This window comes from Musca autumnalis, unplaced genomic scaffold, assembly GCF_047663935.1.
Source record: "Musca autumnalis isolate F117 unplaced genomic scaffold, ASM4766393v1 scaffold_3, whole genome shotgun sequence".
NCBI classification, from domain to species: domain Eukaryota; kingdom Metazoa; phylum Arthropoda; class Insecta; order Diptera; family Muscidae; genus Musca; species Musca autumnalis.
This window is the reverse complement of record NW_027411866.1, coordinates 254952169-255024257: the sequence shown is the minus strand read 5'-3', so window position 1 is coordinate 255024257 and position 72089 is coordinate 254952169. Positions and strand designations below refer to the sequence as shown.

Here is a 72089-nt window from a genome sequence, read left to right as displayed (position 1 = left end):
TTTCGACCAGCTGAACATTAAGACTTAAGCCATCACTTATGCTAATCATCAGGGCTCAACGCTTTAGATGGCTTGGGTTAATGATGACATTCGCAACATCAGCCATTGTGACTTGTGGTGGTTCATCTTCGGCAATGCGACGTAGTACTCTTCGCCCTTTCTCTCCTGGTGTGCTCGACAAACTGCCGACTGAAATAACTTGTGCACCTCTTTGGATCAGTCAGCGTAACGTCGCCAAACGTGGCTGAGGTGCTGTCTTCCTTCTTTCTAGGGTTCGAGGGTGACTTAACCAGGTGACACGATGGTTATGTCTGGTGAATTGTGACTCTCCGCTAATTCTGGTAGGGAGCCATAATCGACCGTGCGAAACGTAGAGCTATCAATCTACTTAGCCAGCACTATACCCCTCTCGTCGTTTCGGAGTACCGGAGGACCACAAACCATGATTAGCATTAAATTCCGCCAAGACCAAACGGCTATGACCTTCCAAAATCAGGCTAATGTTGCGCCTATAACCTGCAGTACAGCTATTTATCGACTTGATGTACACTTTAAGCGACACTAGGGATACAATTGACTCAGTCCCACACCTGACTGCTACCCCCATACATTACATTCCATTCATTAGAGTCAGGATCAACCGAGATAGGTACGTATTGAAGACGCTGGTGCAATAGGAAAGCCAATCTCCTACTTCCACTTCTGTTGCGATACTTCCTCAATATGTTGTAGGCAGCACAATGTTGTAAGCAGCAGCGACCATGATCTTCTTCCGACTCATGAAATCCTCTTAAATCCTTAAAGTCCATTGCAATTAAATTGCAAAAAGGATGCATTTTCAAGGATTGGAACAGCAACGGCTGGTGTTAAGTGCTGCGTGTGCGGATGCTGCTGACGACGACTCACTTTGGTTTGTGTTAAGGCAGCATGCGGCAACATAGTCCCTGTCGTGGTCCCCCACATGGACGAGTCTAGAACAACCCCTAAGATGAAACCACTACCGGCATCTATTGTATCTCACCGAAGTTTGTGTGTGGTGGATGCGGTTGTGACAAACTAAGCACATCCACATTGGTCCTAAATTTTCCTCCGTCCCGTCACAGACCAAAAAAATCAGGAGCAGACATTCCGGGATATGCAGCTTCAACACAAAAAAACGATACAAATAGAGAAGGCGCAACGCAGAGAGAAGACGCATCGAAAAAAAAAAATTTACAAAAAACCAGTAGCCACTCTTATGAATTTTAACAGGACTGGGCTTCTATTCGTTTTCTCATAGCTTTCCAGATGATCGTTAAGAGGTCGAAAAGCTTTACGGGATTCGGAGTCAAGTTTCTTCAATAATTAGACTTCGACTCAACAATTTTGATGTATGCACAAGGATTCCCTCACTAAGGATTCCTATTCCAATTATTAAGGGTCACTTATAGAATGATTACACTGCTCAACAAAATTGAAAAAGTTGAATGTTTCAACCGAAGTTGTTGTTGTTTCTAAATGAAATCGGCGAGCTATTTTCAAATCTGCTCACGGTTTTTCTCCATCAGCCCTTGTTCTTGAGATATAGCTCAAAATCGGTTTTTACGAGTTTTACCCAGAATTTGGTTATTTTCGGATACAAACAAATATTTTTTTGCGGGTTTTTCGACACAAATATATTAAGAAGATGTTGTACGCTCGATACAAAACGTTTTTTGAAATAACTATGGCGAATTTTTATCAAAAAATATAGAAAACATACGATAATTCTTGTAAAAATTTCATATTTTGAGTACTTTAAGCTGTAATTACGTCATCGGGGGAAGTCATAGAAGCTTCATATGGCATTCCGGATATGCTCAGGGTGTCTGCTATATAGTCCTGTATTCAAATATTTAATACAAAGTTCATAGCGCCCACGATTCGCCCATAACCTAAAAATCATCATGAAGACTGCTAAAGGGAAATCATTTACCTGTGATATCATTACCAAATATGCAATTTACTTTTCAATGGCAGTCTTCATGACGATTTTTAGGTTATGGGCGAATCGTGGGCGCTATGAACTTTGTATTAAATATTTGAATACAGGACTATATAGCAGACACCCTGAGCATATCCGGAATGCCATATGAAGCTTCTATGACTTCCCCCGATGACGTAATTACAGCTTAAAGTACTCAAAATATGCAATTTTTACAAGATTCATCGTATGTTTTCTATATTTTTTGATAAATATACGCCATAATTATTTCAAAAAACGTTTTGTATCGAGCGTACAACATCTTCTTAATATATTAGTGTCGAAAAACCCGCAAAAAATATTTGTTTGTATCCGAAAATAACGAAATTCTGGGTAAAACTCGTGAAAACCGATTTTGAGCTATATCTCAAGAACAAGAGCTGATGGAGAAAAACCGTGACCAGATTTGAAAATAGCTCGCCGATTTCATTTAGAAACAACAACAACTTCGGTTGAAACAAAAGTCGTGTTGACCAGTGTTATTCTTATTAAACAAATGATCAAATGTTCATTTCAATGTCATAGTAAAATCGTTTTAAATTTAAGAAAATAAATCGCAACCTCTTCAACACTTACACACGCACAAAATATAATTGAAAGGGGGAATTTATTTGTTTAACGCATTACTTGATGTTTTATGAGCGTCACTTATAATTTGTGCTCTCGCCTTTTTTCTGTTTCTGGCAAATTATTCACATTTCAATCTGTACATAAATCCCTTTTGTGGATTTTTGTTCAGTTTTAATATGCATTTACAGCTATTGGTCAGCAACAATAACTCGAAAATATGTACATACATATATTGATATACATATGTATGAAAGTATTTACATAAATATGCATATAATGTGAACAGTGTAACAATAGCCACGCTTATAGTGATGTTACATCCACAAAGTATTAAAAATTAATATTCTTACATCGACCTCCCCCATGAGAGTACCATCCATCTACCACAAGGGGGCCCAGGGGCCCCGAAATGATGTCTACAAGTATTTCCGGTTTCGTTGGCGTAAGATGACGTTAACAAGTTTTTATTCCTTTTTCTAATTCTTATTTTATTACTAATTTACCTGTCTTCTAAAAAGTCGGTCAAACAATATTCAATTTATACTTAAGCTAATTCTTAACATCCTTTGTCCCACTGTATATCTCGCCTCAACAATGGCATGCATCAGAAAATGCATTCCCCCCAAACAAACAAACGAACAAAAATAAAATCACGCAGTTGGTGAATTGCAGTCCATTCATTACTCGAATTCAATTAAAACGTAAGTTTTTTTCATTTTTAATCAATGCCAAAGAACAAAGCTTAAAAATTAACTTTATTTACTGTTTAAAAACAATAACAGCAACAACAACAACAAGGAAAACAAATAAAAATTAACGCCAGTAACATGGTGGGGGGGAGACATCAGATCAGTGGCCAGAAATAATTGGTCGATAGATGGGCAAAAGGAAATCCAAGGACATATTAAGGTGTTAACACTGCAGGACATAATCGGGAACAATCGTTTCTCTTTTTTAATGAGGAAATGTGAAAACTGTGAAACGGCAAACAGATGGGTATTGTCTACGATCGTAACCTAAGGCGGGTCAACACGTTTATCTATGGTGCTATTTTTGGCGTACACGTAAAGCAAGAGCAAAGTTTAGTTGGGTCGAACTTTTTATTTTGTTGTCATTTTTAATATTTATTCCGTAGATTTCACAAGTTTCCTTTCTGTTACGACCTCTGGGATCATCAAGTACCTAATTTTAGCTAATTCGGGCGGTAACGTTTTATAGAGGCTAAGCACACCGTCGGTCTATGTACACAATTTTTAATGGAAAAGTTTTTTTTACCATATTCCACTAAACTGCCCCAATTGCTTAATCAAAACACTCCTCGTTCAAAGTATTGATCACAGCCGCAAAATCCACACTTGTATACCAGAGGTTTGCACCAAGGAACCCATGGTACGATGGCTGCACGAAAACATCTCGTGTTGCCAGGCGCAATTTGAATTTTTTTGGAAAGTTTGACAGTTTTTAGCCTTGACGTAATCAAGACACTGTTGGAAAACTTTAAAACTTGGTAGAGAGAGAGTAGGCACGCAACTTCCAGGGATAGGACAATCACTACAAAAGCCATCGGAGTGTGGCCAATGATTACCTTAGCGGAGATAAACAAAAGAAATACCAAGTAAGTTTTAAATAGAGTTTTATTACTTTCCTTAGAGCTGAGATGTGGTTCCTTCTGTCGCCGTGAATAAAAAAGGCCGAATTTATTTTGTGAATATTTGACGTTTACATATAAGTGACAGATAGATCAAAGAATAGAGAAATAAGTGTACAATGATGCCAAATTTAAAATAAATTTATAAGGTTGGAAATTCTTATACATGTAATCAATCATATTATAAGTTTTAACGTAGTTTAAACACAGTGACTTGAAAAAATCACTTTGCAAAAAAATGGAATTTACTTGTGACAACTTTAGACGTGGATAATCAAGTCAAGAGTTCATCGATCAAATTAAATCTTTGTATGTCGATAAAGGGCCATCCTATAGCATTATGAAAAACTGGTTTAGTAAATACAATTGTGACCGAAACTCCCAAAAAACGAAGGTCGTGAAGGACGCAAAAAATCGACCGTTGTGCCAGAAAAAAATTTGTGCGTGAACAGATAATCCAAGATCGCCATATTATGTACCGTGAGATAGAGGCATTTTTGGTCATATCTTCCACCAACTAAAATTAATTAAAATAACATTATATGCAGCAAAATAGGACAATCACTCAAACAAATGACGCACAGAGGGGTGGAATCTTAAAAACAGAGATTAATTCAAACAATGAAATTGGGATTTCGGTATAAATGATGCTGCAGGGTTATAGGTTACAAAATTCTACGTCTCTAACCAGAATGTCAAGATCGTATATTGTTAACTTTTACAGTTACACGGTTTTAAAGTTGAAGTTTTTTTTAGAATTTTAAAAGTACCATAAAAAATTAAATTATCTTAAGTTTAAAGTGTAATATCTTTTTTACGCATCAAAAATGTGCATTATAGAATGGAATCGTCAACTTCAAGTAGTTGTCAGAATTTTAGACAAATATAATTAAAGCAAAAAAGTTTAGAAACGTATTTAAAATCAATTGTATTTTAGTCCTGAGTATTGTCTTTCGAAATCAACTCAAAACTCTGAGTGCTACACTACAATTTGTTGACCTGAAATCTCCTGAGAAATTCGAAAAACGGGCATTCTGCATCATGACAACGCAAGCTCTCACACATCGTTTCAACCCAGCAATTGGGTCATCCGCCGTACAGCCTTGACTGGGAATCAAATGATTCCAGCATAGAAAAAAGGGCGGTCAACGATTTTCGTCGCCAGAAGATGCTGTAAAAGCGTTCAAAAACCATGTTTTGGAATTGTCTAAATCGAAGTGATTTAACAATTAGTTTGAGCACATGAAAAAGTGTATAAATCATCCTGGAGAACTATTTTTGATGGTAAATATTCGCGTTTTTATTGTTACGCCAGATAGTTATAGTGCAGTCCTCGTATAAACAATTTTTATTGAGAAGTTTTTACCTACTGGGAACATTAAATATTATACGAAATCAAATGTAGATAAAAAATTAAATCTTTATTATCTTTATATGGGACCATACGAAAGCATTAACCTATATCCACTATTTGTGTTAGTAGAAGTTTTTAAACCACATTGAACCCTAAATACCAACTGGCATCCAGAACTATGCCCAGAACTTTTGACGGAGAAGTTTTTTATCACTAAAAAATAAAGATACCAAGCAATGACCATGACCGGCTTTAACACGGCAACGCCAAGGACTTATCATATCAAGTGTACACTGACCTCCCCGTGGTGTTACTTGAGGGACTGCCTTTAACACCCGTTAAAAGTAGTACGCTAGCATGTGCCGTGCGTTCAGCCATTATAACGATACAAATTTTGGTTGGACGTTGGGCTAGTAAACCACCCCTACAAGCACATCGCACTGTGAAAAACCAAACAAATACAAAGGCCTCTAAAGTTGATGACACCCGCAAACATTTTTAGGACCATTATCTGTGAATCTGCACCTGGAATGTTCGAAAGAAGGTGCAGTTTACGTTGCCGAAATAACTCCCATACAGGAAATACGATGGAATGGGAAAGGTGTCACAACAACACCTAAAGATGACGCACTGTATTAAAGCTATCATGACATAAAGCTTGTGTTTGGTTGCGGATTTGTAGTTGGTCGGAGGTTAAAACATCTGTCTCCACCTTCACAACATTGAATGGAAGACTACAATTCGGATAAAATCTAAAATTGTCAACATCAGATTTATGTATTTGCGCTCATGCTCCCACAGAAGACAAAGACGAACAGACCAAAGATATATTTTACAATCGTATAGAAGAAACATATGACCGCTGTCTTGCCCATGACATTAACATTATTCTAGGCGATTTTAATGTCAAAATTGGAAAGGAGAACATCTTTGACCCAACAGTCGGAATATCTGACAATGGAATGAGAGCGACATATTTCGCAGCGGCGAAAAAAACATGTTAGGGCACCTAGTTGTTTTCAGACCAAAAAACAAGATATCAAATTGATCACGTTGTGTTAGGTGGAAGACATTCCATCGTGTTAGACGTATGATCGTTGCGAGGAGCAAACATAGACTCGGATCACCAGCTTGTTGCAGCAAAGGTACACACCCGATTAAATGTAGCATACACAAAACGGAAATTTAATATGGGTAAGCTGCAATCACAACAAATAGCCACAGCATATTCCAATTAACTGGCCCAATTGCAAATCAAAGTAAACCACGTCACAATAACGTGTCAGTACAGTGGCAAAGTATTGTCCAAACCATGTAAGCAATCGCAAAACCCATGCTTGGATACTAGAGGCCTCCACCAAGGACCCTATTGTATAACCAAGAGCGTCGTGCTGCAACCGTAGAGAAAAATGCGGCGTAAAGGGCTACTCTCCAATCACTAGCAACGCGTAGCTCACGAGATAGGTATTAGGATCAAAGGAGAGGGGAGAAACGTATTTTCCGCAAAAACAAAAAATTGAGATGCACGGAAGGCAGAATGAAGACCGAAAATTCCACCAAAGGGTGAAACATCAAACTGATGGTTTTGAAACAGGCACATCCTCTTGTCGAACCGAGCAAGGTAATTTAGTGCGCTCACGATGTGGAAAGACCATTTCTTCAAACTGTTGTTAATCATTACTAACGAAGACGACGAAGATACCACAGATCCAATCTCAGAAGATGGTATTGAATATATAACGCCCGGCCAAGACGAGGTGAAGATAGCAATAAGCCGGCTGAATATCATTCTTTATCAGTCATTAGAAGCCATGGCTTACAACCCGAGGCGACACTCTGATAAGGTGTATGAATAAGCTAGTTAGCACCATCTGGCTGGAAGGAGCAAAAACGGTGATTGGAACCTGAGCATTCTGTATGCCGTCCACAATAATGGAGATAAGGCTGTGTGTCAGGGATATTGTGTGAACGTCTACAGCCAACGAAAAAATTGAGCCATACCAATGCGGTTTTAGACCTGACAAATCGACAATTGTAGAGTAGACCCTGCGGCAATCTTCAAAGAGACCCAAGAGATGTACATCAACCCTACAAAGCTCATTTGGCTTTGTAAGACGACAATAACTGATACCCGACCCTCAGTTAAAATCGGAAAGAACCTATCCGAACAGTTTAGTACCAATAGAGGTTTCAGACAAGGAGACAAATTTTTCCTTCTGAAAAGGTTATACGAGTTGTAGATGTTAAATATCGCATGATACGCATGGCCATATGTTATAATATAATAATAATAATTGTTCCACAAACATCCCAGGCGAGTCAAGGGAGATTTCTCTCATACCAATGAGTGCACCCCGATTCACATTAGCTCAATGATATGGGACCTACAGTTTATCGCCGAGTCCGAAGGACGTCTCCTAAGACAACACTTGTAGAGAAGTTTTAGATGGCTGGAATACTCAGGAAATGTCGCTAAACGTACTGACCGTCTACTCCCTCCTGGCTGTCTACTGCGGTGACTTCAACGGCCACCACAGCCTATGGAGATATGCCAACGAAGATGAGAACGGCAAGCGGATCTATCAATGGTTAGAAAATCATGGTTTCCACCTACTGTTTGATGCCAAGGACCCCGGCAGCTTTCCCTCTGCCAAATGGTACGGTGACTACAATCCCGACCTCTATTTTGTTTCTGGTTCCAACGATAACCCCCTTCCAGCCTCAAGGCGCGTACAGCCTCACTTTCCTCAAAGCCAACACCATCCGGCAATTGTAAACATTGGCATAACTGTTCCGATTATAAGATGTACGCCTAAGCCAAGGTGGAACTTTCGCAAAGATGACTGGCCCAAGTTCACCGCTAAACTCGACGGGGACGTAAGAGGTATGTCCCCTAAGTCCAGCAACTTCAAACGGTTCTCTGGACTTGTTATTGCCACAGCCAAAAAGCGCACCCCAAAAGGGTTCCGCAAAGACTATATCACATGCTGGAATGAGGACTGTGAAAGACTTTTCGAAGAATTCTGCATAAACCAAAGCCCAGCGGTAGCAAGTGAACTCTTAAAAAGTCTAGACGCTGCGAGAAAATCTGAGTGGTAAAAATCCATGACCAACATGAGTTGAGCTGCAAAGTACTCCTGCTGAAATTAAATAAGATCATTCCGTGCAGTATAATTTGAAATATTATATCAGGTTTTCTCAGTGACCGCCTCTTCACTGTTCATCTAAAAAACAACCATATCAATAGTATCATCCTATTGCCGAAGATGGAGACTAAAGCCCAGTCTATCAAAAACCGAAGTGTGTTGCTTCACCTTTACGCATATGGACGCAGGCAAAAAAACTAACAGTTTGCCTCAATGGGTCTGTTCTCTCCCATAACTTCAATCCAAAATACCTGGGCATAACCCTTGACAGAAACATTTCGTTTAAACAAAACCTAGGTAAAACAGCCCAAAAATCAAATCTAGCAACAATATCATCCAGAAACTCACAGGAATGAATTGGGTTGTCTCGGCCAATTGCCTTTGGAACATCTGCCTTGTCTCTGGTATACTCAACAGCCGAATACGGAGAACCTGTTGGGCTCAACAGTCAGGGATACTAAAATCAACGACGACAATACTTAAGAATAAAACATGCTCTTTTTCAGGAGTGTAACAAAATCGCCGAAAATATCAGTATCCCCTTAATCTAGATTTATCAATTGTATATGAATCCAAGCTGAAATCCAGAAAACCGCCTTTATTACTAGCTAAACAACTACACAGCGAAAGTGTCAATACACAGACTACTTGGCTATCGCAGTGGAACTCCTCGGGTAGTAGCAGTCCTCTTTTCAACCCACAAAACAGAATAACTGAATTCGATCTACCACACAAACCTTTCTGTAATTTAAATCTAATTCCGTCATCTCCATTAATAGGTCCGCCAAGGTTAATATTTGAATTTGGTATTCTGCCACCAGCCGATGAAGAGGGTCTATTATTTTGAGGTACATATCCACCAGGTCTACCACCACCACCCGGGGAAGAGCTGCTTACAATAATACCACCATCACCATTAATGGGTCTTTAGGATTTACTTGTATATTTGGTAACCTACCACCATTCGAGAAAATGAGGTCTGCTATTATTGGGTACATAACCGCCTGTGCTGCCACCTATCCCTGAAGATGTGCTTACAACAATTCCACCAGCGCCATTAATTGATCCTTCTGGGTTGATATTATTATTTGGAATATTGCCTCCGTTTGAACCGTGAGGTCTATTGCTGTTGGATACAAACCATCTAGGTCTTCCGCCGCCATTACGAGTAATTGGTCTTCCAGGATTTAAATGAAAAACCTACATAGATGGGGTCTCGCCGACGACTCCACCTTGTAAAAAATCGAGAGATTGGGATTTAGGTCCGCTTAGGTGGTCGGATATAGCTCCCAAAAAATTTAGGAGTTATGTCCGTAAACTAAGGTGGGAGTTTTGGGAGTTATGTCACGGCACCGCAACTGTGTTACAGCCAAATTGGTGAAATAATGTGGCTGAAAATATAAACACTGACTCAGGACTATGATTTTTGTATCAATATTTTCTGTATATAATTTTTCATGCATTAAGTATTGCGACGACGTCTTTTCCATTCCAATTCAATTCCAGGTTATATCGGTCATATTCTTTTCAAGAATGTCAGCCAGTTTGCCATTAAAACGAATCAAAGCAAATGAAGCTAAAAAATCTAGGCATTAAAGGCACATTCGAATTGCTTGCACAAATACACAAACGTTAAATTAACGGGTTTTTATTAATTATTTGCAATGGAGACCGCATATCACATTTGTAATCCTTTGTTTATTTTTCTACTTAACAGCTTAAAAGGATTGCGTTTGCAGATTTCTGTTTTTTAATCATTAAAATAAATAATTCAAGAAAATAGCTTGACATTGTCAGGAACAACAAAGTATCTCCTTTCACATTACAGCATGTAATGGATTTTATTCCCCCAAGATGGAGGACGAGCAATACAAACACACACATTTCAAATACATACACACGTACATACATCATTGACACTATTTGTTGATGACCATTGCAAAGTGGCAACAATTTAAAAACAACCAAATGTTAATTTGGCCAATCTCTAGCCAATCCAATAACGCGCGTAACAACAATACGCACAATTTTGAAAATGTGTTAACATTCGTATGCATAATCATGCATGCGAATTGACAATAAAACATAATGGAAAATGGCATCATTAATAAATTATAGCATTAATGGATATTTCTCTTTTTTGTATTGAAAAAAAATGAAAAACATAAAAATTTTTCAATATTAATTTAACCAATATGTACAACAGCAACAAACGATAATGACAAACACACACACACTTACACACGTTATTCTGTCCACACATAGAAACGTAATGTAACCGCACACAATCGCAGTAGGTGGTAAATTGCAAAATTGAAACATAAGCCGCAATGGAGAAAATCGGGCATTCGTGCAAAACAGCAACGTCAAACGACAACGTGTCAATAAAAACAATTACGACGAAGTGGAATCAATAAAAACCTGACCACATGTAAATTGTCCATGACGTCATTTGACGTTCATAGACGGTTTGTAGTGGGGGTGTATGCCGACAGCGAGAATGTCAGAGGTAACATTACATCCAAGAATGGTTGCTAAAGAAGTTCAATTAAAAAACCGACCCAATCTGACACTTGTGAAGAGGACATAAGTTCTTTGGTAAGATCAGGTGGAGGAAGATCTCTTGAAAACGTGTATTTCGGGTACATGAAAACAACATGTTCTGACCCAGGCTTACGCGCCTGTCTTTTCTATCGAATATAGACTTCAAAAATAAATGAGAGAAAATTTGTGGTACATCAAAAAAAAGTCTGTATAGGCAAAGAGTGAAGAAGTTTAGTTTGTTATTACGATAGTATATACATTAGGGTTATGACCTTTTGACCTTTTTTTCAAAATCGATTTCCTGTAGCAAAAATATATGACTAAACTAACGTTTATTCTATCTAAAAATTAAACAAGTAAGAACGGCTTTAAGTTCGGTCGGGCCAAACTTGTTATACCCTCCACCACAAGTGATATTTAAGTAAAATGGAACAATTAGTTTCTGGTGTAAAGTTTTTAGACTCAAAGAAGACTAAATACCGAAATTTCCGATATTTTAGTAAGATAATGTGGTTAAAACCTAAAAAAATACCGTAAATCAAGAAGACGTGGACCTTTACTGACAATTCTTTTCTGGAACTAAAGAAAGAAAATTTCAGGCATTTCGGTGGGATATTGACGTCACATCATTCACAATTACGATACCTCGACCTATACCGACGAAATTCAGTCGGAAAGTGTTTTATTTCCAAAAATCGGAATGTAGCGTTCTATAGGGGGCTATGAGAAGGCGTGGACCACAACCTTTAAAATACCGGAAATCGGGAGGTACCGTTCATTGGGGGCTATATGAAGGTGTGGATCCATACCAACAAAATTCTGGGAGCCAATTTTATACCCCCAACGAAGGCTAAGTACCAAATTTCAGCAATTTCGGTGTGATAATGAAGCTAAAACCTTCAAAATACCGAAAAATCGGGTGGTACCGTTCTATGGGGGCTGTATTAAGGCGTCGACCTGTAGCAACAAATTTCTGGGAGAAAGTTTTATACCCCCAATGAAGATTTTATACCAAATTTAAGCCACTTCGGCTGAATATTGAGGCCACAACCTTCAAAATACCGGAAATCGGGAGGTACCGTTCATTGGGGGCTATATGAAGTTGTGGACCCATACCAACAAAATTTTGGGGGCAATTTTATACCGCCAACGAAGGCTAAGTACCAAATTTCAGCGATTTCGGTGTGATAATGAAGCTAAAACCTTCAAAATACCGAAAATCGGGTGGTACCGTTCTATGGTGGCTGTATTAATGCGTGGACCAGTAGCAACAAATTTCTGGGAGAAAGTTGTATACCCCCCACGAAGACTTTATACCAAATTTAAGCCACTTCGGCTGGTTATTGAGGCCACAACCTTCGAAATACCGAAAATCGGGAGGTACCGTTCTATAGGTATTATATGAAGGCGTGGACCTATACCGACAAATTTAAATGGGAAAGTTGAATACGAATACTAAATACCAAGTTTCAGTCATTTCAATGGATTATTGTGGAAATAACCTTCAAAATACCGAAAATCGGAGGTACCGTTCTATGGGGGTTATATGAAGGCGTGAACCTGTAACGACAAATTTCTGAGGGAATGTTTCGTACCCCCATCGAAGACTAAATACCAAATTTCAGCCATTTCGAAGGAATATTGAATATCGGGTGGCACCGTTCTTTAGGGGCTATATGGAGGTGTGGACCCATACCAACAAAATTCTGGGAGAAAGTTTTATACCCCCAAATTTCAACCATTTCGGTGTGATAATGAAGCTAAAACCTTCAAAATACCGAAAATCGGGTGGTACCGTTCTATGAGGGCTATATCAAAACGGGGACCGATACCAAACATCCTAGGAGTAATAGATACTTCTATAACAAATTACAAAGTTCTATCTTAAAAATTGCGAGCTGTATCTTGATTTCAACAGACGGACGGACATGGTTATATCGATTTAAAATTTTACCCTGATCAAGAATATATATACTTTATAGGGTCTCCGATGAATATTTCGATGTGTTACAAACGGAATGACAAATTTAATTATACCCTCCATATTATGGTGGAGAGTATAAAAATGTCACGCACAAACCACTTTGAGATTTATTTTATTTTTATTTTTTGAAAAAAAAGATGCTCAAAAAATTATTTCCTGTTGAACGAATGAATGACCTTTTGCTAAAATAACTAAAATAACTTTTATTCCATTTAAATATTGAAAAAGATCACGCACAAACCACTTTTAATTTTTATGATATATGAAATAATGTTATATATATTTTAAAACGAAATATATGTAATAATGCGATGATAAAATTAGTGAGAAACAAAAGGTTATGCCTTTTTGGTTATGTCGTGTGGCTCTTTTTCTTTTCTGCTTATACTGACTTCAAAAGTTGTCAAAAAATTATAATTAGGATTTTAGTTAATCTAAGGTAAAAATTCATTAAAAGATGAGGTTGTAAAATGTCATAACCCTAATATACATGTGTGAGATGACACCTACGCTATCGACACAATTTTCCCTTCCTCTTTCCAACTCATTCCCTTTTGAAAGCGATATTCAAATGCGATGATTCTATGGCTAACGTGTAACAGATATACTATTTCCTTTCCAAATTTCTTTCCTATATGTTTAAATATACATACATATGTAAATAATACATATGTATTTATAAAACGTTTCTCGCTTACATAGTAAATAACGAAAAAAAAGAGAAATAAATGTAACAGAATTGAGTGAGAGAAGTGTTAAAACAATAATAAAATAAAAAGATTTTAACAAAAGTTATCAAAATGCAAATATTCCGACTGGCAAGTACAAGTCCACTGAGATAGGCTTCGTAGCTACCTGCTTATCATTTGTGGACGGTTGTGATATGGAATGGTTTTCATTTTTGGATACACTGATAAAAAATCATCTAAAGTAAAAAATATTTCTCATGGACCAAATCAAATGGCCCGATTATATAGAGATGCTAGTGTTCATCTTCACCCTGCAAATAATCTAATGTTCACAACAAATTGTAAAGCATTGACTTTAATGGGAACATCGCCTCCGGCATGAGCAACATGCGTAGAGTTTTTCGTAACCGAATTTGTTTTTAATTTTCAGAAACCATTTTTGTTACGAAGGTATATGGTAATATTCAAAAAAGTTTTACAATCGTTGAAGTTGAGGTTCACCATTTAATAAGTCGCGAAGTGTTAATATATTTTATAAAATATTAATATATTTATATTAATTGAAGTGTTTTAGCCACGATCTCATAATATGGACCATAACAAATAATTTTCGTGGAAGCTGCGTTGGTGGTAATATAAAAAAATGGGAAAAATGTGTTGAAGTAAACAAGTTTGAAGAACTAAAGAATACCAGTTGGACAACATGGTTCTAGTGTATGACTTTTCGATATATACACTGCATCCCCCTAAAATCGATGCTGACATTTTGAAGTTTTGATTTCAGTGTTTTTCGAATTTTTCTTGTAATTAGAGAGTGCAACTAGATAATAATCGAAACTAGTTTATAGGATTGTAGAACTCGCGATTCCGGCGTGCAGAAATAAGGCCCCAGGAAATAACACCCCAAATTGAAAATGAAAATAGGCCCCAAACAGGTATATGAAAAACAACAACAAAACTTTTGGGGTCTAATTTCGTCTTCTTGGGACCTTTTTTCATTTAACTGTTGGGGCCAAATTGTCCTCACAACAAGTAAATCGAAAATTTGAAAATCAAATTGGGGTCTAAATAATATTGGGGCCTAATTGAATTTTTCATTAGGGCCTTTTTGCACATGTTTGGGGCCTAAATATATTTTAGTGTTTAACAAAAACAAGAAATTGGGGTGCATTTTCTAAAGTTTTTATTAAGATGTGATAAAAAAATGGGGTGCAATTTCGAAAACTTTATTAAGAAAAAAGCGAAAAAAATAAAGGACTCAAAATAACAATAATTTTTAGTAATAATAAGCAAAAGTAAACACTTATTTCATAGAATTCAAAAAATTATATGATAAGTAATAATAATTGGTAATAATTATTACTAATGTTGCAGATTTTGACAGTTGTGTAAAGGAAAAGCTGCTGAAAAAATGTTTCAGCAACATTAAGAAAGTAAAAAAAAACCTCATCTTCCATTGGGAGCATATTTGTGCATATAGCGTTTTCTTCAAACACCATCCTATTTAAAAATGCTAAGGCATTTATTTTTCCTTTTTTACAGAGGAAGGAAGGAAAATATGTTTAAAAAAATCGCGCGATTTTTTAAATATATTTTTCTCTCCAAATCAATTCAAACAGAATTAAAAAAAAATGGAGAGTACCTGAAGAAAAATATATTTAAAAAATCGCGCGATTTTTTAAAAATATATTTTTCTTCAGCTACTCTCCATTTTTTTTTTTTTAATTCTGTTTGATTTTTTAAATTATTTTTTTAAAATATTTTTCTTCAGCTACTTTCCATTTCTTTCTAATTCTGTTTGACTTGATTTGGAGATATGGAGTAGTTAAAGTCTGTCTCGGGTTTGTTTGGTTTTTGGTCAGACCGAAATTTGTCCACACCTTTTCGAGCATGAATGCTTCAACTATTTGATGGGGAGTTTTTGAAGCCGGCACAAATTTTTTGCTAACGATGTGATGCAAACTTCTTTGTATTTAGTTAAAATATATACTTTGTGATTCTTGCTAAAAACTATAAAAATATATACATACATATATGTATATAGAATTTGGTACAGAAATACTCACTTATCACAATGTGTTAGAAAAACATTACGAACGGTACTTGATACCGACGATCCACTTCCCAAAGATTTTGCGATTCCTACGCAATCGTCTTTAATTTTATTTAAAATTTTAATTTTTATCACATTCATAGACGCCTGCTAGTACACTCTTTAATAAAGAGCTTGTTTCTAGGTGGCTTTAACATGCTACTATCGTAAAAAAGTACAGTCATAATTAGTTACATATTACAAACTATTGAATCAATATCTTTAAAAATATTTTTTGAAATTACACCCCAAATTTAGGGCTTCATTTACACCCCAAATTTAAGTGAATAAATATTTTGGGGCGTGAATGCATACTTTGGGGCCTAATTGCCTTTTCGTTGTTTGGGGTGATAATGCATTTTGCAAATGCACCCCAATTTCAAAAATGCATTTTGGCCCCAATGAAATTTTGGGGCATAATTGCAATATTTTTTGGGGCCAAATTTCCTAGTTTGGGGCCTTTTTGTATTGGGGCAATTTTTCAAATTGTAAAAACACCCCAAAAATTGGGGTTCATTTTCATTCCCGTTTGGGGCGTTATTTCTTGGGGCTTTATTTCTGTACGCCGCGATTCCACGTCTTTCGATGTATATCTCATGAGTGTGCTCCGTACAGCTTCCTAGTAATAGGAGTCCAAAGGGGAAAATTTGGTGCGTAAATTTTCTGAAAAAAACCTATTTTTTGGCTTTAAAATTAACAACTGTCGTACAGGTACCCCTGATTTTAGTTTTTTTACGTGCCGGATCTAATAAGCCCTTCCGCGTTCGAATCCATCCACTAAAACGCCGGATATAGATACCTTGAAAGTAGGAAAATCTGCAAAAATATATTTTGACAATTCCGCGAATTGAACCGCGATTTTTCTTTGATTATTTTTACATAAATGTTATCCTTTATACGCGATTATAATATTTGCCAAAAATGTGTGTCACAAATTACAAAGATTCGGGAGTAATATCCCTATTTATCCCAAAATAGAATGTGGTGGCACATCCGCAGTTCTTGACGAATCTTTCTAAAATAATTTATATTGACGTATTTTTAATATGCGGCCATTGAAATCGGATGCACCTTATAATCATATGCACATCGCGTAATTTTTGCCCACTTGAAGGTTTTTTGAACAGTAAGATGCAACTGATGGCACACTTTGGCCGCTGAATGAAACATGGGAAAATCCACGCATATTGATAGACATGGACTCCTTGTATCCGAAAAGCACATGCACCTCAACTGATTTAAACGGATTCGCGAATTACACGCTTTTTAACTTTTGTGTTTTTTCTTTGATTGTGATTTCAATATTACTCTGTACTTCTTAACTCCATTGCTTATCATTCTAAGCAAATATACTTTCACGATGACAAACTATTTTCCTCGAAGGAGTTTTAGCAAAATACTTCAGGTTTTGTATGGAAATTTAGCGAAATAGTAGAATAACTCCTAAAAATATTTCTCCAATTTTTCGTATCAAACCAACAAATATATTTTTGAAATAATATTCCCACAATAAGTTTTTGTCTTTTGTTGTTGCTGTAATATGCATGTTATGAACCCAATCTTTATAATTTTGGTCTCACATATTTCACTGCGTTGTCTAGATGCTGTAGAAATTTTAATTTATTTTTTTTTTTTGAGATTTATATGGACTCTGAGTTAGAATAAATTAAATTTACTCTAAGATTTTTTCATTATTTGTTGATTTTCCGCGAAAATAAAAACAAATTTAGAAATATTTTAACATCAGCGGATAGATATAACATTCTGTTAACGATTTATATATATTTTTTCTTATTAAAACCCAAAGGGAATTTTTTAATATTTTTTCTTTTTAAGGGAACAAAACCCCCTATAACTTTTGGTTGCAGCATCCAATTTTGTGAACGCGAACATATTTAAAACCACAATTTTTTTCTTAATTTAAGTACCAAAAATAGCGGATGTGATCGCAAAAAGAAAATTTAATTAATAAATTTTTTCAATGGTATTGAAAAGGAAATTTGAAATTTACCATATACACGTTCATACGGACAAAATGTGTTTCATCAAAATAATGGTTTAAGACGAAATCCGTTTCAGACAATTTGGAGTCGATTTAACAATGTCCGTCCGTCAGTCTAGCTGGCTGGTGCGCACGATAACGCTCGAACGGATGAACCAATTTGGTTCAAAATGTTTTTTTTTTTGTCCAAACTTAGTTTATGTTCGAAGATGGGCCACATAAGTCCACTCCTTCAGGTACCTCCCCTCAAATGTTCTAAAATGTTCGGAAAAATTGTGCGAACGATAACCTTTAAAGGTAGTAACCGATCTGGTCCCTACTTTACACATCGTGAAATTTCTACCAGACATAAATGACGTTCCAATATGGACTTTATCGGAAAAGTTCAGTTTAGGACCTGTTCTCGTATCGCTTGGATTTTTGTTTGTAATAACTTGTATTTGTTGCCCCCACCACGACGGTACATGTGTTTTCAGGGGCAAGTCCATACTTTCTGAAAAAATGGCCGAAAGCTGTAAAAACCCGCTAAGGCACAATGTGTAGTGGATGCAGCTCACGATAATTCTCCAACGAATAAACCAATTCGATCCAAAATTTGGCAGTCGTAATATTTTGTGTAGACTTAAATCATGTTCCATAATGGGCAATATCGGTCGGTTCCTTTCTTTGGGTACCTACCTCCCCCACAACAGTTCATGATTTTCGCTAAAGTGGTATGCACGATAACTCTAGAAGGCAATAACCGATTTGGTCCATTCTTTGCACAACGTGATATTTCTACGAGACATTGATCACGGTGTAATATGGACTATATATGTCAACTCGTTCGGGTACCTTCTTAAATATATCACTTACTTCTTTTACTGATCGATCCATGATGTCAATACCGTCAGCATAAGTAAGTAACATGTCAATATTGATGTATGTGTCATTTTTTTGACGTTAGCATCTGGTTATACCAGCAGAATGTTGAAGATATCACACGAGAGATCTTTTGGTTCTGAACTGTTAAGAGAAGTTTTTCCTTTTTGAACTCAGTTCTTGATATCAGTAGAAATCATCACAAAACCACCATAGGTTAAGACAGACAGAACCGCGAATAAATATAACCAATGTATGATTTGTGTTCTGAGTCCCAGACTTTAACCAATAGGGCGGAGTTTTTCTTAGTTTTCCTTACGGAACTCTCTACTGCGACTAAATGATCCTACTTTTGAACATCCCATCAATCCATTTCACTAGTATTGAGGAAATTCGAGTTTTAAATTATTGAAACCCGCATCTTTCTTTGTCAAATGTAATTGTACCCAACAACCTTTCACGCCAGATAATGCCGGTTCTTAAACATCAATCTCATCAGCGCCAATGCCCCAACCGAAGAGAATGCTAAACATGCCAATGATATATTCTATGAGCTGCTAGAGAGAGCATATGAGCGCTGCCCCGATAAATATTTTTCTAGGAGATTTTATTGCTAAAATTTGGAAGGAAAAATATCTATCGGATATCACTGTTCCAGTTTGTTAGATTTCCGATTTAGTTGTAGCGGCAAAATTGTGATCGAACACAGGATGGAAGCTGGATGTCGAGAAGCTACAAACACAACAGCTAACTCAGCCCAACTGACTCATATGCTGGAAGACGGCGCTCCTTGTACCTATAATGTGGAGAGCAGTAGAAAAGTATGTTTTTGATCACCCAAGTATAAATTTTGCGGCAGTTTGATGAAATTGGACATCAAACTGACGCAAAATTTATACTTGGGTGATCAAAAACAATCACCTAAAAATTCATGGTTCAATCAGGAGTGTCGCCAGGCTACTGAAGAAAAGAACGCGTCATACAGAGCTACCCTATAGTCAGTAGGAACACGAATTGCCATGACGGACCCACTGAAAATGGCATTCGAAAGGAGGTCATAAACTGCACTTTCGGGAGGTACCCGAAGGAGTGGACCTATATAGTCCACCTGTTGTATACCTCGTACATATAGAGAGTTATAGTGCGCCCCATTTTAGCGAATAGTTTTGAACTTTTGTGGGGGAGGTACCTGAAGAAGTGAACTGATGTGGATCATCTTCGAACTTAAACTAAATGTGGACGAAAGTGAATTTTTGGACCGAATCGGTCACTACAATGGTTTGATAGGGATTTTTTACAGCTTTAGGTTCATTTTCTTAGGAAGTATAGACGTGCCCCCAAAATAGTTTGTATCGTCGGAATGTGGGCAGCGAATACAAGTTGTTATAAGAAAAATCAATGGGTTTCAAGAGGAGGTATTAAACTGCACTTTTCCGAAATTTTGTATTGGAGGTACCCGAAGGAGTGGACCGATGAGCAAAGTTTGAACCAAATCGATTGCTGCCTTCTAGAGTTGTCGTTCACACCATTTTACAGACAAATTTTGAACTTTTGTGGAGGAGTGTAACGTGGTTTTCTCGTCGGCTTGAGTTAATCTCCGTCGCGTTCAAGGTCTCCATAAGGACCCACTAAACCTTACGAAATGAAAGACTAGAATTCTCACTTTCCTGGGGGCTAAATCGGGGATTTATTGATTAAACTCTAGTTTACAATCTACTTGTGCTTAAATGCGATAAGAATGAATTCAATGGGTATATGTTTGGATTAATAATATTATTCGGACTCACTGGGGTTTGGCAGCAGAGGAGCTCGTGTTGAATTAGCGGTTCTTCTTCGGGGAAAACGGTGTTGTTTGTGTTCGGGTGTGAATGATGTATTCGGTGTTCGGCTGTAGATGATCGGGAAAACGATGGATTAAGTATTCGGCTGCAGATGGTTGGAAGACGATAAATTCAGTGTTCGGCTGCGGATGATCAGGAATACGATGTACTTGGAGTTCGGCTGCAGATGATCGGGAACGCAGTGGGTTCGGCTGTTGATGTTCGGGTACACGATCGGTTCGGCGTTCGGCTGTTGATGTTCGGGAACACGATGGGCTCGGTGTTCGGCTGTTAATGTTCGGGAATACGATGGGTGTCGGCTTCGGAGCTCGGCTGATGATGTCCGTGAATACGATGGATGTCGGCTTCGGAGCTCGGCTGCTGATACTCGGGAATACGATGGATGTCGGCTTCGGAGCTCGGCTGTTGATGTTAGGGAATACGATGAATGTCGGCTTCGGAGCTCGGCTGATGATGTTCGTGAATACGATGGATGTCGGCTTCGGAGCTCGGCTGATGATGTTCGAGAATACGATGAATGTCGGCTTCGGCGCTCGGCTATTGATGTTCGGGAATACGATGGGTGTCAGCTTCGGCGTTCGGGAATACGATTCGAAGTTCGGGTGTTAGGCTAAGACTACGGTCTGGTTCTACCACGTGCTACTTCTACTCAACTAGTGGAGCAACTGACCCGAAGGCCCTATAGAACTGTAAACCCGAAGGTCCAGTGCACAGTCGAACTGTAAACCCGAAGGTTCAGTGTCCAATAGAACTGTAAACCCGAAGGTCCAGTGCACAGTCGAACTGTAAACCCGAAGATTCAGTGCCCAAATGTATCAGCCACCACAACATAATGGGCGGCTCTCAAAAAGTTCTTCCCAACTCTGTAGCACCAAAGTGTACTTTGGCGGATTTAGAACTGCTTTTAGTCCCAACCCGTGTAGCTAACTCCATGCAGTAGCCAGCTCCCATTTGCCTCCAAAACTGAAATACTTTAATAACTATGAGTATGAAGCGAATGAGAATTATTCGCCCTAAGCTTAAATTACGATGGTTGCAAAAAGTGACCTAGCAGTGTGTGACCTGTGATGCCACTAGTGCCAGGTAGACAAGTCTTGTCGAAGCGATGTATGTAGGGGCGTTTTTTGGGAATAGTTGTTGTATTATGTACGTTAACATATTGTCACGTTACAGGAGGTAACCGAAGTATTGAACCCATATCACCATCTTCGAACTAAAACTAAGTTTGGGCAAACGATTACTAAGTACAATGTTTGGTTCGAATCGGTTGATTCGAGAATTATGGCTAAATCGACTCCAAATTGTCTGAAACTAATTTCGTCCAAACATACTTGGGGTCTAAATCCGTTATTTGGATAAGGCACATTTTTGGTCGTACCAAAGTGTATATATCCTCTGTAGCCTAAAGGCTGAGGGTATAACAACACGATATTCCAAATTTTGGATAGAAAAGAAAGTATTCTGCACAAAATCGCCTAAGTACCCAGCAAAAAGTTTGCCTCCAAAGAGGCAGTTAAATGATATGTACAAATGATCTGGAAGTGCATCAAATTATGCATTTTCACTCATGATTTTACAAGAGCGTGACTACGGAAAGAGGCACTCCATTGCACTGCATTTTAACTGACCCTTTGGCACTGCATTTTAACTGACCCTCTGGCACTGCATTTTAACTGACCCTTTGGCATTGCATTTTAACTAGCCCTTTGGGGTAGAATAGGAGGCAGTCCAAAGCACGTGTTTTGATACAGGCATTCTGTGGAAATTGTGCAAGCCATTACAAAATATGCCAGAACAATTAAAATACATTATTTGTGCAAAACAAAAATATTAATAACTTTATTAAATTAACACAAATTATGAAAATTCTCCATTGAATTCAATCGCAAACATGCGTGTTACCTCCGCTCTCCATTTGTTCCAAGCTGAACTGTTTTTGCTTCATTTGCTAAATGGGTTGTCTTCCCATCACCAGTTAAGATTTCGACATGTACTCCAACAGCACTCCATTCGGAAATTTTCTTCTCTTGAGTTACCGGAAAAATTTTTGAAAATGTTAACACGCTTATCTCTTATTGGAAAATAATGCCGCTGCCTGTAGAGATGTACAAACTGATTTATGTACATGTAGGGATCTCTAACAACTGCTAATAATATGTAGCGAACGGAGTGCCTTTTTCACGACTCCGTTTGGACTGCATCCGAATGCTATTAAATTGTGAGGAATTGGAGTGCCTTTTTCACGACTCCGCTGAACTGCGGTTAAAATGTGAGGACTGGAATGCTTTTTTCACGACTCCGGTTGAACTGCATCAAAACATGCCGTGACTGAACTAGTCCACATTGCACTACTTCCAATTTATTTTGCTGGGTACCCAAGTTCCTTTTAGGGATACACATAGAATCACTTTCTGTGTCGATTAATGCTTCGCCGTCCGTTCGCAACATTTATTGTCTGATTCAGCTGAAAATTGGAAAAGATAATTTTTACTATTGCTTTTGGTGAGAATCGGTTCAGATATGGATATATGTAGCTCCTAATATATTTTCAATCGATTTCATGTGTTTGATTCCACAAACACGATATGTATGTATATCGAATTGCAATGAAATTTGGAATATGTGACGGAAAAAAGAAATAAGGAATCAGTTCTGATTTGGATTAACTCCCATATACAAATATTTTCGCCATGTAATAGGTACTTTGTGCACCAAACACGAAATTGCAAAATATGACAGTATTTGGTATAGAAAAAATTTCGCCAAAATCGAGGCGGTGAATTTGATCCTTTCTTTATTGCTTTTGCTTATCTATGATTATCAGTTTCATATGTGTTTATAAAACCAAATAATTTCTTTTGGTGCATTTGATGGTAATCATATACATACATATTTATCTGACATTCCCCCGGGCCCAAAACAACTTGTTCCTTTGCTTTGCTCCGCAATGCTAATACATAAAACGCGACATCTAATCTCATAGCATTCATTCTACAATCTCATCTACATATCTAATACAATTGTCTCCATTGTTTGTACTTCTTCTCTGTTGCATCGTTCGGCGATCTGGCCCCCGTCCTTCCCCAACGTAACAAACATTTGCTCCAGATGACTGACAACAAATCTTACTGTCTATTTTTACAACACACATGTATGCCGTTGTGCAGCCATAAAAGTTCTACTCTATGCTGACTGAGTGACTGACTGCTAGCTTGCTGCAGCCAACAAAACGTCTGTCTAACAGGGCTAAATGAAAACTAAAACATAATATCTTTGTATGTACGTCTGTGTGTGAGTAGGAGTAGCGACACAAACTAACTGTATTCTTCTCACTTAGTTACTTACCTCTACATTTTCTTCTCGTTTAATCAGTCAATCAGTTAGTAATGACAGCCCTGCGAACAAAGCCAGTTTAAACGGGTAACTGGACGGGAAAACTAAAAAAGATAACAAAAAAATTATTTTATATTAAAAAAATAAAAAAATAATAATTTAAATATATACTGTGCATCGGTGTGTATATCTGTGTGTGAAAGTAAACGAAATCTCGAAATCTGTAGCAATTAATAACCCCCCAATAAAATGGGTCAAGAAGATCAAGATTTGCTTATCGATGAAACAACTCGAAAGCGTACCGCAGCATCTGTCGAAAATCTCAACAATGTGAGTAAAATTGTGAAATAATCTGCTGACCAGACCTTTTAGATACGGTCGAGTGGTATTCCTTATCTGTGAATAAGACGAACAAAAAAATGCCATAACGAGAAGAATTTTTTTTCAAAACGCCCCCTTTAGCAACACTTGGTAGCCGTTCATGCAATCGATGGCGCCCTTATTCTCAATTGTGGTTAGCGATATCGAGTTACAACATAATGTGGCAACAGAAAAAACATCGTTTGAAACGTAAAAAATATATATGTATAAATGCAAGAATTATAAAATGCTATAAGATTATAAGGGATGTGTAAGTAGGGTTTGTAACGAAGTTTTATCGGACTCATCAATACATGAGATATTATCTTGGAAGTGAACAAAAAACGATAAAACCTGGAACTGTTTTTGGTTGACATCGACATCGAGTGTCAGTTAAAGTCATTTTGCAAAGCCGAATGAGCTTTGCGGGTATACCAAATTCAGGCATGTCTTGTAATACCTTTGAACGTAGGGGCTGTCAAAGGCTTCTTTATAGTAGACAACAAGCAAGAAAGTAGCAGTCAGCTGTGCTGGCGGAGATATACCCTCAGCCACTGACCAAAAAACAAAACCAAACACATTAATTAAGCCGTATATAAAATATATTGAATTTGTATCATGAGTTTGCTTTAAAATGCAGCAATGTGGGCCTATACCAAGTCATTGACATATACCAACCATTTTTAGTAACCAAACTTCTTCATAAAGAACTCGAAATATTAAATTACGTTAAACTAAGTTTGGAAGAAATTTTTGAAAACAGTGTTTATTATTATGTTTGTATGTTCGCTCTTCTGTTCAATCTGGCTCTGGGTCTATCTCCAGTACCAGGAAAATGGCTGCTTCGATGGGATGTAGCCACAGATCCACTGGAGTTAGATGAGTAGGTTTGGCGGGGCAGTTGAAAAGGTGCTTTGTGTCGTGCGGACCCATGCCGCATACTGGGCAGATGTCTTGCACGGCACGATCGATTTCCGCCCAATAAGAATTTAGGCGACTGCAATATCCAAGTGCTGCCGGCTAGGGACTTGAGGACCTTGTTCCTGTTTTTCAGTTTGTCGCAGATAGCTGTGGCGTGTGCGCATGACTTGAATGTAGTGTCGAATGTGACCCCTAAAATTTTGGGACAGTTTGTGGTCGGAATTCTGCTACCTTCGACCATAACATTCAACTCTTGTCTAAACTACGCTGTCCATGTGGTAAACAGAGTGGCTGTGGATTTTGTGGTGGAAATTTGCATATTCCTCGAGTCCAAAAAGGTGATAAGATCGGTTAAATAGGTGTTCAGTCTCTCACAGATGTCATCAGGGATGGTACCTGACGCCAGGATAGTGCAATCATCCGTATACGTTACGATCTCGATGCCGTCTGGAGGGGGGAATACAGGAGAGGTAGAGGTTAAACAGTTCCGGAGATATCACCCCACCTTGGGCGACTCCTTGTTTCACTCTACGGGGTTTGGACTTCTTATTCCTGAATTCCACGTACGACTGGCGTCCACACATATAGTTGACTATCCAACGTTTCAAGCTTGGCCGGAGGGTTGTCTGCTCAATGTCCTCAAACAGCATGGAGTGCCTGACTGTATCAAAGGCTTTTGATAAGTCAAGCGCCACCATCACTGTTCTATCACACGGCGGTCTGTGGTTGAGTCCTTGACAAATATATGTGGTAATGGCGTGCAGCGCTGTTGTCGTGCTGTGCTGCTTACGGAATCCATGCTGATGATCGGATAGCTATCTCTGATACTGGGGAGGACTAAGGCCTCAAGGGTCTTTACTACGGGCGACAAAAGCGAAATCGGCCTGTACGATTCACTTTTTCTGGCATCCTTGCCGGGCTTCCTTAGGGGGACCACCCGCCCATTTTCCAAACTTCTAGAACAATGAAGGTTGCTAGCGACTAGTTCAGAACTTTAGTGAGATACTCCACTCATCCAGCTGCTTCAGCATTACCATCGAGATTCCATCAGGGCTCAACGCTTAGGATGATTTAGCGTTCCTGATGGCATTGGCAACATCATCCATTGCAAACTATGGTGGTTCATCCTCGGCAGGAAGAGATCTAATGCGACGTAATACTCTTCTCTTCGCCCTGTCACTCTCGTGGTGCTCGACAAACTGTCGATGGAAATAACTTGCGCACCTCTTCGGGTCAGTCAACGTAACGTCGCCAAACGTGACTCAGGTCCTATCTTCCCTTCTTCCAGGGTTCGAGAGTGACTTAACCTTTGCCACAATTCACCTATACCGGCTCCAATGTTGCAACTCTTCAGATGATTTAACTACTTGTTCCCTGTCAGTTCCCTGACTCTGGAGTCATTGGGGTTGGCTCGACGAAGCTCATCACGCTCATTTGCTAATCCCGTCGCCTCTGCTGGGAAGTTTGGTCTTACTTCGGGTATTCGACCTGCATCATGTCTCGGAACGTCCTTTCCGCTACCCGAGCATCAGAAAAATTGGGCAGTTCTCTGAAGCGGTGATTGGTGAACTCTCTGAAACTCGGCCAATCAGCATTCTTATGATTGACGAATGTGAGGCGTTCAGAGGTGACGAAATCGGGTGGTCTGCTAATGGAGACTATTATGGGGAGATGGTCTGATCCCAGGGAAATGACGGGTTGCCAGGTAACGTCATTTGTCAGACCAGGTGACGCGATGGTTATGTCTGGCGAACTGTGACACTCTCCTTTAATTCTGGTAGGTGCGTCCTCATTGACCGTGCAAAACGTAGAGCTATCAATCTGCCCAGCCAGCGCTGTACCCCTCTGGTCGTTTCCGAGGGCCGAATGCCACATCTCATGATGCGCATTAAAGTCCCCCAGGACCAGACGATTATGATCTTCCAAAAGCGTTAAAAGCTAAGGCTAATGTCGGGCTCGTAATCCGAGATACAGCCATTTCTCGGCGGAATGTATACGTTCAGCAACTCTATCTCGGCAGTTCCACACCTGACGGCTTAGAGACAGGGTCAAGCGAGATAGGTCTATATTGGACAGACTGGTGCAACAGGAAAGCTAATCCACCACCTCCACTTCTAGTGCGATCCTTTCATAGCACGTTGTAAGCATCACAACGTTGTAAGCTACTGTTGTTGTTGAGCTTGGTTTCCTGCACCGCAGCGACCTTGATATTCCTCCGACTAATGAAATCTACTATTTCCTCGATGTTATCTCGGAGTCCATTGCAATTAAATTGCAAAAAGGGATTGGGACAACAACGGCTGGTGTTAAAGGCTACATGTGCGGTTGTTGTCGAGGGGACTGCGGGATAGTTTCATAATCAGAGGACGAGGGAGTTTCGTAATCCGATGACGACTCACGTAATCACGCAGCATGCAGCAACATAGTCCCTGTAGTAGTCCCTCACGTGAACAAGTCCAGAGCAACCCCTTAGATGCACACACTCCTCACATCTATTGCATCTCACCGAAGGTTGGATGTGGGTGAAGATGCGGATGTGGCAAACCGAGCACAAATATGTATATTGGTCCTGGGTTTTCCTCCATCCCGGCACGGACCAAAAGAATTCGGAGCAGGCATTCCGGGATATGCTGCTCCCAACACGGAAAAACGAAACAAATGTAAACATACCCAATCACAATCCCAAACGACGGCATTGAGTGTATACTACATAGCCAAAGTAAGGTCATGAAAACAATTTACCGGCTGAAGCACAACGAGGTCGCAGGAGCTAATGGGCTGTCTTCCGAAATGTGCAAGACCGATGGCAACTTACTGATAAGGAGTATGCATCAGTTGATTAGCAAAATTTAGCTGGAAGAATGCATGCATACGCAACGATTGGAACCTCAGTCTGCTATGTCCCATGCACAAGTAAGGAGACAAGACGATTTGGGCCAACTACGGAGGCATAAACCTCCTACCCAACGCAAATAAAGTGCTGTCGGGCGTATTGTGACAATGGAATAATCGGGTCATACAAATGCAGTTTTAGACCTGAGACATGTATAGCAGACCAAATCTTCACTTTATGCCAAATCCTAGAGAAGACCCATAAAACACAGAGGTCCAAGGTGTTCAAATCTGAGTTTCATGTACATACCTGCGATACTATTATTCAGAATAGCATTAACTGACACGAGGTAAGCAGTTAAAAAGAAAAAAACCTCTCCAAGACATTGAATACCAAACGAGGTTTCACCTTAGGAAAAAAATTGAATAGAGTGTGGTAGTAAAGTCGGCCCCACCATAAAACATACAACAACAGTATAAGAAAACAATGTAAAAGATAAACCAACTTCCAGCAAACAAAAATCACACCGGATCCGAATCAATGGTTCTTGGGATCTTTGGATAATCTCTTTAAGGTCATATTCTTTGTTTAGTTCCTTCAATTTCTGTTTTAAAGTTCTGATATTATTTTTCATTTATTTCCTCCTCCCAATTAACAATGGAAGGGGTTAGGTAGATACCAACGAATGTTTTTGTATGTCGGTTCTTCTCGATTTATTCTTTTGTACCCATTTTTCCGGGACACTATTTAGTTGTTATTGTTGTGGATAGGTTTTTCTTTTTTTGTTCATATGTCCCATTCAATTGCATCCTTGTCGTATTTTTTGATGCTACCACAGAGGCATACAAATATTTTTCAGAAAAAAAAAAAACACGCACACACACTATCACACAAACACATAGAAATGGATGAATAAGAGTAGAGAACCCATGGGAGAATGTGACTAAGTCATGTAATACTCCTAAGGAAGCCTAGAAGAAAAGGGAACTGGTAGGAAGTAGGCTATGGGAATGGCTTGAAGCTTCCAAGAATGGGAAAGCTTGTTTTCTGTATCTAAAAAACGGGAGAGCGGGACATGTGGTTCATCTGAATTAAGAGTTTGAATCAAGATATGAAGAAGTAAGAAGATTGCGTATAAAGGTCCGCCATCCTACTGTCAAATAGCTTAATGGTCCTTCCTTTATATAAATTTAAAAACAATCTAATTGTTTTTTTTTTTTTTTGTCCTACCGTCCTCAAGTAGTATCTCATTCTTGACATTTGAGTATTACCCCAATCCTTAGTCACCAATACCAAAATTCACTTTTGATGATAGAAGACAACATTGTATTTGTATTTGACCAGACACGGACACTGCATAATACTTGTATTCCATTTGAAGTCCACACTCATTCGTTCATTCATGCATAGTTGCCTTCATTCGACCATCCATTCATTCATTCATTTGTACGTTCATTCAACCGCTCTTGTATTCATATTCCCCCAATATTGTGTGGGAGGTAGAGGTGAGGGAGGAAGATTGCAAGAGGGATACAAGTGATACTACAAACATGTATGCTGCATACATGCTTTGTTAGGCATATTGGACAATTGCAACACTCGCACACACCCATATGTGTTTTCTTTTCATAGAAACTGGACAACAACAGATGATGGTGTCATTGGTCCTTCTTCGACATATTGTTGGATAACAAATGATTGCGGCACTAGGTTTGTTGCACCAAGAAATTACCAAACAAACAAAAAATAGATAGAAATTTATGAAACAATTTCCAAACAACCTAAAAAGAGGCATGCACATGCACGTACATACATATATTTGTGCAAGCATCCCAAAACCAAGCCCTTCTCCTCCTCCACTTCAATTTGCCATATAAAAATATCTCCCAGTCCTCTTACTCTTCGACATGGAATAATGTAATACAATTGTTAGACGTTTTTGTGGCCAAATTGAAATGCTCACAGTGATACTCATATCCACAGACATTCCTACATACTTACATCCATGTACGAGTATGTTAGGCTCATCAGACAAGTCATTGTTGGAGAATGTCAACCGGACAACGGTTGCAATTGTCCATTTGGTGTCGGCGCTGCAGACCCCAAAAGGCATTTCCGCCGAAACTAACAATGCTTTCATAATAAAGATGAACAAATTAATGTCGCCTGTTTCAGTTGAATATTTCACCACCCACTTACTTTCCCCCAATCTCTCTCTCTTTCTCCCCACAATATATCTAAACGAGTCAGCACAAATTTAGACATCACCATCAATTTGCTGGCCGTTGCATATCTCGTGGATAGAGGACATATTTAAAATTCTTAAAGAAGAATGAATTCCGTTTTGCAGATCTGACTTCGTTAGAGGGTTAAATTAAGGGATATTTAAAGTACATTCTTTTTTGGCATAAGATGAAAGTAGTGGCTGGACTCAGAAAATTCTGAAATCTTGTCCACAGGTAGGTCTTGGAATGCTGATTACGCCAATATATAAATCATGTGCATGAAGTCCGTATTTCCCGAGATATAGGGCTCGAAAATTCCGAAAAAACCATATGATTTTTGACAAAAAATATGATTTTGGAAAAAATAATGATAATGGAAAAACATCAACCAGTGTGTCTCCATTGTCGTCGTCGGTCTCCCCAATCTCCCCAACAACAACAATCGCAGCAACTAACACCAGAAGTTGTTGTTCAGGGGCCCGGAAATGCATCATTCCTGCAATTCAATTGCATTGGTCTCCGCAATAAATCAGCTAAATTGTGGTCTTTATGAGTCGGGAAAACATCATGGTCGCCGCGATCTAGGCAATAAAGCTCACTGCCACCTGTTGCTTGCAACGTTGCGACGTTTACAACGTTCTGCGGATGGATCGAAGAAGAAGCGGAAGAATATGACTGGCCATCTTAATACACCAGTCTGTCCAGTACATACATATCTCACTTGAACTTGACTCTAGCGTCCAATACATGGAATGAATGAAGGTAGCAGTGAAGTGCGATACTATCGAGATAGTGTTGTTTAATGTGTACATACCGCCGATGAATAGCTGCGCCCTGCGGTATATGCCCTATATTAGTTCGCTTTTAGAAGACAATAACCGTCTGGTGCTAGGGGTCTTCACTGTCCATCATGAGCTTTAGCAGTCCGTCCTAGGTAATGACCAGAGGATCCACGTTTTGTACGGTGAATGAAGACGTTCCTACGAGGATAAGAGGAGATTGCCACAGCTCATCAGATATTACCATTGTGGCACCATGTCTAAAATGACGTTTTGTGGCAACCGGTAATTTCCCTTAGCTCAACCCACCTTCCTATCATCGTCTCCGTAAATATACCACACGACTTCATAACCTCTGAACGTCGTACTTTTCGAAACCATGGGAAAGATGATTGCCCAGGGTTCAGAGAATTTACCAATCACCGCTTCAGAGAGCTGCCCACTCCCTCAGATCCTCGGGCAGCTGAGAAAACTTTCCGGGACATCATCACTGCAGCAGCCGCTCGCTACATACCTGCTGGTCGAATACCCGAAATCAGACCAAATTTCCAAGCAAAGGCGTCTGGACTAGCAAATTCGCGTGATGAGCTTCGTCGTACGAAAGCTGAAGACCCAAGAGTTGGAGAACTTACTCTTGAAGTCAACAGGCTGGTAGGCGAATGCAAGCGGATAAAGTGGCTAGTCCACCTGAAGCAATGCAACATTGGTACAGGATTATGTAAATTATGGGCAACGGTTAAATCAGTCTCGAATCGAGGAGAGAAGGATGATAGAACGGCTGCTACTTTCAACGGCGTGACAGTAACTGACTCATAAAGGTGTGTTATTTTAAACGGCAGATTGTAAAGCACCCCGAGAGTGATAGGGCGAAAAGGAGTGTGCTACGCTGTATAAGAAGAGTCCTCCCAGCCGAGGATGTACGACCACAATTTCCTATGGGCGGTCATCATTCGGAACGCGAAATCATCCAAAGCATTCGGCCCCCACGGAATATCAATGGTAATGCTTAAGCAACTGGATGAACCCAGAGTTGAGTATTTTAAAAGTTTCCTTAACCTATCGTTAGCTTACCATTTTATACCAGTAGCCTGGAAAGTTGGCAGGGTGTTCCCGCCGCTGAGTCGTCCCAGCCGTGCGATGAGTACAAGTATTGAAAATATATTTTTTTTTTTTTTTTTTTTTTGGAAAATGTTGTCCTTTAAAATTTGAATGTCCTTAAAAGGTCAACAGGATGAGAAAACGAAAAATCTCAAGTGATGATTCTATTTGAAAAGACTGTCATTCCGTCTAGTAGTTCTAAGGCTGATCTTAAGCTATTCACAATACACACCAGCTCCTTTGCCTTCTTCCATCTTCGATATATCAGTGAAGATGCATGGGTGCCCTGCACCCACTGCTTGATACTGAACTAGAATAAGCAGGGGTTGGATATTCCGTACAGCACTCTATCGAAGTATTATCTAGGACATGCCCCTAACGAGGCAGCCATGGATAGAGATAGACCAGACCACTGTCCTATATGGCCAATGTATTACATGCGGTCTAAGACCCTAGTTTTCACCTATGAAGTTCTTATAGGGATATAGAGCAATTAGATATCTTTTAGTGCTCTCCTCTTCCATCTTAGCCAATGGTCAGAGATCACCCCAGATATGTCGCTTCCGTAGAGAGATTGAATTACAATCAGTATTGGCAGCACAAAGTCAGCAATATGTGTGTCTGGTTAGATGCAAGTTCTTTCTAGAAGAAATTTCTCCAGCAAAAACTTTCAAATTCTCAATGAAGAACAGAGAGTAACCAGATATCAAGGTGAGTTAACAGACAACTTTATGTAACAAATTGTACAAATTGTTGCAAACTTTTGGGTAGCCAGATATACCTATTATTTCCTTTCCTGGTGAATAGTACCAACTCCGTCTTTGCTGGATTCACACCAATTCAGACAGTGTAGACAAAAAATGTCGACTGATTAGAATGACTACGGCATCTGCATAGGCATCTACCCTAGTTCCAAGAGTATCCCGTTCGCCACTAGAATATATAGCAAAGGAGATAAAACTCCTCTCTGTGGCGTGCTCTTAGTGACTGACTTTCTTACAGAACTCTCTCCAATGTTTGAATTGATTTGTCTACTTTCCTTGAATTACTTATTAACCTAGGAGTTTAGGTTCTATTCGTATTCATGCTGGGATAGGAATTAGCATCCGTTGACCTAGGTTGATGAATTTTTGCACAAGTACTTATGAGGGCACAGGAATGAAAAGTATCAACTTTGGCCCATATCGGTTCAGATTTGGATATAGCCCCCATATATATCTTTCCCCGATTTTGCTATAAATCGCTCAATTTTGATACCTGTACCTGTTGAAATATATAATGCTGATCACAACGACTACCACGATTAAAATTTCAACACGATCTAAAAGGTGTGGACATTTTCGGGGGTGTACCTGAAGAACATAACCGATCTGGAAACTGGATCTAATAATAATTCTTCCACAAACATCCCAGGCGGGACAATGAGTGCACCCCGATTCATATAAGCTCCATGATATGGAACCTTGCGTTTATTGCCGAGTCCGAACGGCGTGTCCTAAGACCCCACATGGGAACTGGATCTAATTATACAAATTATATCATTGTAATCAGAATAGGAAGGACTACCTTCTATGAACATTTCAAAAAAATCCTCGGAAAATACTTAAAGTGCACTTAAGCGAAAATTGTGACATTTTTAGGGGAATTACTCAAAGGGGTTGTCCGATATAGACCTTCATGGAATTTTATGTACGTTTGGAAGAAATTTTACGATGTGCTATGTTGCGGCCGAATCGGGTACTCCGTTCGTATGTTACGTAGACATCATTAATACTAGTACATGCCGGCAGTTTTTTAAGAGAGTGGTTTTATCCATGGTTGCCAGGGTCCGGTCAAGGACTTACAATATAATTGTTCCACAAACATCCCAGAATGAACAAGGGAAACTTCATATGAGTTCAATGATATGGGACTTACTGTTTATCGCCGAGCCCGAACGGCGCACAGTGTTGCCGCTTCCATACAAAAGTGGACAAAAATAGAAGGCGTTGACCTAGGTTGGTGAATTTTTGCACAAGTACTTATGAGGGCCCAGGAATGAAAAATATAAAATTTGGTCCATATCGGTTCAGATTTGGATATAGCCCCTATATATATCTTTTTCCCGATTTTGCTATAACTCGTTCAATTTTGATCGAATTAAACTTTATTATACCCCCACCATGTAACACTGAATTGAATGAATTAATAAGTTTCCTGTCCTATCAAGCGGAGACGATTTTTCACCACTGAGAACCCCATAAACAAAATGTCCAAATACAAATTACAGCCCATTCGGGCCGAAAGTGTAGATAAAAACTTCATAATACCTGAAATCGGGAGGTACCGTTATGTGGAGCCTATATCAACACGTGGGCCTATGTTCACAATTTTTGGTAATTAAAGTTTCTGACTACTAAATTAATTAATTTTTCGTTAGAGTCGAGCTTAATGTCCAATGATGCATGTGAAAAAGGTAAGCCGAATATTCGAACCCACGCAGCTACCACTATGTGACATGTTTCGCCTTTGGTAAAGGCTCTTCAGACATATCGGCTGTGGAGCGGCTTCGCTATCATCTAACTTTTCCTCTTTCAAATGCAATAAGTTTTTTACAACGCTGAACATTTGTTCAATCATTGTATGGCCTTCATGACAAAGGAGCGTAGTCTTTGAAAGTTATGAGTTTGGCTCTGTGCGCTAACACGCCGTGACAACACTAATGGGAACCTCAAATACCAATAATATAGATGAAGGCTTTAAAATATCTGAAATAGGGGCTATAGGAAAAACCAGGACCATATTGATGTTTTTTTTTTTTTTTTTTTTTTTTTGTTAAAGTAGTTTGTATTTTAAGCAGTTACTGAAAAAATCATATCGATCCGACGATTACAAACAAGTGGGACCACTGTGTAATGCTTTGTGGAAGACTTATGCTACCAAGAGAAAAAATAGGTGACCCAAGCACAATCTGTGACAAAAAAAAATTGAAAACATCCCGAGAAACGTGTGTGTGGTCCTGCTTCGGGTACCTGACACACACAATTCTGTAAACTGCTTAAAGACGTTTCTCGGGTTGTTTTCATTTTTTTTTTGCTCATTTTTTTTCTCTTGAAAACGGCGTTAAGTGAAAGAGCTTTAAGAACTTTTTATACCCTCCACCATAAATTAAATTAGAACCAGATTTCAGTCAAGTCGGTTGTAATATGTGGGTACAAAAATACCGAAATTTATACGGTACCGTTCTACACGGGTTGACTAAAACGTGAACCTATGCCGACAACTCTGTACAGATATATCTTATAGCTCCAAGGGAAATTACATAATGGGTTTGATAATAATGTAGCTAAAACCTTCAATATACCGAAAATCAGAATGTACGGTTCTATAGGGGCTATACCAAAACATGGATCTAAATTGACAATTTGTTATGACCACTCGGAACATCAAATGCCAAATTAAAGATAGTTTGGCCAAAAATTGTAGCGAAAACGTCGAAATAGCTAAAATCGGGAATACCAACACATGGATCCATGTTGACAATTTTGGGGGGAAAAGTTTTGCGAGCACTGGGAACATCAAATGTTAAATTACAGGTGGTTCGGTAAAAAAATGAAGCAAAATTTTTAAAAATACCTAAAATGGGGAGGGGGAACATCAAATGTTAAATTACAGGTAGTTCTGTAACAAAATACCAGAAATTACCTAAAATGGGGAGGTACCGTTGTATGGGGGCTAATCCAAAACTGGTACCGATGACGACAATTTTTGGTAGATAAATTTTGTGACTGCTAGGTACCTCAAATGTCAAATTACAGATAGTTCTTACAAAAATGCAGCTAAAATCATAAAAATACCTAAAATCCGGAGGTACCGCATGGAATGGTCTGAACTACAATTTCATAGGTTTTCAACCGCCAAAAAGTTGTAAACGTCATATACCCGTATAAAACGTATAAAAAGGCAGTAAACCTCGTAAACGTTTAAAATGTAATGGCATTCATAGGAGTTGGTCTCAAATTTGCGGTAAAGGTATATATTTATTTATATGTATAGCTCCAGTACTACAAGACTTGAGTCTTTTAGATTAGATTACAGGATTATATATTTAAAGTCTAGCTATCAAAATTGCGTTGATTCCCTAGATAAAGACATTAAATAAATCGATGGCCTCTCTGGGCCCCCTTGAACACACTCTGCTGACAAACACGACACATTGTTTCTCACCCGTTTGCTTCGGGCATATGTCTGTTTAGATTATTGATTGTCTTGATAAGGATATTAGGTAAAAGAACGGCAGAATACCCTCTTGCATGGACTCCTAGAGGGAATTCTGCCGTTCTTTTACCTAATATCATTATCAAGACAAATTGTCTAAATCGACTTAGAATTAAACGCTGATCAAGAAAATAAATACGTTGTTTAGTCTAAAATGATTGATTCGATGAGGTACAAACGGAATGACAAACTTCCCCCTATCTTGTGGTGGAGAGTATAAAAAATTTTAACTTTACGGAAGAGATACACGTTGGAATGGACCCATATGACATATCTTCGAACATGACCTAAGTGTCGACAAAAGGCGCAAAGTTAAGAATGAAAACAAAAGGTGGATCCGTTCGAAAGTTGCGGATGACTGAATGGGCACGAGTAAAAATTGTCTGAAACGGATTTTGTCCAAACATACTGGAAGTCCAAAGCTATAACATAATTCATTATTCCAAAGGGATATATGGGCATTAGACCGACCGAAAATATAGCTATATTGAAATCGGCTCCGACTTTCACAAATTTTTGTAGGATTCGTTTTTTAGCTACAATAATGAGCTGATACATTCTTTCATCGATTGGACCATAAATGTGGCTTTTAGAAAATGCACCTTTGGCCCCATACAAATTACTATGGAAACAAAGATCGCCCGGGTGATACGGGTTAACCTTAACCGATCGTCATAAAATTTCATATATAAGGTTTTTAGGTCAAATGGAAAAATTTTAGGGGTAGAAGTTACAATGGGTGCCACCGTGGTGCAATGGTATGCACGCCCGCCTTGCACGCAGAAGGTCGGGGGTTCGATTCTCCGGCCAAGCAACATCAAACATTTTTCAACAGTGGCAAAATACCCCTCAGTAATGTTGGCGACATTTCCTGAGTATTTCAGCCATGTAAAACTTCTCTACAAGTGGTGTCTTAAGACACGCCGTTCGGACTCGGCGATAAACAGTAGGTCCCATATCATTGAGCTAAATATGACTCGGGGTGCACTCATTGATATGAGAGAAGTCTCCCTTGTCCCGTATGGGATGTTGTGGAACAATGTTTTTTTTTTTTGAAGTTACAATCAAAAAAATTGTTTGTGTTCTTTTTCGGTCTAATTATGGGCATTCTTTGCCGATGGCTATTACACTAGACGCTTCGCACTTAAATGCTTTGCATTGTCTAGGCTTACCATAGTTTAATCTCTGGCATGTTTTCTAAAAGCGTTAGATATCTCATTTTACATAATCCCTACATGTCTTGGTAACTACATCATGTGCACTGAACCGTGCTGTCGTTAATTTAATCTATGGAGTCCAATACAATTTTTTATAGCTTGTATTGTTATTTTACTATCAGTATGGGCGTTAACATTAGTTGGCCTCGAATTAGCACTAAAGCAATTCGGACATCCGCCTAAAGGATTGTGTTATGATCCTATTTAATTTTCCGCGTTGACATTTAGACTCTCACCCAATTGTAAGCTATTTTTAGAGCCGTTTCAGACCTTCTGCAGAGATTTGGACTATTTCCTTCAAAAGTATTATAACGTCATCTGCATAGCAGACGTGGATCTGTCATATGCCATCATATACCCTTGAATGGTCATTTTCATTCAAAACATTGTAATTGTAGAAAAATATGTTATATGAATTCTATAACTAACATATTCATTTTACATACATACGTATGTATATGCACATGTTTCATTAACAAAAAACATTTGAAAAATATCAGCGGCAGTGGCTCACTCATTGAGGAAAGTAAAAAAGGAGGTTATTTTGTGGTCGGTAAATAATGCTTTGTTATGTATTCCAATATCCTATTTATTTGTAGGTATGTGTAGTTGTAATTGCATAAAGTTATGTGTATGTGTGAATGTGTTCGTTGTTTTTTGTTTTCATATTTCCTAACACATGTCGCAGCAGCAAATATTCCGAACAGAAACAAATTTAACATAGATTTGTTTTTGCATACAGCCATTGACCATGGAATTGGCACACTTAATATGCATGACTACGGCCAAAAGCAACAAAAACATCACTAGCGGCAATGTCAATATTACAACAAATTTTATAAGAATATGTGTTTGTTCCAAGGTGCACAAGATTGTCACGTTTGCCTGTAGAAGTGTTTTCACTTGCTTTGCATACTTTTGAGGCGAATGGCAGTAGGAGTACAATGATGCTGTTTTGTATGGCTAGTGATTGTTTCATTCTTGCACTTCTTATTAAGTCAAAATTAATACTAACTTAGGTTAACATAAAATAATGCCGCTTTATGACTTCCTTCTACGAGATTGACCGCATTGGTCTATTTGCAGTCCATTCATTTGGAACCTAATGTTGAATCCACAACTGCAATAACTTGGCTCGCTTCGCAAGGTACGTGCTTTTGCAGATGGCTTGGTCATTGGGGCACCAGGGTTGGTGGTTGGTGTAAGGGAGAAGAGTTTTAAAATTCCATATCATCTGGTAATAGACATCCGAGTGTCATATTCGACGGTCGAGGTTTTTCTTATGAAAAGAAATGAAATATTTGGACACCAAAATGAAGTACACTCTTCTGAACGTCATCACTCACTTAGATTAGCTCAAGAAGAAAATGTACAGTGTGTATTAAGGCGGGCTTTGAAGAGTGGTACATGTAGGTTTGATTGATGTAGGTTTATGTTATGCCCAATGTGGCACACTGTATTGCAGAGTATCGGTATCGCAAGATACTATCATGCTAGGGGATGGATTGTCTACCTTAATGCCGCACAGTGTCTGCTGATCTGGAAGTGATACATACTTGCAATCGTATCAGTTTTAGCTAAAAGCGAGTTCCACGGATTGGGCAAAAGAGCTCAGTTGCCTTGAATCGCAAACCGATCCTCAACCAGAAGATTACACAGGTTATCTAAGGCGACTTTAGAGTGCTTCTGACTGATCTGCACGACACGAAGCATTATTTTTGTTGGGCGATGATGTAGATAGCCCCTCTAGCAGCATATTGTCCATCTTCGACAGAACTCTGGCACGAGGTCTCACTAGAATTTTCTGACGCGGGATCAGCCTCAGGCTGTCTCCAGGAATCCCTGTCTCCAGGAATCCCTTCAATATATCGTCGATGCATTTAATTACCTTGTAATGCTACGATGCACCTCGCTAGAGCCGAAATGGTGCACAGGAGAATCTTTGTCTGTAAAAACATGTTCCATAGCTTCTTCGGAAAACTTAGTTCCTACTTTACCCCATTGAGCAGTGGTGATAGGGGACAGTTTTCCCTTATTGTCATTGGCCATAACTACCATCAGGTTGTCCTTAACGACTTGGTTGAAGGGTCGTTTCATTGTTGAAGAAACCGTGGTATTGTGCATTAGTTTCTTTCTCATTGCAGGCTTTATGTCCTCACTCCGGGAACGTTTTCGCTTGTAGGTAGATGGACGATCTCATGGATTTAGGTTTTCTCATAATCCTCATAAAGTGTGTCAGAACTGTTTCCAGTGCTGAATACACATAGGTACCAACTCCTGACATGAGGAAGATTTGCCAGACTGCAACCGAGGGATGGGCCATCGTACGCAGTGACAGCTTCCGCAGACTTTTTTCCTCCTCAGTGCGTAGGGCTTCCACAAAGCATCGCAATCTTACTCGAGTAGTTGTCGTTGTTTTTGCATCTTCCCATATGACCTTATTTTGTCTTAATTCTTGGGTTATTGTTCGTCGCCACGTGTTTCTTCGTCGGCCTCGATTTCGTGATCCTTGGGTATTCCATTCAAGCGCCATTCTGGTTATGCTATGAAAATTTTTCACTGCCTTATAGCTGAATCGATTTTAGATAGCTTCGAATATTTTATGCTAAGTTTTCCTGAATAAATGTTTGCTTCCCCTTACACTTTGAAGTCGTCCTAATGCTGCTCTCGCTTTGTTTACCCTATTAAATGCGTCCGTCGCTGCAACAAAGTTTATTTTTACAGTGCTTCCGCCTAAGCCAGTCCCAAAACCGGTTGAGAAAGGACTAGGCGCTGTCGCGAGCCGATGAGGTGAATTGATTATCTCCACAATTCATCTCTGGACGAGCGGCATAGAATATATGTAGTGATCTCCTACTCTAAATGAGATCCCTTAACACCGGGGTGTTAAGCGACCATGTGCCCATCGGTGTTCTCAAGGTTTGCAGTTAGGGTACCAACCTGGGCGACTTATCAAGTATTAGGCTTAGCTGTCAAGTCCTTGCTATGTCACGGTGGACCTCAGTTCATTAACAAATCAATATCTCATGGATATACAAACTTTTAATAAAAAAAAAAAAACCTTAAGTAAACCATCGACTGATGTAGGCGTGGATACCTTGGCACCCTCAGTCTTCACTCTTACAAATGCATCAACTTCTTTACTGCCAGCTAATCCTCCAATGATTCTGACAGCAGCTCAAACTCTGATGTTGGAGAGAAGCGGACTGTTTCTAAGCGGGAACGACACCCCGGAACTGGACCTAATAAATGACAGCCTAACCAGACATAATATGTTACTCCTCAATGTTATTGAGGAAAGCATCCCCTTGACTCCCACGGAGGAGAGCATCCAGGATGAAACATTTATTGCTGGTTGAAGAGGAGAAATCCATAGACACGACAGTAATCCATGTCTCAACCTCTAGTCTCGATACTGATACCCCATACGAGGACAAAGCTGCTAAAACGACGTGTCCAATTGGAATAAACGTTTTAGTGTCATATAAATCCAACAAACCTTTGCTTCTAAGGCAAAAAGCAATGGAGGAGGAGAGCAGCATGAGTGAAGTATCCATCGCTAATACTGACCAAAACCTCCAAAAATTGCCAAAACCAAATGAAGCAAAAGATTGTTATCTTTAAGCATACCGAAGGACAACTAATTACATCAATCGGTTTGCTAATAAAGACCCAAACACCATTAGTGTAATGGAATTTCAGCTGATACAATCTAACCTCAAGTTAATGAGGAAATTCGAAAGAGAATATCCTCATGTGGCTAAGAGGAAATTGCGTGTTAGTGAATTCCTACTCTGTAACTGTCCCAACTTCTAAACCCCACCATAGGGTGATAGAGGTGAGTCAGCTGATGAGCAAAAGTAAACCATCCGACTCAGGTACGAACACGAGCAGGCGGAATAATGATGGGTCTGAGATGGCATCGGCTGCTTCAAAGGAAACCGGACCTCGGTCGACCGATCCAATATCACAAACAGTATTTGTGAAAAGGATGAGGTCTTACGAGTAACAGCCGCCTGCTGCGAAGAAGTCTAAGCTGTCACAGTCGGTCCATTCGTTTGGATCATTTGTTTCGATGACGATCAAGACTAGTGAGATGAGCACTGTTGAAAAGGTCAAAACCATTTCTTTAGGTGCACCTTCCTCGAAGCCTTGTACGTCTGCGAAGGCTAGCAAGTATGACTCCAAGCCTAGTGCTCTTCAGACTCCCTGCTCTTCTAATCTGAAGCAGGATGCCAATAGTGCTCGGCTTATTGTCCCTGATAAGATTCTGCTGGCGATTATTGACAGGGCTGACCCCAATTGGCGTATCAGCGACTTTCATTGGCTGCTAGTAAAGGGTCGTCTTCGGGACATTCTCATCTCGGACGTGATTGGCCAGAGCAATGTACGGCTTAGCTGTGAAAACAGAGCATTGGCTCTCTTTGGGAAGGCAACAATCTGACAGTTGTGCCTATGGAAGAGATACCATGTGGTGACCTCAGTATGGTCCCTCCTCCTTCAATGGAGTTAGGACGAATACTGAAGTTGATTGAGAAACAGAACGTCGACCTTCGGATGGGAAACTGGATGATTCTCAACTCCTTCAAGAAGAACAATGGACTGGTCATCAAATTTGCCGCCGGGATTAGGAAGATTATGCTTCGGAATCCCACCAAAGCACCAATATACTTTTTGAATCATTGCAAGGCTGCTGCCTTGGAACTACTAAAAAGCCTCTCGATATCGATATTAATAAAGTTCCTGCACTAGGGCGGCCGTGAGAGGGCAAGACCTATACTGTGTTCGCCACCTCGAATGGGGACAAGGTGAGAACAAGTATAGTAACTAAAAATAACCTTAATTTAATCTTTCGGTCTGACTACAGTAGAGATGATATAGCCACAATACGTATGGAAGGAGGTCGGAGCAGAACCTTGAACTGAAGTAACTCAGCTGTGGTTCTGACGTGTGCACGTGAAGCTTCCACCGGTAAACCACCTTCCCCTGTTAATTTTTTACATTTTTTGTTGTTTTATTGTCTCTTCATGTTGCTTACAGCTGGGAAGTTTTTGCGGATTCTGAAGTAGCAATGTTCACAGATGAGAATAATCTAAAAACACTGAAAATTCTGTACAACATTTTCTTTAGCCCCATTCGACATCACTTGCCGTTTCCAATCAAAATCGTGAAAACCTAAAAAATGTGAAATTTGACCGCCATTTATTTAAACATCCCTACAGCGATTTTTCTTGTTTTTGAATTCTTTTCAGCTATGAATATTGCTGCTTCAGAATCCGCAAAAATCTTACAGGTGTTAGCGGTTTCAATTTAAAGTTAGTTAAGGTCAGTCAGTGCATTGTACCAATTTGAACTTATATAACTAAAAATGGTAAAACCTAAATTCCGTAACAGTCAGTCTTGTAGAGAATTTTCACTGCTACAACATTTTTTTTAGTCCCATTTCGATAGGACTTGCGGTTTCCAAGCAAAATCGTAAAAACCTTAAAATCCCTAAAATGTGAAATGCTATTGTACCTTTCGTAATTTTCAGTGGTGATTCTGCCGCTACTAATTTCTTCGAAATGTTCACTCCATCTTTGAATGTATTCATTGACTTCTGACACACCTTCGATTTTTGAGACATCTATTGTCCGGTGTAGCTTTCTTATGTTGTTCTGGCTAGCTGCTTCCTAGGTTGTTTTGTCAGATCTTGTAAGAACTTTCTGCTAGTTGTTGATGCTGCACTCTTGTGTTATTGTTGTTGTTCAAGTTATTGTTTTGAGAAGTAAGATTACAAATGTTGTCTGGTACATTTTTGGACTACACCCAATGTTTCTTTCGCAACTATGTTAACAATTCTCGATTAAAACAACGTCAATATTTTTCATTTGTGCAGAATACTCCATATATTTTTCTACATACGTCGGCTCATACTTCTCATCCAAATATCAAGGCGGCTAGTTTACGTGTTTTTTGAGACTATTGCCGATATTTTCTTCTGTTTTTGAATGGCTTACTACTGGCCAGGACTAAACATATGTATCATTTCCTAGAACAGTTCTTTCACAAGGTTCTAATTTATCTGCCAGTTGCTCCTAAGGTAAACCATAACAATCACTTGATATTTTTATTCTTCCTCTTTTGCATTTTGTTATTCATTCATGTTGATGATAAAATTTTTTCATAGTTGTCTCTCTGTTCTACACACTCCACTTCAATTTGCAATAGAATATAACAATCAGAGAATTTTGCTTTCGCTTTTTTTATTATTTTTCTCAATTTGACCAACCAACAAAAAAGCTTTGTCCATCCACAACAATGATGAATGAGTGAATGCAGGCAGGCGAGACGAGGTAAGGCATCCAAGCAAGCAAACGAATGACCATCATTATAGCAAATACACTTCAATGCATCCATGCATGGACACAATTGCACACTTACATATGGAAATACAATGGATTAAAATATGAATGGAATGAATTCTCTATTGCCACCAGCTGAACATATCAGTATCTCCTACCTTAATTCACCTGCTACTTTGGCCATAAGTTAAATTTGTACACTTATTTACAATATTCGGTATGTGTGTACTTAGTTTTAATGATAAGGAAATGAGAGTGGAAACAAAAAAATGTCGCCTCGACTTTAGCTTAAGGCGTTTATTTTTACGTTTCTCCTCCAATTACCCATTCAAACTTAACATGTTTTTATCTCATAATAATAACTTTTTCCATCTCGCTATCAGATATCAACAAGCTGAGTAGAAGAATTAACAATTGATATGCATATTTCACATTCACAACCACATTCCGGCGTAGAAATCAAATATGGAGTAGATAATTGTTTTGGTGTTTTTGAGATATGAATGAAGCACGTTGTACTTTGAACATAAAGATAACAATCTCTTTTTTAATTGCAGTGTTCAGCATAACAAGAAAAGACCACCATTTAAATATTAATTTCGGGCTTGATCTTCCATTCCATCTATAAGGTAATCTTTTAAGAGCAAACAACAAAATTAGGCCTTGAGATTGCCAGAGCCACATTTGTTATTGCGATTAATACGATTCGAACTAACTAACAAATTCAGTCGTTCTTCGAGTCGTTCAATTGAACTAGTTCGTTCATAAACTATACGACAGGGACATTCTGTGTAGTAGTCTGTCTTCAGTAGTTTCATAGGTTAAGTTAGGTTTAAGGATGCGCAGCTATCTAATAATGCTCAACTTTCAAGTTCTTTCCCAATCAAGGATTAAGGTGCAATAAGACATATCTTTGTCAGTTCCTCGACATTCCTTTACAATGTCAAACAATGGTCCGGAATCGCAGCGAGGTATTCAGCTATCAGAAAATGTTCTAATGTAACTCCATTCACAACTGGAAATCGGGAAGTTGTTGTAGCAACGAAAATACGTTGGTTCGTGTATAATTTCAGTTATCAGGTTCTGGTTCTTCGGTAAGCAGAATCACAAATTCTGTATCCTGGACTGGTTGTGTACGAGTATATAAAGAATCAGGAGGGATTAGCTGGGCAGCTTAACAAATGCCGCGTGTCGTGTAGTCCCAATCCACATGCCGCGCATGTGGTGGTGTGGAGGGTGACATCATTTTGAACCCAATAGAAATTGTGGCGACAACATCGTCCGGATCTTAACTGGGCTAAAGCCACTCGCGTTTGCCTTGGCTGCTAGCGTTTTTCTGCTGCGATGATTGGGGGTTGTTGTTGTAACAGTGTTTATTATTGTATGTTCGTTCTTCTTCTAAATCTGGTTCTGGGTCTATCTCCAGTCCCAGGAAAGTGGTTCGATGGGATGTAACCACAGGTCCTCTGGAGTTATATGAGCAGGTTTGGAAGGGCAGTCCCAAAGGTGCAGTGTGTCGTGCTGGCCCATGTCGCATGCTGGGCAGATGTCTTACACGGTGCGATCGATATTTGTCCAATAAGAATTTAGGCGACAGCAATATCCTGAGCGTAGTTTAGCCAAAACTACTATAGTTGGTCAGCTGCGACAGATGGGGGATGTACTCCGAGGACTTCATTCATACTATATTTACTTATGGCCTTAGCAATTGCATCCGTGAGAATGCTATATAAACCGGCTTGAAAAGCCTTCTGATATAGGGGTTCTCTCCTGTGCCTCTTCTTCTAGAGCGTGGATATCCTTTTTGTTGTGCATTTGTGTGTCAGGCCTACCCCCCAGATGGTGATTGGCTCTCCCGGCAAAACCCAAGCAAATACTACAACAAAAGCATTTCATTATGTTTCTGTACTGGAAGAATCTTTGCCACCTCATGCATATGATGCACTGAAGACATTAGGAGACACCCTGCTGTTGTTCTTTCTTTTTTCTTTTTCCAGTGCGTATCACATAATCTCGGCCACATAATCTGTAGCCACATAGCTTAACACAGAACAACCTATCGCATTATATGTAGCCAACCACGTTCCCTTATCTGCACCCCAAGTGCTGCCGGCTGTGGATTTGAGGGCCTTGCTCCAACTTTTCAGTTTGTTGCAGATAGCTACGGCATGCGCGAACGACGTGAACGGAATGTCGGAATTCTGCTACCATCGACCACGACATTCAACTCTCCCCTATACTGCGCCGTCCATGTGGAGAACAAAGTGGCCGTAGATTTACTGGCGGATATCTGCATATTTCTCGCGTGGAAAAAGGTGGTAAGATCAGTTAAATAGGAGTTCAGTCTCTCGTACAATCAACGCTACGATCTCGATGCCATTTGGAGTGGGCGAAGTACAGGAGAGGTAGATGCTTAACAGTTCCGGAGATATCAACCCACCTTGGCGAACTCCCTGTTTCACTCTACGGGGCTTGGAATTCTTGTTCTTAATTCCACGTACGACCTGCATCCACACATATAATTGATTATCCAACGTTTCATACTGTTGTCGTGCTGTGCTGCTGATCGGCAAGTAGATAGCTGTTTTGACGCTAGAGAGGACTAAGATCTCAAGAGTCTTTGCTACAGGTGACAAAAGCGAAATCGGCCTGTACGATTCACTTTTGCTGGCATCCTTGCCTGGATTCAGTAGCGGGACCACCCTGCCTATTTTCCAGACTTCGGGAACAATGAGAGTGGCTAGCGACAGGTTGAGAACTTTAGTGAGATACTCCACTCCCGGCTCCTCCAGCTGTTTCAGCATTACCATGGAGATTCCACCAGGGCTCACCAGCTCCCTGACAATGGGGTCACTGGGGTTTGGCTCATCACGCTCTTTTCCTAATCCCGTCGCCTCTTCTGGGGTGTTTGGTGTCACTTCGGATATTCCTCCAGTAGGTATATGTCGAGCAGCTGCATCAGTGATAGTGTCTCGGAATGTCCTTTCCGCTACCCGAACATCATTAAAAAGATTGGGCAGATCTCTGAAGCGGTGATTGCTGAACTCTCTGAAACTCGGCCAATCAGCTTTCCCATTATTGACGAAAGTGCAGTGTTCAGAGGTGATTAAAACGGGCGGTCTGCTAATGGAGACAATTATGGGGAGATGGTCTGATCCAAGAGAAACGACGGGTTACCAGGTGATGTCATTTGTCAGACTGGGTGAAACGATGGCTAACTGTGACACTCTCCTCCAATTCTGGTAAGGGCGTCTTCATTAGCCGAGCAAAACGTAGAGCTGTCAATCTGCTCAGCCAGCGGTGAACCCCTCTGGTGTTTTCCGAGGACCGAATGCCACATCTGATGATGTGCATTAAAGTCCCATAAGACCTGACGGTTCAGACCTTCCAAAAGCGGGCTAATGTTAGGTTCGTAACCTGAGATACACCTATTTATCGGGGGGATGTATAAGTTCAGCAACTCTATCTCGGCAGTTCCACACCTTTCGGCTGCCCCCATACATTCGATATATGGGTCACTAGAGACAGACTCAAGCGAGATACATAGGTCTGTATTGAACAGACCGTTGCAATAGGAAAGCTAATCCCCCATTTACACTTCTCGTGCGATCCTTCCTCAGTACGCTGTAAGCTGCAGCTGTTGTTGAGCTTGGTTTCTTGCAACGCCTCGACCTTGATATTCTTCCGACTCATGAAGTCCACTATTTCCTCGATCTTACCTCGGAGTCCATTGCAATTAAAGTTCAAAAAGGATGCATTTTACAGGATTGGAACAACAACCGCTGGTGTTACTACCTGTACGGTTGCTGTTGAGGCACTGGGGGGGGGGGGAGTTTCGTAATCTGACAGCGACGGCTCACTGGGGGCTGTGTTCACGCAGCATGTAGCAACATAGTCCCTGGCGTTACCCTTCACGTGGATAAGTCCAGAGCAACCCCTTAGAGGCGCCCACTCCTGACATCTATTGCATCTCACCGAAGGTTGGATGTGGATGAATATGCGGATGTGACAAACCGAGCACAAATATATTGGTCCTGGGTTTTCCTCCCACCCGGCAGGGACCAGAAGAATCCTTCAGCATTCCAACACAGAAAAACGAAATAAATACAAACATATGTACACTGAAAAGGCAGCCGCTGGCCGGAACACGGATCTTGTGTGGTTCTGGGTCAATCCGATACGTGAGAACCCGCTGCCCCCCGCTTTGTAGGGTCTAATAGGCTTCTTGGTTTTCTTTGTACCTCTCTATGGGGGAAGTAGGTACTGAATCGACAACATCCGTCTGTGCTGATACACAGATAAAACCTTCGTCTCCTCATGAAGATTGTCCACTGGTGCCACTAGGAAGCACCCTGTTGCTTTCCTCAGGGCGGCATTCTGCGTATCGCTATTGTTTTGTAAGAGGTAAACAAGGTTTCTTTATCAGCCCTCAAGCGACTTCAGATCCTTTTTCCTACTTTTGATCTTATCGCTGTGGCTTGCACAGCGGCTTAAACATGCTATAGAATGTTACACCAAATATATTGGGGTAGTTAGTGTAGGAATCAGTACACCATATGTTTTGTGGGAGCCTCATTTCAACGGTTCAAGTGGTGAACGGTGTGAAGGTGGACTTAGCGGCAGATATTTTCATATTCCTTAGATGCAAGAACTGCACTAGGTCAATTATGTAGACAGTTAACCTATTACATATGTATGTCAACGACGATAGGACCCAACGCAAAGATCGTACAATCATCCGCATACATTACTATCTCTATGTCATCTGGAGGGTTTGGCATTTCAGAAAGCTAGAGGTTAAACAGTTTCGGAGATATCACCCCTTCCTGTTTCACTCTGATTCTGTCAATTTTCCAGGCTTCTGGTGCAATATTAGAAGGCATGTTCTCCTCCTCCACTTCTTGTGCGATCCTTCCGTAGAATATTGTAACCATCGCAACATTGCAAGCTACAGGTGGCAGTTTCCTGGATCGCGGCGACAATGATGTTTTTCCGTTGCAACTGTATTGCAGGAATTTCCAAGTTGTACAACAACATGTTGTGTTAGATGCTGTGCTTGTTGTTGTTGGGGAGACTGGAGCCAGGTTGACAGTTATATCGGAGCACCTTATATATGGTCAGAAATTCAAAAATTTACAACTCATCAGTACTGTGACATACGCCGCAACACCACCTTAGTTTCAGTTGGTTGAAACACAGATTAAGGGTGAAAGAACCCTACCTTGCGGAGTACTACTGTTAATACAGTTTTTCGCATGGAACTCCCACATGTGCCTGAATTAAAGATCCTGATTTTTAGCATCTGATCCATTCCGCAAAGATTGAAGAAATTCTTTTGTTGCTGAGAGCGTTATGAATGGACTGAAGATTTACATTATTGAAAGCCCCCCTCTATATACAGAAAGTCTGCCAAAGTAAAGTCTGAATTTTTCACTGCTCTTCTCAATGTAAAGCCGTTTCGAGCGACTTGCCCTTGATGTAAGCGTCCTGAGATATTCTAATATTTTTGAGGACGTATATAGGCCACCTTCACCTCTTTCCACAGACCAGTAGGCCTATTCTGTAACTTTTTAACAACTACTACAAAAAAACAAATGAAATTGTTGTAAAATAAACAATGAGTAAAGTTGTTAAAAAGTTACAGAATATACCCCCAGTAGGCCTATTTTGTAGCTTTTATTGATTGAATAGTTGTTAAAATTTCTTTTGTTTTTGTAACAACTACAAAACAAACAAATTAAATTGTTGCAAAATAAACAATGAGTTAAGTTCTTAAAAAGTTACAGAATAGGGGAGCAGAGGGCCTATCTTTTCTATCGATCAAAGTTACAGAATAGGCCTACAGGTTTTTTTCGAGAAACTCATACAGGTCTTAAAATTATCTAGGGATGCGTAAAGTCGATTTCGGTTAACCGATTAATCGATTATTAGTCGTAAAATGTTTAAAAATCGTAGTCGACTATTGACTGTGCGAAAACCGGATAATCGATTATTCTTCGTGGACTTTCGAAAAAGGAGTCGACTATTAGTAGTAGTCTATTATTAATGATAGTTGACCATTACTCGTACTGGAAAATTAATCGTAGCCGACTATTTGAAACGGAAACGGTCGATTATAACCGGTTTTCGGTTGATAATTAATAATTGAAGGTCTACTTTTGAAACACTCTTCTATGATCGATGAACCGAAAATCGATTTTTATGTTTCAGAAAAATAGAAAAATCGATTATACATTTCACTACGTATCCTTACCAGAATTGTTCCACTACATTCCGAAGCGTAACTGAAATTTTACCATCCGGTCTCGGCAGCTTAATCACCCATTGAAGTCTTGCCGGGTTATTTATCAGCTGTTTAACTTCTTCAGTACTGGGTTGATTGTGGCTTGATGTAAGCAGGTCACGTGGAAGTGAAACTTCGATAAAAGATCCAGAGTCTATAGTCCGGACTTAGGGCCCTGGAATAAAAGCGGCTGACTTTGTTGCTTAAATTATTTCTGGTAAAGAGCTAAAATGCAAATCTGGCTCGGCTGTTGCTTCCTCCCATCCGTACTGTAGAGATGTCACCTCTAATAAAATTAGAAAAAATAATTAAGTTAAGGTTATTTTTAGGAAATACATACATGTCCTCACCTTGTCCCCACTTGAGGCGGACAACACAGTATAGGACTTGCGTCTTAGCCAAGTCACCTTAGAGTTATGATGACTCCTTTATTGCACTCTATGGAAAATCGGCATGAGATCCGTACCCCAATTGTATAAGGCAAAATATGGCTGATTATAGCTGGAATATACTATTTTAGCTTCGAGATATCATGTTTTATTTCAGGGAGCATTTGTTATAAAAATCTGCTGCTTTGCCATTTTTACTCCCAGAGTACACTCCTGGTCTCGAAGTTGCTAAAATCGCTTATTATAATAAAGTTCTTCACGGATGTTGAAAATATTAGAACGCGAGTGTCTGGTGCCTTTTTTTAAATCTGATCATTTTACATCGACCCTCTGGATATTTAAAAACTGGAAGAATTGTGGCCGTTTCTCCACTAGAAACTCTTACATTTTGAGATAAGCTGGCTAGTAAAGACCATATATAACTGTAAATTAGGCCAAATTTTAACCCTATGAGAGTAAACTTCCATGAAAATTTCAAAATTGTAACCTATTATCCTCTTCTTTTCATTTTAGCCACCGCGAACCTTAGAACAATCGGCCATCAATTCAGGATTTAATAAAAGTTATGGTTCGTTAGGATCAAATGAATCGGTATCGGAAAAGCTCACATATTCCTGGTATAATCTTGATGTTTTTGGTGAGGTACATCAACCGGGCTCGAATTGGAAGCAATTGATGAATCGTGTGCGTGGAGTGTTTTGTAATGAGCGGCATATACCCAAACCAAGGAAGCATTTAATTAAGAATGGTTAGTGAACACACATATACAAAGATTAGCATTGCTCTAACTCTATCCCTTTCCCCTCTAGTTTGTGGCATTGCCTATCCGGGAGAACTACTAGCTGTTATGGGTAGCTCAGGAGCTGGTAAGACAACTCTGCTGAATGCCTTGGCCTTTCGTTCGGCTCGTGGTGTTACAATTTCACCCTCCAGTATGCGTATGCTAAATGGTTCCCCAGTCGATGCTAAGGAAATGCAGGCACGCTGTGCCTATGTCCAACAGGATGATTTGTTTATTGGTTCGCTAACAACACGAGAACATTTGATATTTCAGGCAACGGTACGAATGCCACGCTCAATGAGTCAAAGGCAAAAAATCCAAAGAGTTGATCAAGTTATACAGGATTTGTCATTGGGTAAATGTCAAAATACCATAATTGGTGTGCCGGGCCGTGTTAAGGGTTTGTCGGGAGGTGAACGTAAACGTTTGGCATTTGCCTCAGAAGCCCTTACTGATCCACCGTTGCTGATATGTGATGAACCTACATCCGGTTTGGATTCTTTTATGGCTCACAGTGTGGTGCAGGTTTTGAAGAAACTCTCACAACGTGGTAAAACTGTTATACTTACCATACATCAGCCGTCTTCGGAATTATTTGAATTGTTTGATAAAATTCTGTTAATGGCTGAGGGCAGAGTGGCGTTTTTGGGTACACCCAATGAGGCAGTGGATTTCTTTTCATTGTATGTATTTGGAGTTTTAAATGAATTTAAATCTAATCTTGGAGATTTTTGTATTTTTCAGTATTGGCGCCCAATGTCCCAACAATTATAATCCAGCTGACTTCTATGTCCAGGTTCTGGCTGTGGTGCCGGGACGTGAAATAGAGTCACGTGATCGTATTTCAAAAATTTGTGACAATTTTGCTGTGGGAAAGTAAGAAAATTGTCCCCCATATTATCTGGAAAACATTTTTAATTGTTCTTTCCTCGTTTACAGAGTTGCCCGCGAAATGGAACAAAGTGTCCAGAAAATTGCTGCCAAATCAGATGCTATTACCAAAGATGAGGAAAATGGTGTCACCTACAAGGCCTCTTGGTTCACCCAATTCCGTGCAATTATATGGCGTTCTTGGATATCCACATTAAAGGAACCATTGCTGGTGAAAGTGCGACTGATACAAACAACGGTAAGAAATTGGAGTATGTAGAAAATATCGGAACAAAAGTCGATTACCTTAAGTAGCGTCTCAGGCAAAAACACATTATAGTTTAGAAGAGAACTTTTTGGGTTACCTAAAGATTTTAAAAGTGGGCCCTAAACCAACATTTTCTCAGAAATAATTTTCCGAAATATTCAGTCGGCAGTTACCGAGGGGTATGACCTTCTAAAAGGGTCTAATATAAAAAAAACATACTAAAAGGTCTTCTATAAATAGAAGGCCCCTTTAGAAGATCTTCTATTTAAATAGAAGATCTCATATATGGGTTTCCTATAAATAAAATAACTCCTAGGTCTTATATAAACAAGAAGGCTTTGTAAAGGGGTATTTTAAAAATATAAGACCTCTGAAAGAGGTGTTCTATCATTAGAAGGCCTCCAACGGGGTCTTATATAAAAAAGACCTCCTATATGGGTATCCTACAAATAGAAGAAGTTCTGAAGGGGTCTTCTACAAGTAGAAGACTTCTTAAAGGGGCTCTCTATAAATTCAATATATCCTAAGGGTGTTTCCCGTAAATAGAAGACCTTTTATAAGTATAAGATCCACCAAACGGGTCTTCTTTGAATCCCTAAAAGGGTCTTCTATGAATAGAGGACCTTCTTTGAATAGAAAATCTCCTATAGGGGTTTCCTATAAATAAAACACATCGTAAAGGGATATTTTAAAACTAGAACACCTTTAAATTAGGTGTTCTATCATTAGAAGACCTCCTTTAAAGAAGACCTTTAAAGGGGTCCTCTATGAATAGAACACCTCCTAAAGTACTTACTTACTTAGCTGGCCTTTTACAGAACATTTGTGCCATAAGCCGAACTAAGAAAAGATCTCCATTCCTCTCTGTTTTTCGCTTGACTTTTTGAAATACCGCGCCTTTTCATTTCTTCATCCACTTGTATGCTCCATCGAAGCTTAGGCCTGCCGATACGCCTTTTTAGCGGGTTCATCATCGCTCATTCTCATGATATGGCCTAGCCAACGCAATCGTTGCATCTCGATACGTTTAACTATATTCATGTCTTTGTATAGCTTATATAGCTCGTGGTTCATACGACGTCGATATTCACCGTCAACGCAAATCGGCCCGTAGATCTTTCGAAGAATTTTTCTCTCGAACACACCAAGTACCCATGCTTCGGAACCATACATTAGCACGGGTAGTATCAGTGTTTTGTAAAGTGTTACTTTTGTTTGACGAGAGGTGGCTTTATTCCTAAACTGCTTACTCAGCCCAAAGTAGGATCTGTTAGCCAACACTATTCTTCTTCGTATTTCACAACTGATATTATTTGTTGTGTTTATGGCGGTGCCGAGGTAGACGAAGTCCTTTACTACTTCAAAATTGTAGGTACCATTATTCACAGATGGTGCGGGGTTTGTGGGCATATTACGAGTCGATACCATCAACTTGGTTTTTTAGCCGTTTACTGCCAGACCAACTTTAGCAGATTCTCTTTCGACTTTTGCAAAGGTGTCAGTTACTTCCTCTACCGATCGACCCATGATGTCAATGTCGTCGGCATAAGCCAGTAACATATGGCTGTTCGTGTATATCGTTCCATTTCTTTTGACCTTCGCGTCTCGTATGACCTTTTCCAGCAGGATGTTGAATAGATCACACGACAGGACGTCTCCTTGTCTGAAACCTCTTTTGGTAATAAACTCTTCGGAGAGGTTCTTTCCTATTTTAACTGAGGATCTCGTCTCAGTTAATGTCATTCTACAAAGCACAATGAGCTTTGCAGGAATACCAAAATAATCGACGAAAAGATGGAAGGTGTCGATCTGCATTTCTTGGGTCTTTTCCAGGATTTGTCTCAAGGTCTAAAGCCGCAGTGATAGGGTCCAATAATTTCATTGACCATAGGCTTTAGTCTCTCACCCAATATGCCAGATACTATCTTATATGCAATAGGGAGCAGACTTATGCCCCTGTAATTGGAGCACACCGTCTTATCACCCTTCTTGTGGACTGGACGTAGGATGCTCACGTTCCAATCGTCGGGTACGCGTTCTTCCTGCCAGATGGTGCTAACTAGCTGATGTTTACATCTTATCTTCAGCCGGTTTATTGCTGTCCTTACCTCATCTTGGCTGGGCGGCATACATTCAATACCATCTTCTGGGATTGGATCTGTGGTATATTCGCCGTCTTCACTGCTATCGGATACCAACAGTTTGGAGAAATGTTCTTTCCATATCCTGAGCACACTATCTGTATCAGTTACCAAATTACCTTGTTGGTCTCTACAGGAGGATATGCCTGTACCAAAGCCATCGGTTTGATGCTTCACTCTTTGGTAGAATTTTCGGACTTCGTTCTGTCTCCTGTACATCTCTATTTGTTCACACTCCCTCTTTTCCATCTCTCTCTTTTTCCTGCGGAAAAGACGTTTCTCCTCTCTCCTTTTCCCCCGATACCTCTCTCGTGCGCTACACGTTGCTACTGATTGTAAAGTAGCCCTATATGCCGCATTTTCTTTCTTCGGTAGCAGCACGGCACTCCTGGTCATACCATGGATTCTTTGGTGGAGATCTCTGGTAGCCAAGTACTGATTTTGCGGCTGTTTGCATGGAGTGGGCAATATTTTGCCATTGTGCTGATATGTTATCGGGACGAGAAGCGCTTTCATTAAGCAATTGGGTCAGTTGAGTGGAATATGCTGTGGCTATCTGTTGTGTTTGCAGCTTAGCGATGTCCGTTTGCGTTTGCGGGGGTCGTCAACTTTAGAGGGGTTTGTTTTTTTCTTTTCTTTCGTTTTTTCATAGTAGGCTGCTTTTTTCTATTGGGGGGTTACTAGCCCGACGCCCAAACCCAAGTTTTTAACGTTCTTATGGGTGAACGCGCGGCACATGTTAGCTCACTACCTTTAACGGGTGTTAAAGGCAGCTCCCCAGGTGACACCACGGGGAGGTCAGTGTCCACTTGAGATGAGAGAGGGACCAAGATAAATCCTGGACTATACCATGTTAAAGCCGGTCAGGACCGTTCCTTGGTATCTTTCATCCCCTACGTCACTCTCCTAACGGTGTTTCATATAAATAGAATACCTCTTAGAGAGGTCTTCTTTGAATAGAAGACCTCCTAAAAGGGTCTTCTATGAATAGGATACAATATTGAGGTATTCTGTAAATAAAAGACCTCCTAAAGGGGGTTATATAAATGGAAGTCCTCCTAAAGGGATCTTATATAAATAAAATACCTCTTAAAGAGGTAGCTTAAAAATAGAAGTCCTTTGGAAGAGGTGTTCTATCAGTAGAAGACCTACAAAAGGGATCTTATATAAATAAGAAGACCCCCTATAGGGGTTTCCTATAAATAGAAGACCTCTTAGAGTGGTCTTCCAGAAGTAGAAGATCTCCTAAAGGGGTTATGTTTGAATAGAAGACCTCTTAAAAGGGTCTTCTATGAATAGAGGACCTCCTCTCTACTCATAGAAGACACTTTTAGGAGGTCTTCTATGAATAGCGGGCATCATATTGGGGGTTCTATAAATAGAATACCTCCTAAAGTTGGTTATATAAATGGAAAGGGGTCGTGTATAAATATAAGACCTCATAAAAGGGTCCTATATAGATAGAAGATCTCCCAAAGGGGTTTTCCATAAATTTGACCACTTAAATAGGTTATATTGTGCACGTCCCTTCTGTTCGATCACCACACAATGAATGACGCTTCTTTACAACATTGAAGATGATTCAATAGCTCATCACCACATCCAGACCTCATTCTATCTTATTCCACTAATTAACATTTTCAATTTATTTTTTCTCTTCTTTTCAGATGGTTGCAATTTTGATTGGTCTTATATTTTTGAATCAGCCCCTTACCCAGGTGGGAGTTATGAACATCAACGGCGCTATTTTTCTTTTCCTTACCAATATGACTTTCCAAAATGTGTTTGCTGTTATCAATGTAAGTATTCCAACGTCTATCTAACAGCACATTCTAATTCATCCTCCCTTTTGCAGGTCTTCACCTCTGAACTACCGGTATTTATGCGTGAAACACGAAGTCGCCTGTATCGTTGCGACACATATTTTCTGGGGAAAACTATAGCCGAACTTCCACTCTTCTTAATCGTACCATTTGTTTTCACTGCCATTGCCTATCCCATGATTGGTTTACGTCCCGGACTAATGCATTTCTTTGTGGCCATGGCCTTAGTTACCCTAGTTGCCAATGTCTCCACCTCATTTGGTTATTTGATATCCTGTGCCTCGTCATCAACATCAATGGCTTTATCTGTTGGCCCACCAGTGACCATACCATTTCTGTTGTTTGGTGGTTTCTTCTTGAACTCCGGTTCGGTACCGGTCTATTTCAAATGGTTATCGTATTTCTCTTGGTTCCGTTATGCCAACGAAGGTTTACTTATAAATCAATGGGCCGATGTCCAGCCTGGCGAAATTACTTGCACCTCAACCAACACCACCTGTCCCAGTTCGGGCAAAGTTATTTTGGAAACATTAAATTTTTCTGAAACGAATTTACCATTCGATTATTTGGGCTTGATTGCTCTGATATTAATTTTTAGAATTTCAGCTTATCTTGCGTTGAGATGGCGTGCCAGTCGCAAGGAATGAATGGGTTAGCAATATTTGGATTGGGATATAATTTTAATTGTTGTATATAAAATTTTTGGATTTTTGAATTAATAAAAATAAATAAATAATTTGTGTCTTATTTTGGATGTTGTTATACCCTATACCACAATGTGGAAAAGGGTATAATAAGTTTGTTTTCCCAAAAATTCATGTAACGCCGCGAAATATTCGTCGTAGACCCCTCATGTGGTATACCAAACTTCATATCTCGACGAGATAAAGCGATTTAGCGATGTGTGTCCGTCCGTCCGTCCGTCCGTCTGTCCGTCCATTAAAAATTGTAATCAAGCTAGAGGCCGCAATTATGGACCGATTGTCACGAAATTTAGTATGGAGGTCGGGTTTGGACCAGAATAGAACTGATTAGTTTTTGGCGATGATCGTGAAATGTTAAAGGGATGAAATGGACCAAAAACAAAATTTTTGCTCGATTTTGTAGCCGCTCTGTAGGTCGCAATAATAGTCCGATCGGCGCGAAATTTTAAACGTAGTTTTGGTTTGAGATGAAGAAGTAGCGTGCAAGTCAACGGTATGATCGGATAATATTTAGCGGGTTAAATTGATCAAAACTTTTGTGTGAAAATTGGTAAAATTTCTAATGCACATCTTATAACAGCTAGCCCGGAAAGCTAGTGCACAGGGATAGTGGTATAGGGTATCACATGGTCGGCCCCGTCCGACTATAGTCTGTTCTTACTTGTTAAAATGTAAATATGTGTGTATGTCTGCTTTAACCGAAGGACCAAAAATATCATTAAAACTTTGGGGGTTATTCTAAATGAAAACCCTCTGTGAGTTTTCTTACTTTCTCCTTAAAGTTTAAACGGCAGAGAGACAAAACTCGCGAGAAGTTTTTATTCAGAATAACGGCCCATTTTGTTATTTATCTATAACATTAAAAAAACCGAGGCAAAGGGTTATACGATTAAAAATTGTGTTTGTTGTGCTGTAAAAAAACACCAACTTTCAATGAAAATTTGTGGTTGTGAATTTTGCCACATTCATTTTTAAAGGACAACGGCTCATTTCAGCATTCTACCAATTTAATTTATGATTAGTATGCCGCTCTAGAGACTTTTCGATCAAATTCCTGAGTTGGTATCATAGTAGAACAAACAGGGTAAAGTAAATACTACAACAAATAAAACTCAACAACAACCACATAGAAATATGTTTTTGTTTCAAATTTAAAAAAATCATACGAGGAGACGTTTGGCTTAGTGGTCGATTATGCATTGCCACTTAACTTGAGTTGCGTTGTCAATTGTCAGCACAACTGAGATGAAATGTTGTATTATTGGTGTTAACCCAACTGGGTTGTCGATAAACGTGTTATCGATCAGTGTTTTTTCAAACGTGTGAACTCTACTATATCCAAAAGGCACAATTCGCCAAAAAACTATTTTAAAATGATATGTTCAGTGGAATTATTTTTTGATGATGAAGAAAATGTACAGGACATGATATCTATTAGAAGAAATTTGAGGGACAAGTCGAATACATTGGAATTGCCATCTGCACTGTATGTTGAAGCTCATGTTAGATAGATCTGTATAAATTATTTTTGGTTTAAGGCGTATTTACGATTGAAAGGATGCCGTAGTTTGCATTGTGGAAACGTTAAAGGATGACTTCAAAGTAACCCTGTAGGAATTGTCAATAGTGAACCTATACTGACTCTCTACTTACATTGTCAACAGTACTACTGACAAACTGTAGACAACTCATCTTGACATTTTGTCTGAATGTGTCATTCGAAAGTCAGTACTGACATTGGAACTAGTATGTCAGTAGTAAGTCAGTAGTGGCTGAGGAACCATGTGTTGACATTGTAGGTAGTGAGTCAGCATGGTACAAATACACAGGTAGCCGCATCGGCAATTGTTGGCAACATAAGATGTCAAAATTTGACATAAATTCAATGCAATTGACACATTATGTTACCATCAGCTGGCATGATAATGCTACCTGTATTATTGTACCATGTGAGTCAGTATAGGCCATGGTACAATAATGTATATAGGTAGGCTGATTACAATCAGTGAAACGTGAGTATTCTTGGATTTAAATGTGCAGACCAAAAAAAAGATTAACATACACATACCATTAATTGGGAAATTATAACATAAATAACGGAAAATATACTCACCACGGGAATGACGAAATTTGTGGAACATGCACAAAAAACACTGAACACTTCAACAGCTCTAAGACAACTGAATACATTTTTCACTTCTGTCGATTATCTTCAAAACTAGCGGAAATTGTCGTTATTTTGACAGATTACTTACAGTCAAATAAAAAAGTCTACATACACCCTATAAATCTCGGTTTTTAAGGGTAAGGAAGCATTTTTATGAAAATCCAAGTAGATAGTTCTATTTCATATTCCTAATAAACAATATTACATACAACAAAAATATATTCCATAATACGAATAACGGTAAATTCTATAAAAATTAAACAATTAATAGGGAAAAAGTGTACATACACCCAATGAAATATTAAGGGGTCGATCATCGATAACAATTATCGTTGAGTGGCGTTGCCAGTTGTCAAAATTGATCCACGTATGGCAACTCTCAACTGAAGTTGCGAATCTCAGTTGACGAAGCGGCTGTTTTTCAGCAACCACCAATTTTCAGTTGCAGTGAACATTTTTGAAGAAACAAGAAGTAAAATAGAAGGAAAAATAAACATTTTGTTAACAATTATTGATTAATCATTAATTAATTTTGTGTATCAATATGGTGAAAATAACGACAAAGCAGCAGTTCGAAATATTAATTGAAAAACTGAGTGAAAATCCAAACTTAGCCCGAGGAGTTCGGGAGTTTTGGTGAAACCAAAGCCACAGCGGATGAAGCGTGGAGGTCCATTTCGGACAGTTTAAACAGCCATGAACCTCCAACACGAACACCTGAAGAGTGGCAGAGCCTGGATTCACTTTAAAGCAAAGTTGAAAAAGAAAATGCTTCAAAATAAAATAAACTTCAACGACACTGGTGGTGGTCCATCACAATAAGTGAATTTATCGCCTTTGGAGCGGACAGCAGCAAATCTTTTGCAAATGAATTTGGTGACAAATACAGTAGGTTCAGTTTAAGTACAAATGACGAACATCCTCCTTTGGACCCATAATGTGAACATGTACTCCATCTATATAGCCAACTACACCAGGGAATTTCGTTTTTTGAATAGAAATAGTTTTTATTTTGCCTTTTTTCCTCCTCTGTCAACTTCGAAACACACAATTTGTCCTCTATCAAGTGGACAATTTCCTTCAATACTCTCGACAATGTAGATTGAGCCATGCAATTGTTGAAATCATTGCCATGGGACTTTTGGAAACTTCCGTCCTCAAAGAATCGCAACGCTGCGCACACTTTTAAAAGTGGGGGTATTGCTGTTGATCTGTAACTTACTTTGAAGTCATCCTTTAACGTTTCCACAACGTAAACTACGGCATCCTTTGGTAATCGAAAGTACGCCTTAAACCTGAAATAATTTACTGATTATACAGATCTTTCCACATGATCATCAGCTTACAGTGCAGATGGCAATTCCAATGGATTCGACTTGTCCCTCAAATTTCTTCTAATAGATGCAATGTCCTGTACATTTTCTTCATCATCAAAAAATAATTCCACCGAACTTATCTTTTTTTGGTACAGCAAATAAAACTTGACGATCCGAAGATTCAATGGACAGGTTATATTCCAATCTTGGGTTGTTTTCCAAATTTGCTCGAAAACTCAGCCAAAATATTGTCCAGAATATACAAAAGAGTTATCCAAAGCGCAATTATTTTTATTTGCGAATAGAGGTCACTAGTTTGAAAAAACACTGATCAATAACATGTTTATCGACCACCCAGTTGAGTTGACATTAATGGTGCAACATTTCGTCTCAGTCGCGCAGACAACTGACAACGCAACTCAAGTTTAGTGGCAATACAAGATAGACCCATTAATATTTTATTGGGTGTATGTACACTTTTTCCCTATTAATTTTTTAATTTTTATAGAATTTACCGTTATTCGTATTATGGAATATCTTTTTGTAGTATGTATGTAATATTGTTTATTAGGGATATGAAATAGAACTATGTACTTGGATTTTCATAAAAATGCTTCCTTACCCTTAAAACTCGAGATTTATAGGGTGTATGTAGACTTTATTGGTTGACTGTATAAACAAAAAACCGGTTTAAAGCATTTTTTCTTAATAAACACATTGACGCACGGGAATGACGAAAAAATTGGGACACGACTAAATTATCTGAAAAACATACATAATTTAAAAAATAAAATTATATTTATGAAATTGACATGGTTCTTTCTTCTAGAACTTCATGTACATATTTACTATATTTTAATAAATTAATGAATACCTGTGTTTTTTTTTTTTTTAACACAAAACGGTTGGGGACACGCACGGTAATGACGTTTTGCACCTTGCGACCAATTTCTTGGATATAAATACACATAGCCCAGAAAGTCTGCGTTCACCTTACTACTTTTCAAAAATGATGCTAAAACTTTAATAAATAGATAAATGAGATCAGTTTTTCTCTCATAAATATGTTATTGGCACTCTTAACTACCAGAATAAAAAGAAAAAATCCAGAAATTATATTATTATTACGAAGATAACGGTAAAAATGGAAAAAGCTATCGATAAATTATGGAAAAAGCTATCGCTAAAAGCTAAAATTGGCGAAACTTTAGGTAGAACATATTAGTCTATACATAGCGTGATAATTAACTACAAACCGGAATTTTTACGTCAAAACCCAAATCTGGTCATTGTATAGGAGCCAAAACCTTGTGCTTCATGATGCTTAGGTAACCATACTTATCCATTGTCGATTCAATAAATACAAGTTGGCCCACTCCAGAAGCTGCTACACACTAGAGTTGTGTCGTTCATGAACGAACCGGTTCAAAGGAACGATTCCGTAAAAAGAACGAACGGATCCGTATCCAGCACATTCTTTTATATCGTTCATTTAGATACCTGACGACCAAGATATTGCTGATTACAAAATTAGCAGCAGAACCATCACCATTAGTTCTACAAACTCACACAAGCTGCGTTAGGGTTAGCATCACAAATTTGCACACACAAAAAAATGATTCAGTTTCCTCCAATCGTTCAGTAAATCATTTCGGTCAGAAGCTCATATCGTTCTTCTAGCTCATGTGGTTCTTTTTGCTTCGTTCGTTCATATTCAAAACATCCACCACGTTCAGAAAACAACCACCATTTTTTTGCACACAAACTCACACAAGCACACACAAAGCAATCAATGATTCAGTAAGCTCCTCTCGTTTATTGAACGAAAAAGAGCCAACGAACGAAGTGAACGACCCGGATCTTTTTGGTGAACGGAATGAAAAAGATCGATCCGCTCAGTGAACGAGATTGCCCAACACTACTACACACCCCAAACCAAAACAGCACCCTCGCCATTTTTTACGGTGTAAAACAAGATTTTGTTTTTCAAGCGCTGTTCGAGCTTTCTCCAAACAGTTTGAAGTCCTTTCATTGCAAACCTACAGAACATGCTTTCGTCCGAAAATATGACTTGATTCCGGAATACTGGATGCTTGTTTATGTATTCATTAGCAAAATCAATAAGCCTATGCCTGTTCACTAGTGATATATACGGCTTTCGCCGTGCGACTATACCATGATATCCAGCTTTATGCAGTATTTTTCTGGCGGTTTGTGCACAAATACTTTTTTGGATGCCATTTTCGACAGTTTTCGAAGTAATTATCGGACTGTTTGTTTTAACTATATTAGTTATGTTACGCTCCTCCCGTTCTGATAATATGTTATTATTATTATTTTAACTGAGCTTTGATCGTCCAGATCTGGGCTTTGCGATTTGTTTATAGTTAATTATCACTCTATGTATAGACTAATATGTTCTACCTACAGTTTCGCCAATATTTCCGTATAATTTTCCTCTTACCTAATGATTACACATGCAAGTAACTTGCAGACAGTTGTGTATACATATTATAGTCGAAACTTCATTTTTTTCGAACTGACACTTGCATGTGTAAACGTTCGGAAAAAAATTGAAGTTACTTTCAAAGCACTTACATTGATTACTGACAAGAAAATTTTGTCGGCAGTGAGGTTGTCAGTTGGTGTGGCATTGAATATGTGTGAGTGTATTGGTATTTTTCGAACTGTCACTTGCATGTGTAAACGGGGGGTTATCGATGCCATTTTCTTTGCCCTTGTTTTCCATTCTTGAAAAACTTTACCTTTTTAAGTTAAGTGTGCAAACCAACTCACAGAATGACCAGTTGTGACAATATTGGCTAAAAATGGGAGAAAACTGCAAAAAAATCAAAAAAAACTAACGGTATTATTGCAACATACAAAGTGGACGCAGACTTTTTGGGGCTCTAATTTAGCAGCTTTAACACTTTTTTACCGTTATCTTCGTAATAGTAATATATTTTCTGGAAGAGTGCCAATAACATATTTATGAAAGAAAAACTGATCTCATTAACCTATTTATTAAAGTTTTAGCATCGTTTTTGAAAAGTAGTAAGGTGAACGCAGACTTTCTGGGCTATGTGTATTATTTAAACATTCTGAAAGGATGATTTGAAATTTAGGCGCTGAAAAAATGGGATTTGGGACAACATTCCAATTTTATCAATATATGAACCTGATCACAAATCAGATATTTTTCCAAAATGGATGCTATGTAACAAATATAAAAAATCGTAACATCTAAAGTATAGGAACCCTGAAAAATACATTGCAGAAAGGATAAGGAAAAAATTCAGATATCGTGCACCGAAAATTTAGTTACATTTTTGCCAAAAAGGCTAAAATCTGTAAAGGATAACAAAGGATGTCATACCAAAGGCTGAAACCCTAAAAAAATCCTTTTTGTTTCATGAAACTTTTAGAGTGCATACTTTTCAATGTGAGATAGAAATCGATGTTGTTTAACCATTTTTATCTAAATTTACCTGAATTTTATTTTATAATATTATGTTAAGACACTAATGTCAAAATATAAAAAGGAATGAAATCGCTATCATTAACCAATTCTTAGCAATCGCAGTTTTAATGTAAGAAACTGAAGTGGATACTTTTGACTGTGATTCACTGTATATTTTATGTGTTTCGGTTCAAATGTTCGTCCATATTTACATTAGGCAATTTTCCTTGGGGCAATTGTAAGTTTGTAGGAGAGGGAGAGGTGAGGCATATGGTAACCCTTTGCCTCTCAACACCCTCTCTCACCGACAAACTGACAACTGCCGCAAGGGAAATTGCCTAATGTAAATATGGACCAAGGAAACAAAACACGATAAAACTTTCATGCGAAACTTTCCCATTATTTTGGCGTTCATAGATCGAGTTCCATACTCTTACTCTTATGTTACACGCTGAAACTTTCATACGAAACTTTCCCATTATTTTGGCGTTCTTAGGTCGAGTTCCCCATTACAGTATTTTATAAAATTACTCTTATGTTACACGCTAAAACTTTCATACGAAACTTTCCCATTATTTTGGCGTTCTTAGGTCGAGTTCCCCATTACAGTAATTTCATAAAATTACTTTTGTATGGAACTCGGTCTATGGACGCCAAAATAATGGGAAAGTTTCGTATGGAAGTTTTAGCGTGTAACATAAGAAACTTTCCCATTATTTTGGCATTCATAGATCGAATTCCATACAAAATTAATTTTATGAAATTACTGTAATGGGGAACTCGACCTAAGAACGCCAAAATAATGGGAAAGTTTCAGCGTGTAACATAAGAGATACAAAAGTAATGTTTGGTTTACATTCGTCGTCGTTTCGTGATTTCGAAAGCGTTTCGTGATTTCGCGCGGAATCAAGCAACATTTATTATGATTTCGCATACAAAAATGAAATCATCTCATTTCGTGATTTCAGCGAAATCAACATCGAAATCACAGTACACATGGTATACAACCCTGTTTTTGCCTAAAAAACTACTAAAAGTTGCAACACTTTTCACGTATCAGAATAAACAAGGTAGATGATCAATTGCTGCAACAACAAAATTTAGTATGAAAATTTGCAAACAATGTGAAAAAATATTAAATTACTTTGTTAGGGGTAGTTAACACTATATGTAAATGTCATATGACATAAAATTTTCCATCATTATATAGTCGCTAATATGTGCAATATTGGGGATTTTCCTTACGCCATTTACTTTGTGCGTCCACACCAGCAAAAATGTAATAAAATTACGTCTCCACATTGCCTGCGTGGGTAGATATGGAATGTTTTTTTATGTGTCATATGACATTTACATATACAGCCCTATTCTGAACATTCCCATGGGAACTGTTTCCCATGGGAGCGAAATTTCCCATTCCCACGTTTTCCATATTCTAAACGACGTGGGAAGAGCAAACCATGGGAGCTAAAATTTCGAAATTCGAAATTAGTTACACCAAATTATTATAGCATACTTTTGGGAGCTGTAATTTTGTTTTGTAATACAAAATGCCTATTTGCATTGAATTCGCGGTTTTTGAATTAGATTAGCAACGCACAGCTCACTTAATACAACAACCGTGCATTGATTTATGGATTTTTTAAGTGAATGGAGTCAACGATGTGTGGTGTTGTTCTAATAAGCACATTTTCTTCAGAATGTGCGAATTGGTGTAAGCATTTTTTTAATTAGTAGGCAAAAATAATTTTTGTGTATAAAGTAATCGGAACTTTTAAGTTTGTAACGAATTTAAAAATTGTATGTTGATACGGAGTAATTTTAGTTAGGGGTTTAACGAGTATATCGCTAGTTTTACTTATTCCTAATGATCGCTAGAACTCGTATTTTGCATATTTAAAAAAAAAATCAAAAAGATAAATTTGGATATTTTCCTCAATTATTACATATGTTTGCGTGTTATTACATATCGTCACCATAAATTTCCGAAGAGGTATCTCAAAAAAAAAAAAAAAAAAAAAAATAATAATAATAAATAAATAAAATACGTTTTTGATTGAATCCAAAACTAAAACACGTGCCCTTGAAAAATTTCAAGCTTCTACGTTCAAAAATAACGATCCTATTCAAGAAAAGGCATTTCGGAAAATGGAATAGCATTGCAATAATTTGGCATATATGTATGTATGTACGTTTGTGTGATCGTTGTCGTGTCGTTGAGGAGACTAACACGTTTTCAATAGAACGTTAGTCGTCTGATTTAAAAAACCCGAAGGTTATATTACGAAAATGAATAAAAGTTGTAAAGATTGTATATATTATGGTTATTTTCCAATATATTTTAATAATTATTGCCAAAAATTCTTTTGAAATTGATTTGTTTTTACTTGCTGTGCTGAGTTAACAGAATCAACCATGACTCTTTTTCTCGTATTTCAATACATATGGTCTGCTCCAGAACTGCAAAAATCTACTAATTTTTACTACTTTTTTTGTTTTGTTCGATAACATAAAGAAAAATTTTTTATCAGTGTAAAACAGTTAGATTCTTGCTGGTTTTTCGAATGACATAATGACATATTTTACAGTACATTTTGTATGCTTTTATTAAGCAAACACATGGCGATTATAAATATTTGCAATAATTTTGTCGTGTAGATGTCTTAAAATATGAAATTTCATAAAAATATGAAATTTCTTGAATTTTTTTTTCAAACTCCCACACTGTTTGCTGGGGAGATTTTTCCCACAAAAAGACACAAAATTCTCCCACAATTCAAGATAGAGAATGTATACTTTTTTCCCATGGGAACAAATTCCCAATTCGAACTTCATTCAGAATGAGGGGAGATGGGAAATGGGAAAAAAACTCCCACAAAATTTTTTCAGAATACGAAAATGTGGGAATGGGAAAAAATTCCCAACTCCCATGCGTTCAGAATAAGGCTGATAGTGTAAACTACCCCTTACAATGCTTTTTTCATTGTGTTCCCGTACTTTTCTAATGGTAATGTTAGAAAAAAGACCGAATAGTCAAAATTTGCTTTTTCATACAAATTTCTTAAAAAATACGGGAACGAAAAAATGACGGAAATTGCAAAAACTCCAGCAAAAATGTCAAATTAAACGTATTAGCTATCATATTACTAGGCGTTTACACCAGACAGTTTGTCTTCAAATACAACTCTGATTTACTAACACATACATACATTAGTCGTTTGTCTCCCAGCTGTCCATCATTTGTTCACAGACAGTATGGAAGACAAATTTTTGACATTTTTATAAAAATAAGTGAGATAATAATTGAAATGTGTTGAAAACAAAAGAACATGAACAAAAACAAAATATGTGAACGGAAAACAAAAAGAAATCTACGATTTTCTTTCAAAATTTTACAACTGTTTTTGCAGTTGTCGGGACGCCTACGTCACACAGGCAAGTTGTTGGATTTTGACAATCAATACATGAAGTCAACTGTCCTGGCATTTGTAAACGCAGGGTTAGATGTCAATGAACATGCTTGCTGCTAGTTTCTACTAGGCCAAAATTGTATGACAGAAAACAGGAGGTACAGGTATTCGGCATGATTTTTGTTTAAAGATAAGTGCAAGTCTTGCTAGATTTCGGAGTACGGGGACGCATTTTTAGCACTAAACGGGAAATCTACTGCAAGTGGTAATATTTTGCAGGTTCTGAACACAACTTTAATCTATCAAAATTTATTATTATGAGGTCTCAACGATAAAATCATTTGTTATTTTTTTTATTTGTTAGTACTACACACAATTAATAAGATATATATAGATAATTTTACGATAAATTAAGTTGTAAAGTTCAAAATTGTGGTAAATTTTTGACGATTAATTCGATTTAGAACAACTTTAGAAAATCAATGTTCGATCAGCTGCGCATATGCATCTACCTTGATCATTGTGATATGTTTGAAATCAACAAAAAATAAGTGTAAACACCGGGATGTATTTCAGGATTTCGTGAAATCCAGTGGATTTTGAAGCGCAAGTGTAAACTTGGCATAATATTAAGCCTTTACCTAATTAACTGCGTGTTGCGTGTGCGTTCAAAAATACAAAAACAAAATACATGTACATATTTCAAATTGCAAACAAATACATGTATTTTGATTTTGTATTTTTGAACGCACACGCAACACGCAGTTAATTAGGTAAAGGCTTTATGAAATTACTGTAATGGAGAACTCGTGTAACATAAGAGTTATGTTTCTGTTACTAGGCGTTTACACCAGACAGTTTTGCTCTGTTCCAGAACCTGCAAGAAGCTACTATTTTTTACTACTATAATCTTCTTCTTCTTTTATTTGCCCATCCGTTGTTCGGATATAAGCGATCATACATTAACTTGTTTTACAATAATTATATTACATTTCAGAATATATAAATATTTTCTTATATATATTTTTGTTATTTATATTGTCGGCAGTTCTCTATTTTTGGCCGCCCTAAACAAGTTCCTTTCGTCATCGTAGCCAGTCCAATCTTGAATATTTTTAAGCCAGGAGAGTTCTCTTCTTCCTCTACTGGGTCTTCCTTCAATTTTCCCTTTGAGAATTGTTTGGATAAGTTGGTATTTATCATTTCTCATTATGTGGCCGAAATATGAGATTTTCCTATTTTTTATCGTTTTAATCAATTGTCGATCCACGTTCATTCTTCTTAAAACTTCATTGTTAGTTACTCGATCGGTCCAGGGTATTTTTAAGATTCTTCTATAGATCCATAGTTCAAATGCCTCTAGTTTTTTTTCATCTTTGGCTTTAATTGTCCATGTCTCGGCTGCATATAGTAGAACAGACCATACGTAACATTTCACAAATCTAACTTTTGTTTGAAGCCCGATATCATGACTTGTTAGTAATTTATTGTATTTATAAAATGCTCCTCTGGCCATCTCTATTCGACATCGAATTTCATGTGATATGTCCCATTTGTCATTTATCAATACTCCCAAATATTTGAAGGTAGTTACTTTTTCAATTTCTGTGTTATGGATTGTCAGCGATGTGTTATTATATGTGTTCTTTCTACTGATAATCATGTATTTTGTTTTTGTGATGTTAATTTTAAGCCCATATAATTCGCTTACCGTTGTAAGTTTGTCTATTGCTTTTTGTAGGCCATTTAGACTGCTTGCTAGAATTGTCGTATCGTCTGCATATCGTATGTTATTTATAAGAACACCATTTGTTCGTATTCCCATTTTCTCATTTTGCAAGGCCTCCGTGAATATTTTTTGGGAGTAAATATTGAATAAAAGAGGCGATAATATACAGCCCTGCCTGACGCCCATTGATATTGCGATTTCGTCGGTGAGGTCGCCGTTAACATCAATGCATGCATTTTGGTTCCAGTATAGATTTTTTATACATTGAATTTCTTTCCCATCTATCCCAATTGATAGTAGTATATCGATTAACTTGTGGTGCTGGACAGTATCGAAAGCTTTCGCATAATCTATGAAACATATAAAAACGTCTTTTTGCACTTCACGACAGTTTTGGATCAGCGAATGTATGCTTAGTAGCGCTTCTCTGGTACCCATTCCTTCTTTGAAACCAAATTGTGACTTGCCCATATGAAGTTCGCATTTTGCATAAATTCTTCTATGGATAATTCTCAGGAAGATTTTTAGGGCGTGGTTCATTAGACTTATAAGCCTATATTCATCGCATTTCTTTGCATTCTTTTTCTTTGGTATGGTTATGAAAATCGATTTTAGCCAGTCTTGTGGATATTGACCACTGTCATATATGTGGTTAAAAAGTGTGACTAACATGTCTATGTTTTCTCCATCTATTAACTTTAAAATTTCTGAGGGAATTTCGTCGGGACCAACTGCTTTTCTATCTTTAAGTGAAGCAATTGCGTATTCGACCTCGTTCTTTTCTATATGAGTTCCGGTCAGAGCGGGTTGATTAAAATCATATGTTGACCTCTCGTCATCTGTAAACATCCTAGTGACGTAATCTTTCCAAATTCGTTTTCTGTCGGATATTTCAAATGCAGCTTCATTATTTTCATCTAATAATACTCCTGATGATGAATTCCTGTGTATTCCAGCAGCTTCTTTTAACTACTATAATGCTAAGTTTAAATTTACGAAATCCACTCGATTTCATCTGTCAATTCCATAGCTCAAACGTCAAATGAAATCTCATCTGAAATCCATTGGATTTCATTTGACGTTTAACATATGGATTTGACAGATGAAATCGAGTGGATTTCGTAAATGTAAACATAGCATAACATTTTTTCCTTTATGTTATCGGAAAAAAATATTAAAAATTTGTAGATTCTTGCAGTTCTGGAACAGACCAATTGTCTTCAAATACAACTCTGATTTACTAACACATACATATATTTGTCGTTTGTCTCCTAGCTGTCCATCATTTTTTCAAAGACAGTCGGGTTAACAAATTTTTGACATTTTTGTGAAAAAGAAATGAGATGGTAATTCAAATGTGCTGAAAACAAAAGAGTATGTACAAAAACAAAATATGTAAATGGAAATCTATTTATTTAAATATTTATTACAATTAAAAATTATAATAAACTTATAGCTAAAAGCACTAGCGACTACGGCTATCGAATATCATCATTCATAATTTTACAACTGTTTTTGAAGTTGTCTGGACGCCTACGTCACACAGGCAAGTTTTGGGGTTTTGACAATCAATACATGAACTCAACTGTCCTGTCATTTGTTAACGCAGGGTTAATGACGAATGGTGTCGTCATTCATCATTCATAATTTTACAACTGTTCTTGAAGTTGTCTGGACGCCTACGTCACACAGGCAAGTTTTGGGGTTTTGCCAATCAATACATGAACTCAACTGTCCTGTCATTTGTTAACTCAGGGTTAATTACGAATGGTGTCGTGGAAACAGGTTAATTCGTGTATGTCGTTTGACAGGCGAACAACGTAATTGAAACGCTCGTGTGAACATGACATAAGCAACTCTAATGGGTATTCTACACGATATGTTATTTTACATATGCGTTGTCACTTTGCATATTCCTTTTGTATATAAAAAGTGGCAGCCCATATGTAAAAAACATGTCGTGTAGCGTACACAGAAAGCCACACGCAGAAACTTACATACGAAACTTTCCCATTATTTTGACGTTCATAGATCGAGCTTCATATTAAAGTAATTTTATGAAATTACTGTATTGGGGAACTCGATCTATAAACGCCAAAGTAGTGGGAAAGTTTCAGCGTGTAGCTTTATTTGAACAAAGCTGTTAGTCCAAACTGATCGTGTGTACCCCGCTTAACCAACGAAAAGTTATCGACATTTAAACTATCGATTAAAAAATGTCTTCGACTTTTCAATTCCAATATTCTGCGTAAGCATCCCTAAACGCCGGTGGAAGATTGTTGATGGAACAGCGGGTAAAGGTTGAAAGCAGAAAATGCAACTAAATAATTAAAGAAAAAAACTACAATACATATTAAGCAAAAGGTGTGGAATGTAAACAAACGAAAATTCTAAAATTAAAACTACCAGTGAATATTTTTATTTCAAACTTCATTGGCTTGCGCCTACGCGGAAATGACAACAAAGTGAAAATTGCAACAAAATAAAAAAATGTTTGCCGGTTGAAATATATGACGTTGTTTTCAGCTGTTATTGCTGTTATTATTCCATCGTATGTTTCTCAGCTTTTCCACATTGACGCATACATAGTTGTTATTGTTGTTTCTATTACGTTATTGTCGAGCTTCTCGCTGTCCATTGTAGGTAAG

At 38.5% G+C, this 72089-nt stretch overlaps 2 protein-coding genes across 12 annotated transcripts in view; both read left to right on the top strand.

The window, feature by feature from the left end:
* Positions 1 to 24008: 24008 nt before the first annotated feature.
* On the top strand, positions 24009 to 57417 carry w (eye pigment precursor family transporter white). Its single transcript, XM_073977990.1, has 7 exons — positions 24009 to 24396; positions 51286 to 51520; positions 51582 to 52236; positions 52298 to 52429; positions 52493 to 52682; positions 56500 to 56631; positions 56688 to 57417. The coding sequence occupies exons 1-7, from the start codon at positions 24316 to 24318 to the stop codon at positions 57300 to 57302; spliced, it is 2040 nt and encodes a 679-aa protein (XP_073834091.1). The 5' UTR covers positions 24009 to 24315; the 3' UTR covers positions 57303 to 57417.
* Positions 57418 to 71679: 14262 nt separating this feature from the next.
* LOC141399376 (transmembrane protein 120 homolog) overlaps positions 71680 to 72089 on the top strand; it is a 14944-nt gene continuing 14534 nt past the window's right edge. For 2 of the 11 annotated variants that reach the window (XM_073977995.1, XM_073977992.1), the window contains exon 1: positions 71688 to 72089. This exon is cut by the window's right edge. The gene's annotated coding sequence lies outside the window, so the exon portion shown is untranslated. The other 9 variants (XM_073977994.1, XM_073977999.1, XM_073977997.1 and 6 more) reach the window with 9 other exon arrangements.

Excerpts from the sequence above, each read along its gene's own strand:
- w (XM_073977990.1), top strand. The coding sequence starts at position 24,316 with ATGGGTCAAGAAGATCAAGATTTGCTTATCGATGAAACAACTCGAAAG. Across the intron at positions 52,237-52,297 it reads GCAGTGGATTTCTTTTCATT|TATTGGCGCCCAATGTCCCA; the intron begins GTATGTATTTGG and ends TGTATTTTTCAG. Across the intron at positions 56,632-56,687 it reads ATGTGTTTGCTGTTATCAAT|GTCTTCACCTCTGAACTACC; the intron begins GTAAGTATTCCA and ends TCCCTTTTGCAG.